General features: G+C 35.8%; 3 protein-coding genes across 3 annotated transcripts; 1 reads left to right on the top strand and 2 right to left on the bottom strand.

Annotated features, from left to right (window-relative positions):
• Positions 1 to 3,522: 3,522 nt before the first annotated feature.
• Positions 3,523 to 11,714, bottom strand: LOC121412484. Its single transcript, XM_041605296.1, has 3 exons — positions 11,448 to 11,714; positions 4,500 to 10,703; positions 3,523 to 3,755 (listed from the first exon to the last, which is right to left on the bottom strand). Exon 2 carries the CDS (start codon positions 10,407 to 10,409, stop codon positions 5,397 to 5,399), a length of 5,013 nt encoding a protein of 1,670 aa, XP_041461230.1. The 5' UTR covers positions 10,410 to 10,703; positions 11,448 to 11,714; the 3' UTR covers positions 3,523 to 3,755; positions 4,500 to 5,396.
• A 515-nt stretch (positions 11,715 to 12,229) lies between these two features.
• LOC121412554 (meiosis-specific protein MEI4-like) lies at positions 12,230 to 19,069 on the top strand. Its single transcript, XM_041605344.1, has 5 exons — positions 12,230 to 12,287; positions 15,510 to 15,827; positions 16,196 to 16,456; positions 17,344 to 17,519; positions 17,894 to 19,069. The coding sequence occupies exons 2-5, from the start codon at positions 15,515 to 15,517 to the stop codon at positions 18,455 to 18,457; spliced, it is 1,314 nt and encodes a 437-aa protein (XP_041461278.1). The 5' UTR covers positions 12,230 to 12,287; positions 15,510 to 15,514; the 3' UTR covers positions 18,458 to 19,069.
• Positions 19,070 to 21,848: 2,779 nt separating this feature from the next.
• Positions 21,849 to 31,878, bottom strand: LOC121413397 (single-minded homolog 1-like). The gene is made up of 8 exons (XM_041606201.1): positions 31,803 to 31,878; positions 30,863 to 30,952; positions 28,589 to 28,697; positions 27,802 to 27,887; positions 26,874 to 27,073; positions 26,121 to 26,227; positions 25,616 to 25,763; positions 21,849 to 24,917 (listed from the first exon to the last, which is right to left on the bottom strand). Exons 1-8 carry the CDS (start codon positions 31,833 to 31,835, stop codon positions 23,456 to 23,458), a joined length of 2,235 nt encoding a protein of 744 aa, XP_041462135.1. The 5' UTR covers positions 31,836 to 31,878; the 3' UTR covers positions 21,849 to 23,455.
• Positions 31,879 to 72,089: the final 40,211 nt, after the last annotated feature.

Consider the following 72,089-nt stretch of genomic DNA (forward strand, 5'->3'; position numbering starts at 1 on the left):
AATAAGAAAGTTATGACATTTCAAAGTTTCGCTTATAGTCATATGAACGAGCCAGTTACATCCAAATGAGAGAGTCGATGATGTCACTCACTCACTATTTCTTTTGTTTTTTATTGTTTGAATTATACAATATTTCAATTTTTACGAATTTGACGATTAGGACCTCCTTGCCTGAAGAACAAAATGTTAAAATAATGGAATTCCACGTGTTCAGGGAGGAATGAAACTTCATTTCACATGACAATGACGAGAAAATAAAAATATTTAATATTTCATGTAATAAAATACAAAAGAAATAGTGAGTGAGTGATGCCATCAGTTCCTCATTTGCATACCGAACGAGATGTGCATATAACTGTTTTGTGAAATGAAGCGAAACTTTAAAATGCCATAACTTTCTTATTTTACATCCGATTTTGATGAAATTTTCAGTGTTATGCTTGTTGAATTTTTCTCTTTTTATTCAAATCAAGTTTTTGTTGGGGTAGACTTGTCCTTTAATAATAAGTTAACCATGAATTTAATCGATCACGGTTTATTTCCAGTGACGTCACCAAAATGCAAGCTGACACGATCACAATGGTATATAATGCAGGAATTTATTGCAGTTATTAATACCTTTTGATAATGATGTTTTTGCATTTCACAGGCAGTCAAATTTACCTTCGTTCTGTCGCTTCATTTCCTATAATTATTTAAATATGATGATTAAAGCATTTCACCTCCCCGGTTATTTAGACCTACATAATAATGTCCTTCTTAAAATCTCATTTTGGTATGAAATTTTTGCTTTCATTATAGTTCTCCCCAATGGTCTTTCTATCTCCCCTCCCCCTGTCTCCCCTTTTCTCTTTGTAATATCTTCCAGATAATCGGCATTGCTTTCTTTCAACATACAATCTTAAAAAGGTTGGGCAAAAAAGACCCAATATTATTTTAACCATCACTGGGCAACATACTGTCCACACAACTATTGGTTTAATATTTGTCCAAATTGGGTAAAAAAACTAATAATTGTGTAATGAATTTGCTCAAATGGACAATGAATATATATACATGTACAAATATGTATATATTGCTCAACATTTAAGTCTGTAAGTCTGTTTGGTTTGGGTCTTTGGGATATTTCATTCTGCCTTTACTTAAAATGTACTCAATTTCGTTGCTGTTTTGAAGTTGAAGTCCCAGAAATGAGATATCCATTTACAAGGAAGCAAAGCATTTTGCTTAATGTAATAAGACTTTCCCATCCTGCTGCTAATTCTTCGCAAGTAAACCGACTTGACCAGGGGAGGATTTCATGGAACAAATAGCCAATGGCTTTTACCGACTTTTTGTGATAAGCTACTGAAATCCTTGCATCCAATTGGCTCAGAGAAAGTTTGTCAGTAAAATTACTCACAGTATGCTTCATGAAACAGACCCCACATTTTGCTTATATCATTCTTTGACATTCCAGTTTAGAGTTCCCATATTTTTCGTTTTAACTAATGCCGTATTGATTATTACAATTCCATTCCACAAATAAAATCCCTATAGTAAATGCAGGGGTGTATAAAATTAGCACCTTAATGATCAACAACACCCATTTATTATTATTATTTTGATTTTTATATGCTGGATAAATATGAAGAGCTCATTGCAAAAGGGGTTATATCCAATTTTTATCCAATTTGTTTTTTTTTATCAATGTCTAGACGTTTAGTAGCTCTATTAGATGATATCAAAGAAAGATTGAATTTCCCCGCATTAAAAAGTGAGAAAAAAAATGACAAAGAAAAACTACCTTTTTTTAAAGGGGGTTAGATCCACAAAGGATTTTTTGGAATAGAATATTAAAAAGGATATGAAGACAGGACACTGTAAAAACTGTGGTGTTAAAACTGACACCAATTGGTGTTAATAGAGGACCACACCCTGAGGTGTTAAAATAACACCCTAGAGATTACACCAAAGAGTGTAAATGTAACAACCATAGGTGTTGTAATAACACCTATAGGTGTAAAACTAACACCACCAATTTAACACCGGTGTAAAGTAACTGGTGTGGTCCTCTATGTACACCGGTTAACACCACAGTTTTTGCTGTGTAGATTTCTTTATACCCAATTCTATGTTCACGAACAGTAGGGTATCATGAAAATTTAGTTTCGCAATGTGGGATAATGAAAAACATTAGTTTCTTGGAGTGGATCTGAAGAGCTCATTTGTCAAAAGGAGTTACATCTTATTTTTCATAAATTTTTATAGTGCAATCCCCATTAATTTGATCGGTATACTGCTGTATAAAAGACTGCTTTAATGTTGATTTATTTGACTAGACAGCTTTATCAAGTATATTTTCATGAAAATTAATCTCCCTTCATTACTGTCTGACTTATAGTTCGTATGAACTTTAAAAATCTCGAAGTGGTGAAAGACGAAGGGAAATTAATGGTGGCATTTTAAGGAATGTATTTTGTTAGTGCAAGGCCATTCCTATTCACAGAAACAAGAACAAACGAATTGAAATTGACTATTTATGAACTTAAATGATTGAATTTGTTTGGATGTTTTAAGATTGATAATATTAATGAATTCCACCTGAGTAATGTATTTCATTCAGGTCATGTGCCATGACATGGCAAATACGTGTTTCAAATTTAGTTTTATACAAACTAAAAACAACTAAACTTTTGAACGACGTAATTTTTTTTAGAGGAGTGTTTTTAAATTAATTGGATAACTTTACAAATCCAACTTAGCATGAATTTGAATAAAATAAATTATTTTCTCCTTCTGATTTGTGCTTTCTCAACAATGTCGTGGTTACAACATCTCATGCTCTTTCAATAAGATTTATGTTGCTGAGAAGTTTCCCCAAACATGCCCAATGAACATAATGAACTTTTACAATTTCAGTATTGCGAAAAAATAATATAATTCAGCCGACCGAGTATTCAATAAAAATAATTCTTAGTGTCAAGCTATGTTTTAGGGGATCGGGGATGGATGAAATAATATCAATAATCTGCTTTATGTTTATCATAGAATAAACTGTCGAATCATTTTGATAAAACCAATGACACTGTCCCATTACCCCCTTCTGATATCCCTCTCGTTTTGGATATCTTGAGAAATTGGGCAGTAGCTCCTGATTTTGAGTGACCGGAGATTGAACACTTGGACCATGATATCCTTGCATTGCATGTTATTCAAATCTACTACTTCTTCCGATCAAACGATGACACACAAAAGCCTTCAAATTTCCTCCTCTCCTAATTTCTTGTTTTAGATTATTTTGACTAGTCTAGACTACTACTTCGAAGAGAGAGATCGAGAGAGTGAATGAAAGTTGCAAACGTCTACTTGAAAAAGAGTTTTTAAAGGGATTCACTTAATCATGTTAATTGTGTCAAATTTGGCTCTCCGACGTCCCGTCGGAAAAATCAGCGTCAAACACAGTGTGATATATTAACGTGGAGAGAAAACTATGTGAATTTGACTCGTTTTCACAGCCTGGTCAACTGTGTTGAGTGTTGTGGCTGCCTTCGTAAATCTTTATACGAAGGAGTTTCGTTCGCATCTATTTCCAACTGTTGTTATTCGCAAGGCTTCTCAACGAAATACACGCTGGACACAATTTGCTAGAATTCCACAAACGTATGTTTTATTCCGCAACTCAATAGCGTTAACCTTAACACTATCTCTGTAACCTTGACATCCAATGTAATTCAAACTTGAGATTGAACCTTGAGTTACCTTGAGATAACAATCTGTAACAAAATGAATAAACAAACAATAATAAACAAATGTTTCATCTTGAAAACTTGTCAATAACTAAATCTAACTTAGTGTATATAAACTATTATTATATGTGATTAAATAAGAATCAACCTTGTGTTAATATAAATGATCAACATACACATGTACTATTATATCTTATAACATTAACCTATATAAATCAATAGAGTATAAAAATATACAAGGAATAAAGTTAAGCTGGTGATTAAATCCCCATATGAACACAGCTGCACTCACTCTGTGCAGTGCACTACTAAGTATTCCACCAATAGACAGATTAGCCATGTGAACATAACTACATTCCAACCCAGTCACTCATTCAAGGTTTCTCCCTAAATCACTCACAAAGGAAAGTTCTTTCTCTCCGATGGAAGTTTTGGATTTGGTCTAATACTCTAAATTAATCATGAACTACATGTACGAACAGTAATCTACATTATCACATATCAAACATTTGATTAGAACTGAATAATAAATGCACAATTATACCTTCTATCAACATAAAGGAATGAAATCTACTCCACTCTGCTATATGCTTGCACACTGTAAAAATGACTCATTTCTTTGTCTACTATCAACAGGTAGGTTATATGCTGGTCGCATCTCAGTAAAAATATATCTCTACCAAAACTTAATCTATTCATATAAAATGACAATTATTAACGTTAAATAATATGATTAAGAACAAAATTAATATAATCAAATTGTATTCTTACCGAATTGGGCCTTTGTAGATGTTCCACAACTAACTTTTAAAGATTTCTGCTGCAGTGTTATATAACGTGAACCTTACTGCATCACTTCGACAATGAGAATGACCAATACTCTTCTCAAAATGAAAGTAGATGAGATGAACAAAGAAATTCTAACTTTGTGACTCATTAGTGAAGTCCAAGAGGAACTTTCTAGAACCATACTTGTAGTCTTGTCTTAAGACCTTTTATAATCAAAATATTACATTTTCATCACTACATCCTGATGTAGTCACATGGCTCCTTTAAATGTTCACAACATTTACCCAAACAACTGTAATTCAACCTATGATAATAACGATAAACTGATTTTCTATAGCGCATAATTTCTTAACCTAAACACAAGTGATAACAGTAAACCATTATACGTACCTACGATACTTTAAGAAAACAACAATCTTACGTACTGCTATATAAGTATACACCCTAGTACTTTACAACATAAGACACTGACCAAGAACCCGAACGCTTGTTCCACTAACCACGTAATCACAAATGTACATGAAAATTACAAATTAACAGTAGCATATTTCTGACATCAGAAAATATACGACATCAAGGATCAAGGCTCCTTGAGGGGGAATCCCCTTTGTTTTCTGCGTGACAACTACAGAAATTAACTCCAAATACGCATACCAAACAAGGGAATATGTACGAACATATTGAAGAGGATAAAGAGGAGGAATGCATGTGAAAGAAAGAAAAAAGGATACAGAGAAAAATAAATTACGAAAAAGAAGTGTAGCTAGATTAATGAGCACTGAACAAGGAAGGAAAGAGAGAGAACACGAGAGAAGGAAAGAAATATGAGACTACTGACAACACTATTCGTGCACTGATATAATTCAATGTACAATTCAATTATTCCTTCTTGGGCAATAGAAGGACGAGCTTGTGAACTGGCCTATCAAGGTAACATGGCTTTTTCAAACGTTTACCATTACTGTCCAGAGCTCCATCGGCCATGAGGAGCTTTACCTTTCTAACACGTCCATCTTCACTAGGAATAACTTGTTCCACCCTTCCTAGAGGCCATCGAAGTCGAGCGTCTTCGTTTTCCTTTACAATTACCACGTCACCGATTGCAAGGTCCTGATGAGATTTCGTCCACTTCTGACGAGGCTGCAGCTGCTGGAGATACTCTCGACGCCAGCGCAACCAGAATTCGTTGGCGAGGTACTGAACCCTTCTCCACCACTTCCTGGAGTACTTGTCTGCTCCCTGGAACTTCCCTGGGGGCGGTAGTATGACCTTCGGCTTCATCGTCAGAAGATGGAGAGGACACAATGGCTCAGGCGCTTCTGAGTCACTTAGATCGTTGATGGTGAGCGGTCGAGAATTGACGATGCACTCTGTCTCAGTCATGAAAGTGCGAAAGGCTTCATCGTCAAGCTGGCTGCCGGCCTTAGCAAGTACAGTGTCCAAGGCTCTTCTCACCGTGTGTATCTGTCTTTCCCAGACGCCTCCCATGTGTGAAGAATGTGGAACATTCAACTTGAATGGTATCCACTCTACCCCGTTTTCTAGCAGATACTCCTGCACCTGCTGCTGGTCCATCTCCTGAAGAGCTAGCTTCAACTCACTCCTGGCACCTATGAAGGTTGTCCCTTGATCTGATCTTAGCTGTCGAATGGTTCCTCGGCGGTTCATGAATCTCCTAAAAGCATTGATGAAAGAGGAGCTGGAAAGGTTGTTTGCAGTCTCGAGATGTATGCTCCTCGAAGACATACATGTGAAAAGGACACCATACCTCTTCACCTCACTTCTCCTTTCCTTCAATAGAAACGGTCCAAAGTAATCGACTGCACAGTATGTGAAAGGGGCGGATGGTTCAACTCTCTCCTTAGGTAACTCTGACATCTTCTGCTGCACAAGAGAACCTCGAAGCTTCCTGCAGGTGACGCACTGGGAGATGAACTGAGAAACTGCAGAAGATCCTCCTATCAACCAGTAACCTCTTTGGCGAAGCTCGTTGTGTGTTAGACCACGTCCCATATGATTGACCTTGCTGTGGCAATCGTTGATCAGCAACCATGCGATGTGACTCTTTCGGGGAAGGATGATTGGATGCCTGATATCTCTACTGACATCTGCTCTGTCTATACGTCCACCAACTCTGATGATTCCTTCTTCGTCGAGAAAAGGATCGAGCCTATAAAGACAGCTCGTTTTCTTGAGCTCAGCATTCCTGACACGAGTTTCTTGTCTGTCTGTGAGCTCTCCTGTAGTTTTCAGCTTCTGTAAACTCTGCAACTCCTCCAAGAAATGCTCTGCTTGGACGCTCCGAAGGATCAAACGTTCAGCACGTTGCAGTTCATCTACAGTCACCGGCTCTTTCAGGGATTGCTTTCCTGCATCTGGGGATGAGCTCGACACCTTTACTTCTCTACTCTGCAGCTTCCTTCTGAGCTGCATACACCTAGCTACTGCTTTCTTTGCTCTGTGCCAGTTCGAAAAGCTGCTCAGTCGACTAGGTTCAAAGTGACCTTTTGCATCACTGGCTCCTGTCTTCAGGATAGTTACACGTTTCAGTTCTGGATCGCTCTCTTCAAGCTGGACTTGTGGCTGCACATGATCAAGCTTGAACTTGCCTTCTGTCCACAGGAATTCAGGTCCCCTCAACCAACGACAGTCTTCTGTTAGCTGAGTGGCGGATAGTCCTCTCGAAGCATCGTCTGCTGGATTCTGGGCTGTGTCTACATAGCACCACTCATCAGGGTCCGTCAGGTCTCGGATTAGTTGAATCCTGTTCGCTACATAGACATGGAATCTCCTGGCCTCGTTCTGCACGTAACCCAGTACGACCTTGCTGTCGGTCCAGAAGAACTCCTTGATGTTGTCATATTTTAACTCCTGTTTCAGAAATGAACTGATCTTTGCTGAGACTGTAGCTGCCGTCAACTCCAATCTGGGAATGCTGACTTGCTTCAATGGAGTCACTCGAGACTTCCCGATGACAAAGCAACAGTGGGCCTTATCCTCTGTGTTCACAAAGCGGACATAGGAACACTGTCCATATCCATTCTGACTTGCATCAGAGAAATGGTGAATCTCTGTCGCCTTGACCTGTCCAAAGTTGTGAGGCTTGTAGCATCTGGCTATTTGGAGCTTCTCCAAATGAAACACCTCCTGCAGCCATCTTTCCCAGGATGGGCGAAGATTGCCTGGCATTGGGCTGTCCCAGTCAAGCTTGCTCCGACAAAGCTCCTGGAGTATCTGCTTTCCTCTGAGCATGACAGGGCTGAGGAAACCACATGGATCATAGAATGAGCTGACTGTTGACAGCACTCCGCGTCTGGTGTACGGTCTTTCCTTGAGTTCAATCTTGAACTTGAAGATGTCATTCTTGATACACCACACAACTCCGAGCACTCTTTCAACTGTCGATCCACCTTGCATCCCTAGATCCTTCTCCTCAGTTGGATCCTCCTTCTTGTTGAAGCTTTCTTGGACCGCCCTCGCGTTGGATGCAATCTTATGCAGTGTCAGTCCGGCCTTAGCACAGATTGCCTGACTGTTCTTCAGAAGCTTAATTGCTGATGCTACATCTGGTTCTGACCGTAACCCATCATCGACGTAAAAGTCTCTTCGGATGTAGTTAGCTGCTGGTGTACCGTATTCATTTTCTCCGTCATCTGCAGCTCTTCTCAGCCCGAAGGTAGCTACTCCTGGAGAGCTGGCTGCACCGAACAAGTGCACCTTCATGCGATTCTCCACGACAGCATTCTCAGGATCACCATTTTCCCACCAGAGAAACCTCAGGAGGTCTCTATCCTCTGTGGCGACGTAAAACTGGTGGAACATGCTCTTTATGTCCGCTGCTACGGCTACTACTTCCTTTCGGAAACGACAGAGCACTCCCAGGAGGCTGTTCATCGTGTTGGGTCCTTGCAGGAGAACATCGTTGAGGGATACTCCTTGATAAGGTGCAGAGCAGTCAAAGACCACTCTGATCTTATCAGGCTTTCTAGGATGATACACCCCAGTATGAGGGATATAGTTAACCCGGTCTTGTAGGCTTAGACGGTCTGGACCTTTGGGAATCTGGGACCTTTGAGCTGGAACAGACTCTCTGGAGAAGCTTGGTGGAAGATCAATCTCATTCTCCTTCTTGAAGTCTAGCACCTGTAGTCCACATACCTTCCTGCTCTGGATGCTCGTTGTGGTGTGCATCGTTGTGAGTTTGAGCGTGGTTTCAGCTCCTTGGACTCCTAACTGCTCACACAGTCCATCCGACACAAAGCCTACATTGCTTTGATCATCTAGGATTGCGTAGTGCAAGAACTCTCTAGACGGCTCATCCTTGTGTCTCACCCACACTGGAACGATCATACAATGCTCTTGGCCATCTTGGTCCGGAAGGGAGCAGACGTTGGTGCAATTGGATGAAGCTCCCTCGCCCTGGATCTTAGACTTTTCAAATCGATGAAGGCTTGCAAGATGATTCCCATGGCACACCTTACACTTCCTTCGGTGTTGGCAATCTTTCACCTGATGGCTGTCTGTTATTCCACACCCCATGCACAGATTCTTCTGAAAGAAGAATCCTTTCCTTGCATGAAGTGACCGTTTCTTGAAGTCTTTGCAGTCATCTATGTGATGATCTTCTTCACAGAAAGGACGGGAGCTGTAATTTCCCTTGCTGATCTTGGACTCGACCTTGGTTGACAGGACCTTTCCCTTTTGAGTGTACCTGGGGCATTCCTCTTGGTACTGCCGTGGTCTAGATTCGCCGCTCCGCAGTCCCTCCAGCTCAGGAATGTTGGCCTTGTTAGCCGCTCTGCTAACGAAGTCGGTGAAGACCTTGAATGGAGGATAACTTCCGTAGCCATGCGTCTGCCATCTATCCACCTCATCTCGCCAAGATCTTTCGAGGTAAAGGGGTAGCTTGTTGACTAGCTTGATGTTTTCCTGAGGATAGTCCAATATCCCCAAAGAAGACTCAGTCGACTTCGCTGCAGCTACCTGTTCGAGGAAATCTGCGAACTTCCGCAATCCTGCAGGGTCCTTGTCGAAGATCCTTGGCCATGAGGTCAGCTTGTTCGAGAAGGCAGCACTGATGACGCTGCCACTCCCATATCTCTTTTGAAGTAGCTCCATCGCTTGTAAGTAAGCTTCTTCTGTCCCCAACAAGATAAAGTGCTCAACTATCTTCTTTGGCTCTCCCGTAACATAGCTATTTAGGTAGTTGAGTTTAGTTGCTCCATCCAGGGGTTTTGAGTCCACCAAGTTGGTGAAGCCGTTTTTCCAAAGGGCGTAACGCAAGGGATCACCGCTAAACATTGGTATCTCAAGCTTTGGAAGTTGGCTTGAGATGGCGAGACCATGTGTTGTTGCATTCTGCTGCATCATTGCTTTCGCCATCTCAGTCATGGACTCCGCCATCTTTTCAAATCCCGTCTGATGTACGTCGTGAGGAGGAGATGCTGCACTTGCTTCCACATCCGGATGAGAATCAAAATACCTTCGCACAGAATCACCAGGTATTTCCTTTGGTACCTGGATGTCATCTCTGTCACCTTCTGAAGCATCATCCTCATCTTCAAGTGCTGACATTTTTGCTGCCAACTCATTTTTCAGCTTCAGTTCTTTCAGCTTACGCTGCTCCTCCCGCAATTTCATTAATTGCTCATACTTCAGAGCTTCGAGTCTGTCCTCTTGGTCCATTACTGCCAGTTCAGCTTGGAATGCTTCAGCAAGTCTGGCACTTCTGCGGGACATCCGCGAACTTGCTACACTTTCGGCCTTCATGACTGGCTCACACTGTCTTTCCACACCATCCTTGATGCACTCATCATCTGCCAGACTCCTGGCCTTTGATGTGGAGATCCTCTTTGATGTCGATTGACGTCTTGATGCTGGTTCAGAAGACATGACATCACACCCTCTATAATCACTCTGCTGCAAAACTTTAATGCTCTTCGATTGTTATTGTGGCTGCCTTCGTAAATCTTTATACGAAGGAGTTTCGTTCGCATCTATTTCCAACTGTTGTTATTCGCAAGGCTTCTCAACGAAATACACGCTGGACACAATTTGCTAGAATTCCACAAACGTATGTTTTATTCCGCAACTCAATAGCGTTAACCTTAACACTATCTCTGTAACCTTGACATCCAATGTAATTCAAACTTGAGATTGAACCTTGAGTTACCTTGAGATAACAATCTGTAACAAAATGAATAAACAAACAATAATAAACAAATGTTTCATCTTGAAAACTTGTCAATAACTAAATCTAACTTAGTGTATATAAACTATTATTATATGTGATTAAATAAGAATCAACCTTGTGTTAATATAAATGATCAACATACACATGTACTATTATATCTTATAACATTAACCTATATAAATCAATAGAGTATAAAAATATACAAGGAATAAAGTTAAGCTGGTGATTAAATCCCCATATGAACACAGCTGCACTCACTCTGTGCAGTGCACTACTAAGTATTCCACCAATAGACAGATTAGCCATGTGAACATAACTACATTCCAACCCAGTCACTCATTCAAGGTTTCTCCCTAAATCACTCACAAAGGAAAGTTCTTTCTCTCCGATGGAAGTTTTGGATTTGGTCTAATACTCTAAATTAATCATGAACTACATGTACGAACAGTAATCTACATTATCACATATCAAACATTTGATTAGAACTGAATAATAAATGCACAATTATACCTTCTATCAACATAAAGGAATGAAATCTACTCCACTCTGCTATATGCTTGCACACTGTAAAAATGACTCATTTCTTTGTCTACTATCAACAGGTAGGTTATATGCTGGTCGCATCTCAGTAAAAATATATCTCTACCAAAACTTAATCTATTCATATAAAATGACAATTATTAACGTTAAATAATATGATTAAGAACAAAATTAATATAATCAAATTGTATTCTTACCGAATTGGGCCTTTGTAGATGTTCCACAACTAACTTTTAAAGATTTCTGCTGCAGTGTTATATAACGTGAACCTTACTGCATCACTTCGACAATGAGAATGACCAATACTCTTCTCAAAATGAAAGTAGATGAGATGAACAAAGAAATTCTAACTTTGTGACTCATTAGTGAAGTCCAAGAGGAACTTTCTAGAACCATACTTGTAGTCTTGTCTTAAGACCTTTTATAATCAAAATATTACATTTTCATCACTACATCCTGATGTAGTCACATTTGGTATTTAACAGGTTTGATAACTCAGAACCTCAGAAGCATTAATTTCACACTTGCACAGTGTGAAAACAATGTGAACACAATGCAACATCGTGTTCACATTGTTTGATACTGAGGGGTTTTTCCGTCAGAGGGTGACATAACAGCGGCAGCCAACCAAACTTGGCCACGTCGCTTGGGCTAGGCCGTTGACAGAAACCGTTTGACCAGCAGCCTCAACATTTTCCTTCCAGAAATTTTGAGCCTCCCCCCCCAAAAAAAAAAAAATGTTATTAATCCGTAAACATGCACAATTAAACAAGTTTATATGTTTACTTATTTTACTTATTTCTTTAAGGAGGGGGATTATTTCCTGATTCATGTTAGCGCCCTATCATAAGCCCACGAGCAGCCCCAAACACCTATATCGTTTATAACGCCTAAACCATTTCTGATTCATGTTTGCTTTTTTGAGGACCCCACCCAAAGGACGTGCGCTCAAATTGAACTGCTAGATTTTCTCCGAAAACTTTGGGCCAATGGCAACAGGAGGTGATGAAATTTCTGACAAGGTTGCTATAATTTAGGTAAGACACTCAGTTTCTCAAGATTATCAAGAACTATTTTGCATTGCTGCTGTTAAAATCTCATTTTTGATTGAAAAGGTGATATTCTTTGGTCAGTTATGTGTTTTTCTACCGACTTCTCGCAGAGGACGATTTTCACGCGCCCCACCTATTGACATCTGTGTTTGTATGGATGAACTCAAATGTCCGCGTGCGTAATTTAGATTCTAATCAGTTGGAATTTTAGATCAAACATGAATGTCTATATGAATTTCTCTTTATATTGTTCCTTGTATGAACAAGAGTAAGTTTTTGAAATTTCAAAATAATTTTTTTGACATTTTTTATTTATTTTGGCCTTTGCATCTCAATCTCAGAGTCATATCATCAACAGATCAAGACACTCATTCAATGAACAAGAATGTTCTCTGTTACATCTCCATGTCTGGCAAAATAAGGTTGGCAATGTTTGGCTTATTTTCTCTTCTTTGGGACAAATGCTATTTTTTTTTACAGAATTAGACTGTCAGTTTCTATTTATTTACAGCTTATTCATCATAATAACTTGACTTACGTAAGTAAATTTGATTCGTTAATTTATTTTTTTAATCAAAGGTAGAGATTGAAAATTATAATTTGCTTGCCATAGTGCTTTCCTACAATGGAGGGCGAACACAAAAAAGCAGACTAAAGACTTCCAGGACTCGTATTTCGTAATACATGGTGGTGGTTTCACGCGAAGCTTAACAACTAACGTTATGCCTAGATCTACGGCCACTCACTATATCTACCTCACCCTCTTCTATTTTTCACTTTAAGGGGGAAACAAAGCACCAGAAAGGAAATTAACTTTTTATGAATACAGTCAGCTTACCAGTTTCTTGAAATATATGTGATGTAAAATAAAAAAATTTGATTCCAAACAGACAGGGTTAGGTTTGCTGTTACCGATCACGTTTGTGTTACCAGGATGCCTACCACTACCACTGGTGCGTGTATGGGAGCTTGTGTGAAAACAGTAAAATCAAAGAAACAGATCGAAAAAAGTTTGGGCAGAATCTGATAAATTATGAGAAAGTTATGAGCATTTGAATATTGCGATCACTAATGCTATGGAGATCCTCATATTGGCAATGCGACAAAGATGTGTGATGTCACTTATGAACAACTCTCCCCATTACTTTAGTATATATTTCACTTAAAGGGGAAGTTCACCCTGACAAAAAGTTTATTGTAAAAATAGCAGAAAAAATAATAAAAAATATTGCCGAAGGTTTGAGAAAAATTCATCAAATAATTAAAAAGTTATTAGAACTTCAATTATTTGATTTGTGACGTCATATGCGAGCAGCATTCCTACATAGCGAATGGTAAAAAATCAATGAAATGTCATTTTCTCAGAAAATTGAAAATGGTTTTTACTGTAACTTTTGTATATCAATAGACAAATCATTTCACATCCGATCATGAAAAGAAAACAAAATTAAGTCATCAGGAACCATACAAAATTTGAAATTCATACATTTTATATTACATAACACATGGGGCAGCTGCTCGTTTATGACGTCACAAATCCAAAATGTTGAACTCTAATAACTTTCTTACTCTTTAGCAGATTTTCCTCAAACCTTCACCAATATATTTGACTATTTTTTCTGCTATTTTTACAACAAAGTTTTCTTCAGGGTGAACTTCCCCTTTAAACTGTCTCTTATCACATCTATCAGTAGATCATGTTTTCTTTCTATAGGAGGGCATTTAATACAGATTTTTAAAGAATAGGCCTACATCATAGATAAAGAGTTTGTATCACCATGAGAAAGAGAAAAAAAAAACATTTGGGGGTATTTTTTAGTCCATCAAAGGGAAGGTTGTTCACATGTGATATCACACTTCCTTGTCGCATTGCCAAAGGGAGGATCTCCAGAGCATTAGTGATTGCAATATTCAAATGCTCATAACTTTCTCATCATTTGTCCATTTTTTTCACAAACTTTCTTTGTTCTTATTCTTTGATTTTTCTGTTTCAAAACAAGCATACTTGTTCCAAGGATTTCATTCCCTTTTAAATTTGTGGTTGTTGTGTGCATTCTTTCGAGTTTGATTAGAATTGCACACGTCATCTATATAGATTAACATTGGGGGTCTATTTAATGAAGTTATTTTTTATTTTTATTTTTTGTTCAGTTATAAAAAATAGGCCTCATCATCTGTGCACCTAAAATTTGAAGTGAATCAATCATGTTGTTGTTGTTGTTTTAGCTTATATGCATGTGTCATTCAGTAGTGAATATTTGCGCCATCAAAAATTTCTTCCAGTAGTCTTGGACAATGTTAAAAAAAAACTTGTTTTATCATCCTTGGGCTAAATTGCATATTGATCAAATGCTGTCCCAGTCTTGTTGACTTGTCTAACATTATGCAGTCAATTATTGTTTCATCTTTCAATGTTTTCTCCATTACCAAATGACCTAATTACCCTTTTGTCTATTGGCAATTTCATCCAAACAATTACATAGTCTAAAATCATTTAATATCAAAACTATTTTGTCCAATGATGATGTCCATGAAGATTCATGTTCTAGATCTATTTCCATTTTGTCAAAATATCACTTGGTCTTTTATCCACATTGTTACTGTTTCTGTTTCTGTTAAATGGTAACTCCCATTGGAACTCCGCAGGACAGCTTTTTGCTGGTAAACGCCAAGCTGGTATAACCAATTACATAGAAAACTGTTTAGATCTATTTTAATCAGTCATAGTGGCTGACCTTATAGATGACAGATATCACTCTCGGCCTTTTTATCAAAGTGGAGACAATGGCAGAGCAGGGATTTGAACTCACAACCTTGCGATTATGAGTCCAAAGCTCTAACCCCTTGACCACACAGCCAATGACTATTGTCCATTGTCATTTGTCCAATAACAAATGTGGCTTTAAATACCAGTTCGATCAATGCTGTCCATAACCAGTGATGTTTATACCCATTGGATCATATTCTCAAATAAAGTTTCACTTGTAAACCATCATCCTTCATTCAAGCATTAATTTAGCATCCTTTGCCATTTTTGCATTCGTAATTGAACTTTTCTTAGTGTACATAATGAAATAAGCGTAATTATGTGCAAGAAATCTGCCTAGTTATGTAACAAGGTACTACTGAAACTGCATGTATGAATTCAGGCAATGAGGTCCAATGAACCTCAAATTATTATTATTTCAAATTAATTTGAAAATACAGAAATCATGATGGAGGCCACACATTCACACCCTTCTGAAAGTGAACAAGAATCCCTTGTGACCAAAGAACCAGACCATGGCATTCAGCTAGATCCAGCCTTCATTGACAGGCTGAAAGTAGCTGCTGCTACTGCAATAGTCAAGCAGAAACCACCCTCCATGTCTGGCAAGGATTATGCAAAACAGCTGGCTGAGAGACTAAGAAGGAAAGAAGATTCATGGAAAACAAAGACTAAGAATCTGGAGATGGAATTACTGAAGACTCAGCAGGAACTCTTGTTGGCTAAAACTAAAGCTTCTTATCCCAGCGACATGAATGGTAAGCTTTTATGTAATGTTATTGATTGCTTTAACAGTGTTCATATTTTAATTATCAACATTTTCTTTTACGTGCCCGTGACTCGTATTAGCATACCTAGTGCATTATCAGTAAGAATCAGAAAATTGCCTAGATAGTGTTAATGAAGCAGAAATTATATATTGAACAAGGATCCAATCATTAATACACTTAATTTAGAGGATATTATTAATCATTTCCATGCAGTGCATTTCCTCTGTGTAGTTAAGAAAAATCAAGTGTGATTATTTTTTATTTCTGTGGGTCATTATTTGTTAGTATTTGCAAACTTGTCAAATAATAAAAAAGAATGAATTCTATTTCTCTTTTATTTTCCAATAACGCTTTAGAAAGAGAGGTGATAAGTGCTTCACACAGTGAGCCAACCCCTGATGAGCCTGCATTCCTGACACCTCCTTCATCATCAGAAGAATGTCATCATGTTGATCACCAGATGGCGCTCTCTAGAAATACAAAATTTCTTCATAGTCTCTCAACCCTTTCTGCTGTAAGCAGGACAGAAGGCCACATCAAGGTGATTGAAAGGTCATCAGAGGTCATAGTCGACAGTGTGAAAACTACAGTAGAATATATCATGGGGAAATCAAAAGGTAATATAGCTTTCACTTGCTAACTGATGAGAATAAAAAAAAGAGAGAGTCAAAAGGGGCCTAAGCTTAAAAATAAAAAAAAAATAGAATTGACTTTTAAGTAAGATTTTAATTTTCATTGGTAAACACATCTCTTTTTTATATGTGAAAAGGTCTGAAAGATGAAGGTCTCCCACATTTCAAAATGTACTATGTTGATATATGTTTATATATGATTTTTTCTGCTATTTTTTGTAACAATTAAAATAAAACAAATTATCAGGTATAAATATAATTTAATTAGATTATTAGATTGTATATATGTATATGTTATTAATTATATCATTTACTTATGTTATGCTTAAAAAAATGATATCACTTGTATATGATTTTATTGGAATGTGGAAATAAATAAATCAAATCAAATCAAAATGATCTCCATCTGGTAAAAATGAAATATATTCCAGGCTAACATTTGATGAAAAAATGTCAAATATTCACATCTTGTGAAATTATACCTCTGTATCCCACTTTCTACAATTTATTTTTTTAATCATCCATTAAATTACCAATAAGTAATATTGAATTCAATATTAATGTCTTCTTCTGTGTTATTCTGAAAATATATATCTTGTCAGGTAAGTTTTTATTGTCATTGAACTTTTTGAATGTTATGATTTTACTCATTGACTGGTAAATTGACTATGAGAGGGTTGTTTTATTTTAAAGTTACGTATGTAATACTCACGTTTGTATCTGATGTGTATTTTGTACTTTCAAAAGCAGATAATTACTTTCATTCTTTTTTTATTTCTCTCCTTATATAATTCTTCATTTTGTTTTTTTCTGTTTGTCTCCTTACTTTCTTCCTATCTGTTTATTTAAAAAAAAATAATCTACTCTCAAAGACAAAGCCCCAAGTCACTGCCTATCATCCCGGATGCTCCAGAAGGATGCTGATGCTATGGTGAAGACCTTGGATTCCAGGTTACCCCCAGGATGCAGGGATGATGTTATCTCTTTGATAGGCAAGATGGTTGAGAGTATTCTAGATGATGTGATGGAGAACTCCAAGATATGCAATGTGAGTAGTTTCAATAAGAAATATGCATTCATTTCAAACACACTAACTGAAAGTCCATGATAACTGGATGATCTATTCTCTCCTAGCCTTACAATATGAAGAATTGATTTAAAAAAAAACATGAACGCAATGGTAGGTCTCGATACAGACCAAAAACAAAAGTATGAACAAGGAGGAAGAATGCAAAGAGAAATTGGCAGTTGTCATTCTTTACATGACCTTGAATATTAATATTTATTTGCTGTCTTTTTCTATTACATTTCTTAGACATTTTTCTTCTTTTTTAAAATCTTTCACAGTTAATTAGTCTCATCATAATGTTGAGGTGTGCAAACAATTCTATTTTGTTTTGTTCTATTTTTGTTTTGTTTTAGACATACTCTCAGAGAGAATCCTGTTGCACCCTCATCCGTCTCTCAAAATCATCGCATCTACTTCCGACCATCCTCACCTCCATCCTGGAGAAAATTGAAAAGGTATCCATCTCCCTCCGCAACATCCGTCTCCATGGCAACTGCATGGATGTGCAGCTCCTTGAGAACTCATTCTTCCTCTTCTCAACAATGGAAGATATTCTTGTTTCTATACAGGCATCATCATCGCTATCCTCGTCAGATACAATGTCATCAAAAGGAAACACTCTGTTTAGCACAAAGGAAACACATTCCCAGACCAGGACTAGCTTCAATCATCATTCAACACAGAATCCATCTTCAGTTTGTGATGAGGATGATAACACTAGTGATAAGGACATTAGAGTGAAATCTTTGAGAGGTAAGACCGGTCACCAAACACAAAAACTAAGCTTGGATCAGGGTTTCCGGATGAATATACAACAGAGATTGGAGGACAGTCTTCTTCATATCTCCAATGACTTTCCTCTCTATGCTCAGTATGTATGGAGGTTGACTGGAATCTTGGAATTAATGAATGTCTAGAGAATGTGTTTTTTATGCTCATGTTATATCTGGTATGACATACTGTTTCATCTGTCCTTGCAATCTTGAAATAATGTTTGACCGTATCTTGCCCATTTGTCATTTGTTCTACCACTATAATGCACTTAGGATATTCATTTATCATCTTTGCTTGTAAAAACTCACAGAGAGCTCTATTATTTAAAAGCCATGGATTGCATTCAATAATGAAAAGTGAAAATTCTCACATATACATTAAGTTCACATTTCTCAAAAGTGGTCTTTTCAGGACTACAAGTAAGGTTGCTCAATCAATAAATGCAATCGATGGAAGCTATTTAAACAGCGCCACCATGTGGTGAAATTGTTAAAACTTGTGATATACCACATCGCCCTATTGTTTTAATTGAGTTTCTGATGATTTTGTATTTAGAAAAGTCTATTTACTGCAATACTATCATGGATATACATGTAGTTTCAATAATATTATTATTACACCTTTAAACATTACGATCATCATTATCATCATCAGAATCCTTTTCATCACAAAATTTGTGTCAGAATCATCAACATCATAATCACGACCATCTCAATCTTCATCATCATCTTCATTGACCACCATCTCGTCATCACCACCATCATCATCATCACCACCATCATCATCATCATCACCACCACCATCATCATAATGATCATCACCACCATCATCATCACCACCACCACTATCATCATCATTATCATCACCATCATCATCACCACCACCATCATCATCAACACCACCACCACTACCATCATCATCATCACCGCCATCATCACCACCACCATCATCATCAACACCACCACCACTACCATCATCACCACCACCATCATCATCACCACCACCATCATCATCACCACCATCATCTTCATCATCACCACCACCATCGTCATCATCATCACCACCACCATCATCATCATCATTAGCAACCATGATTGTGTTTATTTACTGATCAGAGTAACTTAAATTCAATCAATCCCAATAAATACCTTTGGAGTTCACTAAATTAATTTCAAACATGTTATATTCCTTTGAATAACTTTTAGCATAATCAATAAGTCTATTTACTGCAATACTATCATGGATATACATGTAGTTTCAATAATATTATTATTACACCTTTAAACATTACGATCATCATTATGATCATGAAGATTTGTTTGATATTTGAGAGCAAGTGAGTCATGGAACTAATGATCGGTTAAATTTGTATTTGTTTTGTTTTTCCTTTCATGATTAACTACTTGCATTTATGCTCTTAAAAGTGATCATGCTCAGACCGTTTTCCAAAATGTCATCTTTTTATTACAATGCTGCTATTTGATTAAACTGTAAAATAAGTAACGAAAAACATGGAACGTTTTGTTATTATCTATTCATATTCAAAACCAGAGGTCGCATCAGGATTGGTTGATAGGGGATGGCAACAACCTCAAGATCACAAAATCTTGTCTCAGTTGATTAAAAGAGTATATATATATATAAGATTACTTTACCCAGGTCCCTCTTTTAAAAATTATTCTCTCTTTCCTTTTCTTTCTGTTTTCTCTAATTTTTCTCATTATTTGGAAACAAAATATAAGGAGCCATCAACTCTATCCCCTCCTCAGAATTTAATAAAGTCTACCATGAAATAAATAGACAAAGTAGAAAAATCCAATGTCTGGTGATTAAATCTTTAATAACCAATGTCTGAACAACAATACAATTCCATTTGTCACAAACTGGCGTGAAATATTTCCAGAGTCTGTCGAAAGAAGAAAATAGTGATACATTCCTATTCACAAACAATCATCACACCCGCTTTACTTCTATCATATTAATGGGATGGCAAGTCCGGTCAAAATTATTGTAAGAAATAAATCGCACTGAAATACAGTGCTTTTCGTCACAGTCATTCCTTTTTTATTTAATCGATTTTAAGAAACAAAATTATGGCACATTAGTATGTTCCAATGGTTCGATTTTTTCACCATCAAAGTTAATATCACTGAGGTATTCTAATAATAAATCTTAGAACGTCATGTTAAACCTTTGAACATACTAGTCAATTGGATTTATGTCAAGAAAAAAATATGATTAGCAAAATTGAATACCTTAACTTGACACGAGTTCGGATGATAAGAGAGAGGGGGGGGGGGAGACATGGGCAGGGGTGAAGAAAAGGGGTTGAGAGAATAAGTGAAGAGTAATTACGGAGATGGAGAGATTGGAAATGGAACAATGTGGTGGGATGAGGGGAATGGGTGAATGGTACAGGGAACTTTAGATGGAAGGAGACACAGTTATTAATTAGAAGGGTGGCAGAGGGTATATAATAATATTTAATCTGATAAAATTTCAACTTTACCATATAATTAATAGTATTTTGATTATAAAAACACTCAACGTGCAATATCGCAGCGCGTTCAAATGTTTATAACGGGATACACCTACCATTCCCAAATTTGCCCAACATGTATATTGTATATTGAGAGGCCAACCAAATTATATTAACGTTTATTTCGAATGGATTATCATCGTTTTTTTTCTTAGTCGTATTCGGTGTGATTGTTCGGAGTCAAAATATCGGATGATTTATATATGTGTGTGTGTTTATACATGTGAATATATATATATAAATATATATATATATATATATATATATATATATATATATATATATATATTATTGTTGCCCAGTCTTTACTATTATAAATAAATGTTTAAATCCAAGTATTTCGTATTTATCATGAAGTTAATTGTTATAATGGTATTGTGATATCGACTATAATACGACTGATAGTTAAAATTGATTAATACTTATTAATGATTTAGCCAGAATCAAAGTACCGTCTAACACGCCAAAGCATTAGAATTAACTTCTTGTCTTGTTACAACAGAAAATGGGAGAGGGGGGGGGGGGAATGATCACTTATTCTACAATTAACATAAATGTTTGGTACTGTCACAGATGTTGACAGAACATTAACAAAAGATTGACCACAAGCATAAAGTATTTCGGATTTGTAAAATGAATAAGTTACCTTTACATTGTCCGTGTAAAAAAAGCACCGATGTCGCTCGATTCCATCCATGAATTACAAAATTTAATGTATTTTATGCTACATTTTGAATACATAATTATGAATTCCATGCAATAATTAATTTAAATATTAAACAAGTAATTTCACAAAATATACTTGCTTTTTTTCTAACATACATCTACAAGTTTAAAACTGTACATACGATTGCAACTGTTTTCCGCCTAAAAATATTAACATTAAAAAAGAGAGCTATGAACAAATTGACTGATAAGTGAAAATTCGCAAAACAGTCTTACAAAACACAAATACAATTATTTCAGTTTGGATATGAATGTTTTCTCATTTTTTTCTTTTTATTTAATTTATACGATAATTTTGTCTTTATTAATGAATTAATCTTACAATTACTTTTTATTTCAAATCTACAGTCTGCCAGTTTACTCTTTGTATTCATTGTCCATCATTAGAAAGTTGTAACATCAATCATAAGTTTATATAAACCTCGTCAAGATAAATAGGGGCTCATTATTTTTTAATAGGAATTATGTTTAACCAAAATTGTACCACCCAACGACATTTTACTGCTCAATACCAAAGGAAATGTAACAAATTGATTCTCAAACAATTTTAACATAATTTTCACAATTACATTATTATGTCACAGAAATGTCAGTAATCCTCATATAGACGTTTCTTTTCAAATTGATTTCCATATAACATGAATAGATAATATCCATGGCGAAACAGAGAACATCAAATTACAATGTTTTTTTAAGCTTGATATTTGAAAATGAAATGATGAGGGGTGTAGTCGAGGCTGGTACTACCGAGTGACGAGGCTACTGAAGAAAAACTTTGCCCATAGACTTTGTACATGTGACTCGACCCTAGACCAAGGCCGGCAAAATGTGATTTCGATCATGGCCGTAGGCAGATTTTGTTTGCTGCGAGGGGCAGGACACATTAACTTTTTCCAAAAAAACCCTCAAAAATGAGGGAGGGAAGCGACCGAGCTTGTTGTTGGGGCGTTTTTTGCATTTTGTAAAGCGAAATGAAGGATTTCGTTCATCCTTTTGTAAATTTTGTGAAAATCCCCTGCTGCTTACTGCCTTGATCTTGATGCTGGCATTGACTTCATCCCTTGAAATTATCTAAAGCTTATTCTATAGAGTTTCATCAATAAAACGGGCTGTGACCGGTATGCAGTCGATCCGGAGGTAGTATGACTGTGTCATTAACCTGGTACGATTAACCGTTAGATGTGTTTTTAACGAGTTATCACCAAGTGGTATTTTGCTTTCCGATCGTAAACATTATCGTCATTACGATAAATTATTTGTTTCATAAAAAGAAATAACATTTGTTCAAATCTTTGCCCCATTCTTCAAATGCTAACCTGAAAATATTAATTATGTTTTCTGTCTTGCACTATCACATTTAAACATTAAATGTTGATGATTTTGAGCAAGGGTGACGATGCGGAGGGGGGGGGGGTAGGGGCGACTGCCATCTTAAGATTATCAAGTAGGAAAGCACAAAAAGGAGGACAAGAGAAAATGTTGAGAAAGGGTTAAAAACATGATAAAGAAGAATATCTTAGAAGAGAGGTCTGGGCCGTGTATCTCTTTTAAGATGAATTATTCAATTGAAAAAAGAATGGTACCATCATCTTCATGTCGTTTTGCCTCCCGGCGCTACCCCCTGACAATGTGAGAGGTCTATTTGACCAATTTGATTAAGTGGGGGCTTTTATTACATTATTAACGTGATAAATTGCAGTTTGCAATATTGACTAAACCTTTAAAAAAATGGCAATACAGATACATCTAAAAAGCCAATCACACCTCATTTATTGAGTTTACACTTAACAAGAGTAAGAACATATAAATCATATTGAATGCCCAATAGTTAGGATTAATGTTTATCTTTTATCAGAGTTCAGGAGTTTTCATTCTCTCAGTAGGCATATGCATTGTGGAGATCCTTTAGATGAGCGCCATTTGCATACCATCCTAAACCTGTTCTATCACACATCGTGGTGGAGTTATGAAAGTAAGGGTATTCTTTGGGATCACGACACTGGTCCGCTATTGCCGCCTCCGACGTCCCATAAGCGGCGTAAGCCGACGTCCGCGCCAGAGCCGTGTTCCCTGAATAGCACATCGACGAGTCCTTATTGGCTGAATAATAGTCAGTGAGACGGGAGGTACCATTTATGGACGGGGGTGAAGTGTGTCCATTACGGAGGGATGATGTCCTACGACTTGGACTGGTACTTCTTGCGCTATCGTAGGTAGATGTGTGACGGTTGAGGTCTGACGTGCGCGTTGAATACGAAATATCATGAAGGTCTCTTGAATCGCGATTATCGGTTGCACCAGAAGAATTCTTTCTTACCGATGAGTTCTCTGAAGAACTTCTTCTTGTTTCTGATTGGCCCATATGATGGGTGTTTGTTACGTCATTTTGAGATGTATTTACACCATTCAATCTGCTGTTGTTCAGTTTATGACGTTCTTCCTTGACAAGTCTTTCTGTTGCGTGTACCAGACTCTCAAACTTCCTGCTGCCATTGCTGACTGTATCACTTTCCCTTCTTTGTCGCGATTTGTCATGACTATATGCCCTCGGAGAAACGGTCGTAACGCCTGAAGGGCTACCCGTTTGCGCTGGTGACGTTACTGTGTGAGATTGTTCGGTGGAAACGCCATTATTCGGTGACGTCATTGTGGTGCAGGATTGAGAAAGTGTTTCTAAATGTCGAACATCGCTGGTATCATTGCAACATGTGGACGTACTTGGAGCACTTCTCAGGTTATCCGTCACTGAATAAGAATGCGAACTCTTGCGCGTATCAGCGTAAGACGATGCGTCTGTCCCGTAGCCATGCGCGGCGGTCCATGTGAAATAACTTCTCGCTGCGTCTGTCGATCCGTAATACCGGTCATCCCCATAATGTCCGCGGTATGACGAGAATCTATCGTTCACGCAATGCGCGTATGCCTCGGCGGTCGGGTACGCGAACGAATTTCCGTACGCACCGTAAGTTCCATCAGCGTACATGTTATGTTGGTAGCCTGCGGCATAAGTTGCCGAATACATGGCATTGTATCTATCCAATCCTTCCTGGTAGGCTGCTGTCAACTGCGGCGTAGGTACAGGAACCTCACAAGCCGTTGCATATTGACCATAAGTCCTTGCCTGAGTGTATTCACTTGCAGCAGCTGCTGCTGACATAGCATCTTGATAGAGCAAGGTCTGTGTAGGAGGTTGCACTTGATATGGTTGGTATTTAGATGATTTGCTTTTCTTTTTGCTTTTACTTGGTCTCGTCTTTTCCTCGACAGTGGAGAAACTCGACTCCGTTTTGGCTTGGAGTTGATCAAACTGAAGAATAAGCTCCTTTTCTTCCATTTTACTGAAATAAAAAAGAAAATACAGAGGAATGGAAATTAATTTCTCATCCTTGAACATATTTCTATGGATTTATGCGAACACCAAAATGTTAGGGCTTATCTGAGTCTGAGAGTACTTTAAAGCGAGCAAATACGAGCAGGGTGACGAAACTTTCATTTCGCAAATTTTGCATCCAGTTTGGGAAGTATCGTTAATTTTGTTTCTAGGTTAGAAATTCAGTATGTCCTTTTCGCAAGGTGCGGAAAAATCAATGGATTTAGCCTTTCCCAAATATTGAAGAGCGAATATAGGATTTTTTGCCGGAGATTTTGCTCTATTGCTAACATCTGCGTCCTTTGGAAAACATTTTTTGCCTATGACAATGCTTTAAAACTTGCCAACAGTCGATCGGTTGAGAATATAGGGCAATGGCATAGCGTTGTCTTAGAATAGTTTATTATCTACTTAGTATTGAAGGAAATCTGAGCTTTTTTCAAGTCCATATTAAAGACAACTTTCTTCATGTTTTGTTTCTCTCGTAAATCTGCCTCTATTTTCAAGAACTTCGTCAAATAACTTACAGTAAAAGCAACATTTTGCTCTTGTAAGGCATCGGCTTTGATTGCAGTAATTGGGAGTTTAACTTCAGAGAAAAGAATGTGAACGAGTGAATAAAATCAAGCAAATACAAATAAAATCATCGATAATTCATGATCTCACCTTAGTACAGTGTTAACACTGACGATACAGTGTGGTCTAGATGATCGGCTATTGTGGACAATAGTAGCAGCACTCTGCATCCAAACCCATCCTCCTTGCTTGGATAGAAATCGGTAGTACCGGGTTGTGGCTTGACCTTTTAATAACACTGGCAAAATAAAATCATGAATTAAATCAAACAATGTTTATGATATATCTATCCATTCTTCCTTCGTAATTGGATAATTTTGTGAAAAGCATGATTGTTCGATCGACACTGAGGTAACTCTTGTGTTGAGAATTATTTTTAGTCATCAAGGGGTTGTCTATCATGCGGGATCAAAATGAACTTTTAATAGTTTCAGAAGCCTTCTTAATTAAAACTTTTCGATTAATCATTTAAAGGCCTATATTTTATTAATTTTTTTAAATGACGATTCGATTCTTGCGTGATTTAGCCATGGTTTCTGATGTCAATGTTTCCATCAAATTGTATGTAAAGTAGACCCTAATCAATGTGACTTACATGTATGATGTGCGTATCGTATATGCATGATATCCATGGGATGTACAAAGTGATAGAGCGTCTTCTCGATCAAGTCCTGTGGTTCATACCCAGTCAGAACTGCCACTCTGAAAGACAGTAAAAAGAAGATTATATCAAGGAACAGTTCCCAGGGATGATGGATTGTCAATGACAATTGAAGGGAAAAGTGAAAAGAGTAATATGCGTTGAGATGGCAGTATGTATTTCAACAAGTATATATAATTTACTGCATTTCATAAATTTCCGTGTTACATATAGGATTGAAAGTGGAATGTCCGTATGCAAAAGGTATACAATGTATTTGTATTTCCCATATATTGTTGAACAAATACATTAGTATATGCTATACATCAATATACTCGTCATGCTTGTTAAACAATGTATGAGGTAGAAAAGACAGTATTGATAATAAAACTAAAACTTCATATTTTCAATCTTCAGTTCCAGATTAACTGGATCAGGAACAAACAGGCACAGTGATTTAGCTGTAACTGCCTCATAATTTATGATTTTAAGAATAACGTACAGTATATACTCAACGAAAATTGAATTATCCCGTAATGCATTTCTTTTTTTTTCAAATGTTATCTATTCTCTATTACATTTTTATATCAACAAAATAGTTTATAGAGTTTAAAAGAGTTCTCTCAGCAGCTGAACAATTGTCGAGCACTTATCGATCAGTATTTATGAAAAAAAAAAATATTATTTATTGATATGTTGCCTACTTACTTGCCATCGAGGAAGATTAGTTTCATATCAAGACTGGCCCTAAACATGAACATGTTATTATATAGTTTAACCTCGGTGAGTGAGCTAGGAGGTAACGAGTGACCGATAGCCACCAAACCAACATTCTGATAACATCCGTCGTAGGGGGCGATGTCCATGGTGTATTGTTTGATCTTCAAGTAACCATGGCAATGGATCACCTGATGGAAAAATATTGAGAAAAAAGAAGTTTTGAAAAGAAATAGTGATAAAACAAAATGCAAATGTTTGTTGAACAAAAATGCTGAATTTTCAGGAACTATAAAAAGGAAGGAAAACAATCAAGCATTATATGGATCAATGCTTCACTACTTTAAAAATTGGATTACCAAATACGTCCTAAAACATGATTGTATGAGGAAGGGAAATGTGAATGAATAATTAATACATCAAATTAACTCTTATAGCTTTTTTTGGCTTCAAATATCAGGCCTGACACTGTTCGATAAGTGTTAGTCTTCCATTCCGCAGGCATGGTTGGAGTCTAAAGAAAAGAGAAAGTCTTAACACTTCTCGCTTCTCCTGTTGTACTTTTCAAACATCTGATTTGTCTCTGCAATACTTGTCTCCCTCTCACCCACCCTTTTGTCCCCCTTCCTACCATTAGTTACCCTGTCCTAATTGTCGCCATTTTGTATATCAACCACACGTCATATATTATCAAATCTTGTATCGTTCCACCAAACCTCTTTAGTACAATTACATCGTCATCACATAGACGCGCGTGTTAATTACAACTCGCATGCTTCAAAGGGGGAAGTTCAGCTAATCACAGTTTTGTGATAGGTTACCATTAATGCTATCAATCGTTTTCAAATGCACGTGGATGGCTACTTCCAATCCACCAATATGCTACGATTATATATATCCATGCCAGCCAATATCCTACCTTGTAACCGCCCGAAGTTAATCCAGCATTCCGCTTGGCCAGCACGCACTTCATTCTCAAGAAAAACTGACGTTCCAGTTCATAATCTGGAAAAAAAAATGAAATTGGGAGAGAAAAGAATGGACTAAATGCATTCAGTTTCTTTTGACCGGCCCTTTTTGTTATCAAACTTGGATGGGAAATTACATATTAATGACGAATCGGTTCCATCGCGTGAATATTTTGAAACTGATATGAAATATTTTGTGCCTTTTTTGGCCTTTTTGTGGGGGACCCATCCCTTATTAAAAAAATACTCGTTCGCCAAAGTAGTACTTATTGGAAGTAGATGCAGAATATTGTAATGAGCCTATTTTTTTTACACTACATCTATCATTATTTTGATTGCTATACACTGTAAGTTACACTCACATTGTTGAATTTAAAGATATCTATAACTACTTTATTGATAACGAATATTGTTATCTGGTCTCAACGTTAAAATAAATTCTTAAATCATGGACTGTATTCTTAAATGAATGCGTGGTACACAATGATTACAATTATCATAAAGCGTTTTATTATATTAATAATATCATAATAATTGGGAAAAAATGGATCACAAATTATTATCGAATCGGAAAAACATGAGTTAATTCATTTTTCTTTATTAATATCATAGGATCAGTATTTTCAGTTTATTAATTATTCAAAATTCTCAAAATTTCCTTATCAGATTGTTTATTTGCCCATAAATATATTATATTGAGATTGATTTCTAATTTCAGTGTATATGTAATATGTTTACCTGTAAGAAGATGTGTATGGTATGGTTGGTGAGCAGTGAGTAAAGCAGTCATCTCGTCATGATCAGCAGGATGAATATATTCATAAATACTATTACCCGTTAACTCAACCTAGATGATACAATATAAGAAAATATACACCGCAATTATGTCATTACATGCATTTCCATTATTTTATTTATACGAGTTGGATGGACTTATCTATAACTACCATTTTCCACTGGCTCCAACTTAAACATAGAATATAATAAAATAAACCACTTGAATATATGTCATTATTTTCATTAATGTTTTTGTACTGAAAATAGTTATCAACTCTTATATAAATTTTTTTTCTCATTCTAGTCATTATTTGTCTCTGTCTTTCTGATGACTCAAGTACCCACCTCTCCGTCAACTCATTTCAAAGAATTCTATCAACAAAGCAAAAGTATATTTGCGGTAATGAAACATCAAAAGTATACCACAACAAATACCAGAAAACAAACTTCTCTTGCCCTTGCCACGTAAAAGGTGCCTTTTTAGAATCTAGATCATGCAGCGTAGGACTATAAAGAACGGCTGGATGCAACTGTTTCATGTTTGCGAAACTCTTAGCGGAAGAAAAAAAAGTTCAAGACCAAGGGTTCAAAAGCTCAAAAGTGCAACGTCAAATTTACCAAGAGGAGATTCATTTTATACACAGTCTGATTGTACTTTTGGTGAACTTTGACTTTGCCAGCCATTGTTACCCTTGACAGAGGGGGCCCGGGTGAATGGAAAATGATGGAGAGAGGGTTTTGGTTGGCCCCGTTAGATGCCTTGGAGCGGAATGCGGATTGGGGAACAATAGAGGGACAATGGAGAGCAATCCATTACCATGTAACTTGTTGGATGTCTGACGTCCGATTGATGCTAGTTACGACATGGGAGAAGAGGAGGATGGGATGGGGTGGTAGGGTGGGAAGCGGGAGTGATGGTGGTGGTGGTATAGGTGGTGGAGGTGGTGGAGTTGATGGTGGTAGAGCGGGGGAGCGGTGTCGATTTAGCTTACTGAAACATGAATAGTGTTATCCAAAAGCGAGGGAATTATGTACAAACACACACACACATACAAAGTACGAGATAAAGAAGAGATGTGAATAAAGTGATTTTTTAAGGATACAAGCAACGATCATAAAATCTGAACTGATATTGATTCAGAGGTTGGAACGTGTGAAAGAAATTTTTATATGAATTTTGAAGCAGAAAATGAAGACAAGAAAGGAAGAAAGATATAGAATGAACGAGAAGAGAAAAGGAAGGGAGGGAGGGAGACGGATGTGCAAGAAAGGCAGGGTGGGATGGGGAGGGGAGAGGGGTAAACACGGTAAAGAGAGCAATAGCAAAGGTGGACGATGTCTTTGTCACGATTGTACTTTTTTCGACTCAATTCTTCGCTCAGGGCGTCATGAGATTTGGAAGAGGGTACTATGACAAAAACTCTAAAGTTGGTACGTAGTTGCACTGTTTTTGATACGTCTTTTCTCCCCTCTCGATATTGCACTTTTTGGGGGAATATACCGGTTGAAGAATAAAGTACATCTGACCCAGGCACTGCTACGTCAAGATACTTTGCTTCCAAAATGGAGTAGCGACTGAGATGAAGAAGGAACATTTCTTTATGTACATGGAGTATCAATTTCAAACGGTCGTGGTCTTAGCACTTTTGTCTGCTTTCGGGTCATGGTAGAGACAAAAGTGCCAAAAAAGAAATACAAATGTCAAAGTGGGGTTGAAATTAGAGGGACAGAAAATGAAACTTGTCCAAGTTGATCTGCATTAACCAATTTGGGGTATATGTAGAGACTCATCGTGAGTAGTTGCTTTAACAAAATGAGATTTAGATCGGTGGTGTAATGAGCAAAAGGTTTTGAGGTTCAAATTCTTTTATAAAAAATCGAAAGCATGTAAACATTTTTCTCTATAATGATTTTTTTAAACACATTTTTTGCATAGTGATAAAACAATGATTCACCTATATTTCTTGTTTTCTTCTTTCCTTTTTTCCATTTTTTTTTCTTGGTCTTGAAACTTTATTTCTTTAATGTTTTCGGGGCGTCAAGTGTCCCAAAGCCCCACCTCCATCTATACGACATCAGTTAGATTAATACATTTCTTGTCGTTCAAATCCAAGTCGTTTAAATCATTTTTCAAAGATTCATGATAATGTTAATGTTATTATTATATTAGAATCTTTTGTGCCATTTTAAGGGAGCATTTCGTTAGACGGAAAGAAATGCCAAAGATGAGCTTACCTGCGATAAACCAAGATGGACCGAAGCAGTCTCTGAGATGTAGATGATCTTCCCATCGGGTGCTACTACGAAAATAAATCCATCAAGGGTCTGGGGGAAGACAATAGATGTTCAACTTGAGACTGAATGATCACCACAGCATCATTTCTGAAATATATATGTTTCCTTCAAATGCAATAGGTTTCCAATGAAAAATTGCTAGATTTGTTAATCACCCAACCCAGGTTATCGGTTCTTACAGAACACCGTTACACTTGGTAATTCCGAAGGTTCGTAATTCTGAAACACGTAAATTGCCTATACCTCATGTTCGTTGATCCGAAAAAAGGGTTCGTTAATCCGAACGTTTGTGGCGTTATTCCGAAGGTTCGAAAATCCGAAAACGAAAGAAGGATCGATGTTCCGAAGGTTCGTTTATCCGAAAACGAAGTGAGATTCGTAATTCCGAAGGTTCGATAATCCGAAAACGAAACAAGGTTCGATGTTTCGAAGGTTCGTTAGCCCGAAAACGAAATGAGGTTCGTTAATCATTTCGTTTTCGGACTAACGAACCTTCGGAATATCCGAAGCTTCGGAATTACGAATGTATGCGACAGAACACGATACAGGCTGATATCAAGAGACATTCAGCACCTGTGGTTTCATCATTCAGAACATTTTGTATATCTGTAATTAACATGATTAACGGCCAACAAAATAATGATTGGAAATGCACTACTTTTCCCAAGACATTTGTATGCGTTGTAGACACTAATGATAATGAACTCTATAATCACAAATGTTTTTACTTTTCTAACGTTTACCTATATTTTATTTCACCCTGGAAATTGAGCAGTCCTTCGGCTAACCTATTTTGCTTGTATACTGAGCGAGCTCTATACAAATTAGAAGACAATTTATAGATAATGTAATGTTTTGGTGTAAATCCTGATAAACATACCTGCAAAAGATGTGCTCCTAATTCCTTAGTCATGGCATCAAGAGTGGAGATATTCCGACTACCCCAGGAATCACCAAGACCTAAATGAACCAACGAAACAAAATAATGAAATGTTAGGTATATAGCCCATATCTCAAATAAAGACATTCGAGATCACAGGATATAAATAGATATATGTCATTTTGTTTACGTATACATTGACGAAATAAGTTCCGTAGCACTGACATTTGCGATCAATTTCAATTTGCAAACAATTTGATTGGTTAATAGAGTTAGATATGTTAAACGAAGTAAGCATAAAATAGCTGTTTTTATCATTTTTTTTTCTTATTTTATGATTAATTGCCATGCTTTTTGTTATAGAACACGAGACTCGTTGAATAAAATAACTTGCACTAAACGATTTTCTTCAACAACCACTCTTTTCTATTAGAATAAAAGGGAAAGTGGAATAAAAGAAACAAAGAAATTATCATATTTTGGAGAAAAAGAAAAGCATGTCTATAAGGCAACAGTAGTCAAAACTGACTAGTTTGCCTATTCAAAATAACAACAACAACAAGAGTCATATTTATACATCGGCTGACTACTCGTGTAAACGTCATGGATGCCTCTGTCAGTGAAAATGATTAGTGTCAAGTATGGAGTATAAGTAAATATACAGTTATAGAAAAAGATGAACATATTTTTGATGCATCCTCTTCAAATTCAGTCAGTGAAAATCATTTAAAGATTCAGTATGGCACCAATGAACACCGAATATTCGAAGACGTGAACGGGTGATCCATCGACGTCACGAGGATATTACAGCTGCTATTTCTCGACGACACACTTTTCATACCAAGAGTGTGAAAGGTTCCAGAGTGAAAGAAATATATCTGCCTAATACCCCTTCCCATAGACCATTTGTTTGATATTGTAGAAAAATCACAAGAAATCACAATATAGCAATCTGAGTGACGTAACAACAGAAAAAAAATGTTACGCTCGAAGATGATGACGAAACAATGTGTGCGCGACATGGAAACCATGAAGTAACTATGATAAAATCAAAGGAGAAATATATCATCACCCTTTTTATTGTTATACAAAAAAATGAAGGAAATGACATGTTACTTCCACCAATCATGCCAATGGTATCAAGAGGCAGTGACGTGAACGGTTACACATTTGGGGTAAGTCAAGTAAAGTTATTTAATATTCATCACGTGTTTTGAGATCGAAAATGAGCGAAACTTCAAACGAATAGCAAATTAGCCTCCCCTGGCATGCATGCAAAGCTAGAACGTTGTATTTTATTATATATATAGGCATAATGTAGACACCATTCGATGAAAGCTAAGTTTGATTGACAATAGAATGATTTTAATTACCCTATAACGCACAAGACCTGATGCAATATATATATATTATTAGAAATATATCGTTATTCTTATCTATATGTAATTTTCTTTTTTCTATTAAGCGACCGAAATATGCTGTCACTGGCAGTACTTGACAGTAACGATAAAAACAAGTTACGTGATTCTCTTATATGATTATTATATCTATTTATTCTTTCTATCTGTAGTTTGCACAGGCTATCATTGTTATTGTCCATACTGTATATGATTTACTTATTTGCGATCAATTCCACCAATATTATTCAATCAAATACAGAACCTATCTTCTAATATAAAACTGTATCCCAATTGGGATATGGGACTAATAAAAACCTTATTTTGGTAAACTTCAGAATTTGAGAAATTATAATTTTGGGGTGACGATATTGGATAGCCTACCCTCTTTTTGTAAAAAAAAACCAGGAATAAATCAAATAAGGTTGATCAATCCTGAAATTAATTTTTGGTTTTGATTCATTTGTTCTCAGGCACACTCAAAGTTTACGCACAAATCGCGAAATATGGTAGTTTGAAAGAAAGAAAAGATGGACGTTAATATCGTATGATAGCGAAGATATTATATTTTATCCTCAGAAACCCATATAATGCAAAGACATCTTGGCAGAAGTGAGAATCAGTGAATGGAATCGATCCGATCATTGCTAAAAACGTTCCTCCCTAAACCCCCTTGGGTATCGGAAGTTAAACAAGCTTGCGAAGGAAAACGTTTACTCAGATTTGTCATTCATAAAGTCGGCTTTTTAAAATATATTGCTGCGATCGTATTACATTTCATCAGGCTCTCACAGCAAGACGACGTTAATGAAATCTTATCGAGATACACTCTCCCAGATATTACCCTTTCTGGTTCAAAATCGGGGCTATGTCCTAGAAATTAAAAAAATGGAAAAGAAGAAGAGAAGGCGAAAAAGGAGAGAATTGACAGGAACGTCTTTATTTGTTATTCATTTAGTCCATACTCTAATCAATGACAGTTTGTCAGATAGATTCAGCGCAAATGCATATCATGGTTTTGGACGAATGTAGGATAGGAGAAAGCTATACCCATATCGTCCTTTGTATTCTAATAAGCATGATAAGTGGGACAATGATTGGTATTCCTGACTCCAAGTTTACCCGCGCCGCGTGCGCCTTCTTCGAATGTCTATTGATTTCGCTCGGGAATGGAGAGGGGGGAAACTGACAGGGGAAATGTACGTCAAGGCTCCCAGTGCCTTCGACAAACTGAGTCGGAGAAAAGAGTTGTAAACTATTCATTTCTGTGCAAATTTTATCGGTTGCCATGATATTCCAAGGGGCGCTTGTGGAGGAGGAAAGAAGGGGGCACGTTGACCAAACACTGGCCAGTCTCGCTTCGTATAGGATACGAAATAAAAATTCTCGACCGAGAAACGACAAGGAGGGTACATGATATAGGCCTACATACGTCAAATGTACATAATAACCAAGATACCGCCAATCTTAGTTCACTCATTTCATTTTTAAGTAGCCAATCTTCAAGATATACTGTTCACTGGAGCTCATCTGATTTCTTATAAACACCATTCTGACCAAAAGAAAACCCTTGTAAGTCCAAGCCTTAATGTTGGGAATGTCTTTTTTTTAACATTGTTTGAAGAAAAATCTGCCACTGCAATAAACCAACCCTGCATATTTTACCTTTATGTAGTTTAATTTAGGAGTATTTTGGAGCAAAGTTCGAGATTTTGAAAGAGAGGGATCGATAGACAGGCAGTAGAAAAAGGGAGGGTGAAACAGAAAGGAGTGTTGGACCGTTTTTTGTGTGTTTCGTTTGCAAGTCAATATTAGCTCAGGACCAAAAAGCTTTAGTCTGTCTCAATGTCATAACGCCTTGGAAATACTCGCAAACACACCCTCATTCAAGCCTTCATAAAATGGGGCATTATGTTATTGAGTCGATGGTGGCGTGGACCAAGTTATGAGAAGAAGATGAAGAAGAATAAAAGCTAATATACCAAGCTCCTTGGTGTATTATTCAGTCCTCGATTCGACCCAATGTTGATATTTCTTGGATGACTCTCCTTAGTTTGCACTAGGATTCATTTAAAACCACTACCTTCAATCCTCCTCTTTTTTTTCTTGGTCAGGAAAATTGGATCATAGCTTATTAAACGGAATGAGTGGATATGGGCGATTGTAAACTGAATCTGAGCTGCATTGACTACTGTGTAAACTTAAACAAACGGTATGTTTGGCTGAAATGAGAAAGAGATCTTTAGAAATAAATTGAGCGACAAATGCGTGTGCATAAGAAGACGAAAAACCCATAAGCCCAAACGTGGGGTTAGATTAGTTCATAAAGTATGGCACGGCATAGAGAAGGTATATTAACTTATGAAAAATTATGGGTCACTTTGTGATAATGCCGTTTAATCAAAACGATTTCTAAGGATATTAGTATTCTGGGAACAATGTAAATTCTGACCACGCTGAATTTTCAATAAAATTGCTATGAAAATAGTCTTATTATACCTTTTTCGAAACTTACGTCTAGCGAATACTATTCCTACATGTCTGTTATTATACATATAGTTCATATCTTGATCCTTTCCTTTGTTTTTGAAATACCCTTTTACCCGACGGCAATACACCCTGAGCTGCAAGATACTACATTCGAAGAAAAATGTTTCCGTAATATTTCTGGGCCCCATTTCAAAATGACTTGTTATAGCAACAAACAGACAATTTGTATTACAAGTTTACCATCAGCCAATTATATTGGATGATTTCAGTAGTTTTAAATTGTTATTATGAATTTGATATTATAAAAAGTTAAGGAGTTAAGGAGGATCATGTGAAGATAACGAATAATAAATTGAAATTCTACTTATAATTCAACCAGGTCAACAAATTATCTATAAACAGCGTTGTTACTATCAGCACCATGATGTCTACATTAAACTTTTAATCATTTATTGTTTTAAACAACGTGTTGTTACATGTATCTTTATTGTAATATTGCACTATTGAAAAATATTGTTTTGGGGTTCTGTGAAAATGGAATTGCAGAGCGAATCTGAAAACGCGTTGAGCGCCACCATTTGTTCAAACTCAAGTAATGTTCATGATGCGAAGGATGTCAAGTTGTGAGGAAAATAATTCGGCATTCCTTGACATTGTCCCAAGTGTTGTAAAATAAATCAAAGGGACGAATTCTTAAGACCTATCAGTTTCCAAAATACCAAACGGTACTTGTTATACCTACAGATCTTATTCATCACGAAATTTCAATCTCGTAAATGGTTCAGTTAATCGTTCAATCAACCTTTACTGTAAGTCTATCACGTCTATGGCAAAGTTAGAGAAAATGAATTACGACAGTTCAACCTTAAGTTATTATATAATCTCTTACCAGTAAGAAGTAACCTGTTTAAATGGAACTTTGCAACAGACGATTTGTGTCCAACATGCAAGTTTTAAGATGACATCATACATGCTTTTATTGACTGTGAACTAAACAAATCCTTTTTTAAATATATCAAAATTATTTTGCGAGAAGTTCACAATGTAAAAGTGGAAGTAAACATTAAAAAACTTGCTTAAAGTTGAAAGTGATATAGTAAAACAAATCTCTTTGTAACTATTGCATTTTGGTCAACATATAAAGTTATTTTGGATAGGAACAAATCAGGAACTGACAAAAAGAAGTTTTGTTTTGAAACATGTATTTATAAAAGAAATTTAAAAAACGGATAGAAATGTACAACATTGCTAGTAAAAAGACCAAAGAAAAAGATGATTTGCCCTAGGGCTTGCTACGATTCGTGTAAGAACAATCTATGTAACTTAAATATGATTTTGTAATTACTGTAATAATACTTATATGTTTCATGATTTATGATTAATATTATTGTGTAACCTTTGATTTGAATGTGATATACTGTGTAACCCCTGATTTGGATGTGAATAAATCCTCTAATAGAGCCAAAAAAGAGAAAAATATCTATGGCAAACCAAATCCAAGGAGAGGAAATCAATATTGTTTATATTAAACGTATATCTTCGTGTTACACTATACCACACACAATGATCAATATCTATTTCTCTGTCGTTAACCAGTCTTATGTTACATAAATAATTGTGTCAGGAATTTTTAAAATTATTGCTTTCAGATTTATGAAAAATATTGTGTTTTTTGTGATTAATAAAGAGAAATAAATGCTATTTCAGCTGCGATTTCATTAATCAATTTGACTAATTTCGAAGGAGGTTGATCACGTTTTTCTTTGTACAAGCGCGGTATACTGTAATATGATTTTATTCATTGCTGACTCGACATAACTACAATTGTTTTTTTTATGGTTTATATAAATCATTCGTGTATTTAATTATCTCATTGCTGACTCGACATAATTACAATTGTTTTGTGTTACGCTTTATATAAATTATTCGTGTTTCTATTTAAGATATTAAAATAAATTCAAGTCAACTATCCGTTCTGTTCTGTGGAATATAAAATCCATTAAAAAAATAAGAACATTGAAATATGCTTTACAGAACACAAGCTGCCAATGAAGAAAAACTATTTTAATTGATTTTATTCCATAAATTATTAATAATAACAACAATATTGATCATCTACCGCTTTTATCATCAGATGATAACTTAACCTATAAATCTCATGATTTCTAGAATAGATTCCTCCCATAAACATGATGAAACGCGGTGAAAATTTAAGAGAAAGAAAAAGGAGGGAAATCCGGTTATTCGGCTTGAATAGTACTTTGCTCTCGGGATAGCCTATTCGCCTGGCATACTTTAAAGAATAGGTTATTTCTGGCACTTCTTTCGCTCATCAAAAGAACGACGTGACAGACACGAAATTTTCGAGACGCAATTTCACATTTTCTAGCAGTGCAAGCAGAATGCTCTTGAAATACTTGTCATGGAGGTTGTTTTTATCTTCTTAGTGAACAGGAAAAATAGAAGTGGAAGAAGACGAAGCTTGAGTCAAAAGTGGGTTTCGCGCTATTTGCCCGGCCAAGTTCGGATTTCTTTTTCGAGTACGTGTGAGGATGCTCTGTCCTTTTCATGGTTTAAATAGCAATTCTCTTATCTTCATCCTCATCCTTGTATTTCCATCATCCAACCCTACCTCCCCATCTACCCCACCCCCATCTGTCATTCTAAATCCATCTCTTCGTGTCTTCAACACCTATTTATATTTTTGATTAGTCGGCTACATTATTTTATTCTTTCATGTGTAAGATAATGGCAAAGTTTAAGTCTGAGCAGTATTAACATTTCGGTGTGTTACTAAGAACATAATGGTTTGTCTCCACTTGAGTATGCTGGCTACAGTCATGACAGTATTAGGGCTGCTGTCGCCCCATCCCCACCGGAAAAAAATAGTTTAGACATATTATTTTTCCATCATCATGATTTTAATTTGATCATAATTATTAAATACCTTAAGTGCGAAAAGGGTTGATTATTCATGATAACTGGATAATGAATGAATTTGCATTTCTTACAGGAGCTTGCATAGGCCCTATGTATGCTATGGTGAAGAATATAATGACGGAGTGACATTAACAGGAAAACACTACAATAGATTTAGAAAATGACGAAAGTCAGAAACATTTATTTTCAAGAACAAGAAAATAATAAAGTATAATGAGCAAAATAAATGAAAAGAACAAGTTGATGAAAGAATAGAGAAGAAAAAGAAAAGAAAGGGGAAAATTAATTATGAGGATAAGAAGGGTGAAAAGAAGATGTAAAAAAAAGAACACAAAAAATCAGTAGAATAATGACAAAGAGGGAAAAATAGCTGGGAGATGTGAATAGGAATAAGACGATAAAAATGAAGACGAGATCATTGATAAAGTAGGATGATGATGAAAAAAAAAGAGGGAAAAAATGTGAAAAAGAACACAAAACATCAGTAGAATAATGACAAAGAGGGGAACATGATGGGAGATCTGAATATTATATAAGACGATAAAAGTGAAGAAGAGATCATTGATAAAGTAGGGTGTTGGTTGGAAAAAATAAAGAGAAGAGATGGATAAATAGCAGGCGTGTAGGAGAAGACATAAAGGGAGAAATGGGTAAAGAGAGGGGGGCCGGGGGATGGGGTAGTAATCACATGAAAAAAAAAACTCGAGATAGTAAAACAGAGAAAACAATCCCTGTAAAAAAAGAGAGAAAAGGAGAGGGAATAAAGAAAGAAAATGAGTTGCAGACACGGGTTCAGAAGCCAAAGAGAGATGGAAGGGCGGGAATCCCAAAGGAGATGTTTTCATACCGGTGGGGTCTCGAGAAAAATGTTGAGTGTGTGTCTACTTCAGGTGAGTTAACACGGGAATGGGACGGGCATCTTGAGTTATACCGTGTTCTCTCCGCACATACAGGTGTCGGGCTCGATGTTCCCCGCGTCGTCCCCGCCGACAATCGCCCTGTAAACAGCGTCGAAGAAGGCGGGCAATCAGTGCGCCTTCAGAGCGTGTAGAGTGCGATGTGCGAAAAGGTTCGAGAGCCGTGAAGAGTGTCTTCAGCATGTTCAGCGCAAAGTGATTGTGAAATTTCGAGAAGAGGAATAAAAAATATTGTATATACGAGGAGGAAAGAGCGGAGATGAAAACTGGGAGGAATTCCAAACGATTAGAGACCGTTTAAATAACTGATTTTATGCAGTACAGGCAGAATGGTAGAAATTTGGCACACTTGAGTTGGAAATTCAAGCTTGCTCTTGTAAACATTTAGTGATGTACTTTAAGTTGGTCTCAAGAAAAAAAAATCTGATGTTAGAAAAAAAATGAAAGCAAATGGTAAAAAGAGAGGGGTTGGGAAGGGTTGATGAACTTTCTACTTTTTCTTCTGTCTATCTATACGCAGTATATCATTCATATCGGAGAACTCTTTGTGAGAATAGCTTTGCATTTGATCAGTAATTATGTTTCCATCAAGCTGATTTCGTCCTTTTTGTTCCTTCTCTTTTTTCTTTCCTGTATATATACGCATATATAAATAAGTCGACAATATTATTTTTTCTTTTTTTTCATTTCCAAGGGGGATCCACACTTTACAAGCTTTGCTTTTAGTGGACCCCCTCATTTACATTTTATGCTCAATTTTATACGATTCACGATTTTACATTTTTTTTACGAAGAAAGAATGTTCATCTGTAAAATTGTATCTGATTTATATTACTTTGTATTATGTTTTGAATGGAAATGTAATAAAGAATTGAATTGAATTGAGAAGTAAGCCTATTAGTCAGCATTGGATAATAATAATACAATATATTATGTCCGACCAACAAAAATGGTCAAAAACAACCCTTTTTCTTTCTTTCTTTTTTTTGGGGGGGTATCTATCAGAATTTTGGTTGATATCATCATCCTATATATGTCTTACAAAGAGGGATCTTAAAAGGGAAACTTGAAGAATTCAATAATAACCTAAATATCGATCATTTGTTGCGTTAATAATCCTTCCCTTTATGATTTGCTTGCTTGCTGATATAGGAAAATTATATAAAACGGTTTCTTGGAAACGTGATCCAAAATTATTACAATGTTGTCACCACCCCCATTCACTCCCCCACCCCCCCCCCTCCTCTTTCCAAAATGGTACACGCTTGTAAAGAAAGCCTTCAGACGACCAATCTGGTAAAAATGCTGAAAATGAAATTGCAAAGTCATACATGTATGATAGCAGGAAGCATATATTTGAACACCTTTCTCGTTTGGCCGCTAGCCTTTTCGCTGGTCGTCCCTAAACAAACCACCCTGACCCTCCCACGTAATGTTTGGATCGTAATCGTAGCCCAAGGCTTTCACAAAATAATACCATCCTATATAACGCCTCGGGCAGCGGAAGAGACATGGTCCATACAAACCGACTAAGAATATTAAAGGAGATTAATAGAAATATAATTTATGGTGGACATGAATTTATTTTCAATTTTAATATAACTCATTATGATCACCATCTGATATTGTTTTCCTTAAAAAAAGAAGTTCCACTGAGCACTTCATTGACTATGGCATGGTTTTTCCTCATAAATCATGACTATGGTCATTTTGTATTCCAATTAAAACAAACGTGAATGTGCAGAGAAGTTGTAACACCAACACAGAATGATGCAAAATTAGTGTGGAAGACAGCAACCTTCGCAAGAGAGAGATAATGCTGACTGAAATAAAGGATGACGATAATGATATTGATTATAATAAATATGTAACAACTAAAACAGGATCATTCTGAAATTTACATGAATCATTTTAATTTCGATTACGCTATAAACTATACCGAGAAAGCAATACAACTTGAAATTAAAAAAATACAACATGATCGAATAATCAATTTTAGAAAAATATCTATGGTATCAATGGACAAATTCCTGAATCACTTCATATATTATTCCTGCATAAACAGAGGCAGAAATAATAAAATTATTTTTCATACAACTTTTTTGACAATTACTTGTGGGCATTTTGGCAGCGTGAAACCACATATAGCTGTCAGAAAGCGTTTGATTAAAATTACAAATGGCATGTAAATGACCACAGTAAATATGAAAGATGACATAGCAAACGTCAAAATGACAAGGTAACGTAAGAAACGAAAATATTTCTTGGAATGTTGAGAGAAAAACTAAGATTTCAAGACGATTTCATACCCAGATTGGAAAGTTCCCAACAGGTATTCAGCGGTGTGTTTTGGTTGCTAACCAATACATTCCACATGATTATACACCGGTATTTATCCAAACAAAACTAATGCAAATTGCCCCTAACTAAAGTATTGCCAAGCTGATATAACAAATAATTCTTTAATATCAAAATTAAAAGGAATATATTATAGAATCATAAAATATTATTTGCAAAATATAGATAAAACATGAATTGTTTGTAAACGAAGACTATACAAAAAAAGGAAATGAAACTTGGAAATATCATGAAATTTGGAAACATTATCGTAAATTGGTGCTCTGTATAAATGGTAAAGCAAGGTAAAGAAATAGTAAACCTGATTATGAAATTAAAAATTATATTCACGAAAATATTCTTATTGTTATGGGAATACTTCACGGAAAATATCAAATTCTCTCCAAATTTGTTTGTTTCTTTCATTTTTGCTGACGTGAATTAAATGAACTGTTCTACAATCGCCTATTATTTTTCTGAATTAAGACTTGACATAAAAACAAGTACCTGGTTGATTTATGTCACCGAAACATGAAAATGTGACGAATATAATCCCAATATAATTAACAAACCCAAATCGAATTTTGAGGTGGCTGCGTATAAGTAAGACCCCTAAGGTCGTAAGGCATAATATTTCAGAAATATAAGTAACAAAATTTGTAAAATGTCATTACGGTCGAAATCCCGCTTCTTATAACCGCGATTTAACTTTTCCCTCACATTGTTGTTGGCCATGTAAAGAAGCATTTCTTGCTTGATATATTGGGCTAATACTCTACACCAGCACCCGAGCAAGAATGAACAGGGTTCATGGAAAAAAGAGCGGGGAATTATCTGGGCTTAGCTCCCCATATTCTATTTCAAAATAAAACGTGCGAATGAATTTATTGTTACGATTATTCACCCACACGGCGGCCAGTCCGCGCACAATCAGAGGGAGAATTACTCATGACTTTACCCGGTACATCAACCCGCGTAATATCATGTTTGAATGTAATTCTTTTTTTTCTGTGTGTGTGGATGTGTTTTATAATATTTTTTCCTTCATCTCTCGAGGCGATGTGATTTGTAACATTGCTTTCACCTGAGTTTTACGGGTGACCAGCGGGCTGGGAAAAGACGGTAACTTGCGAGGTGCAAGTATAATTTCCGGGAATATGATAGGAGCAATGTTCATGTTGCTAGATAATTATAGCGTAAAGTTGACAATGCCCCCCCCCACACACACATTTCGCACCAGTTTTCACTTTTTTTTTGGGGGGGGGATGGTACCACATTTTTATGTTATCAAAGATCCTTATTATTTCATGACATTCTTTTAAACAGCAACGCCGAATGGTATACTCCAATACAGGAGTATAAATGATATTCATTTTTTAATAAGTGATTTTCCATCTCCTTTCGTTATTTACTTTTTTGTATTTACTGCATGATAAATTTTCATAGATGTTTATTTCCCCCAAAAGGCTTTGCGGGTTTTGACCATTCACAGGCATGGGGCATAACCCATTTTTTTAAAGGTGCGACAAGCGATTGTAGCCATGATGCTCGAAAAGAAAATACACAAATTTAAAGCAATGAAAATTATCTGAAAATTCTGTTATTTTGCCAATTATTTTGTTCAATCAACGAAATATTGGAATCCATCGTAATCGGCATTTTACATTCATTTTACATAGTGCTTACAGGTCTAATTGTCACGATTATTGAGGTTTAGATGGAAATACCCTCTTGTAGGTCATTAGATTTGTAGGTTTAAATGCTCAAGACAAATTAATGGGCTATTTCATAAAAACTACTGTATTTAATTTCTATTTTACGCAGTCATTGATTCATATTGTAAGATAAAACTACACAGGCTATAAAAAATATTTTGTTTTGTCCACGTGATTTAAAAGAAAGTCTCAAAAATAGAATCAAGTTCAATAATTTTCGTATTTCTGATATATAATTTTTCAAGAAATACTTTTAAGAGTGATTCATAGCATTATCTTTAATGCCCTGTTCATTCTTATCATGTTTTATCATTCTTTGGGGAAAGAGGTGCATGTTATCTTCAGGCAATATTTCTGTCACGGTCAATACAATTCCTTTCCCTTAAAAAGAAGAGCACTTTGAAGGAAGGAAATAGCATTAAAATGAATTAGTCTAAAAGCAACGAGGCAGGAACGATATATTCTATTATAGATGAAGTATAAGAAATCGCTCTCAGCCGCAATGAGTCTTTATATTACATGCATTATTAAATGAGCGTGACTTTTGGTTGTTTTTGGCCGCCAAAGAAAAGCGTATGGGAAAGATGAACCACTGCTCAATACATGCGTAGTACGGAACAAAAGGATATGATATATGAAGGGAAGAAACTATTACCGCCAGTAATGTCATTATCTACTTCAAGGCTCAGCTAAAATTTTCAACTAAATTACAAGAATCCGAAGAAAGAAGGCCCGTATTTTTTTATAATGATCTTTTCAAAGTATACGAAAATAGGTGACGTATAAAGCGGTCATTTTCTTTTGTTATAACTATTCAGGTATATATAGCGGCATGTAATAAAAGAATTGAATTTTAAGGTCATGTACAACTAACAACGATCAAATAATTTCCTTGTGTAATTCTAGGCTAAATTGCTACGGGCCATATTTTAAATTTTCAAAACATACACTGCTTTTTGTTTGTTTGTTTGTTTGTTTATCGAAAATAATGGGAGGGGGATAACAGAATAATAGTGCATGTTATATGTACAGAACAATGTTATCCATTCTGTAACAGTGCTTAAGGCGCTGTTGAAAATATTTGATCTGTTTTTAAATGGATCATTTACATTCCATCTTTACAAAAAACATATTAATATTTAAAATAAGCACTTAAAAACAGATAATACAAGGAGAAAAGTAAAGAATGGTAACAACAATAAGTTGAATGATGCTGAAAAGCTAAGATTGTGGGATCTAGACCATTTTCATTTACTGGGTAATCGTATTTGTTTGTTTGTGTATTGCTTGATTTTAAGCGGTAAATAAAATCTCAAAATTTCAAAATATTACCGCTCTCACTGCTTCTTTTGCAAATATAGGATAATAATAATGTATGCAGAAAGCACGCACCTCGATAGAGAGAGGTATAAGCATGCAGTAACGTTCAAAGGCTGATTCCCGGATAAATAAACCCATTTTAAATATTTTGTCATAAGATTTCTTTGCTTGTCAGTAATACAAGCCTGAACTAAGTTCAAAATACATTATCATGTAGACTATAGTGTTGTTAATATGATGGTAGCTCCAAATGTACTATCTATACTATAAAACAACTAAACCAGTGAAATTCAATATCATCACAACGGAATGGCAATGCTTTTAACAAAGCTGACTGGGGGTAAGAGTATATTTTTTTATATCTGAATAATTGATCAACCATAAGTGGAAGTATGAATGTAATACTTCAATCCTTCTCTTCTACCAATTCATTAACTTTTTTTCATCAAAGAAAAGGTATTGGCGTTACCATGACAACGGCAGGGAGAGTAGTCTTGTGTCATGAATATTTCAAACGTTTAGTCATAAGATTATGCGAGTCAGCCATTAGTCAAGAATACGTCAAAAACGGTCGCAGTATAAGGTCAATGTGATTGAGGGAAACTTGACCAGTCAATTATCGTTAGTTTATTGGAGTTTTAAAAATGAAATAAAGTAATAAATGCCAGATTGTAGGAGACTAAAGAGCAATATCAACGAATTAAGAGTATAATATAACAGAAAAGATGGCAGCAAAATTTAACAAGTATAAAGTAATAATTCATCACAGTATCTGTACTGTCTCCTAAAGGATAATCGAATCAATATCACAAAGAAAAAGGAAGGGAGACAATGAATATTTTAACGTCGGTCGTAAATCATTGGTAATCTTGATATTAAGTAAGTTTGACGAAAAATAATACAGTACCACTAAGTTCGATTTTCTTGCACACTATCATATTGTGTTAGGATGGTATTGCACATCTCAGGATAGAAATTAAAATAATTACATTTATGAACGATGAACCAAAAGAAATGTAATATTCGTATGAACAAGAGCGACATGCCAACTTTCAGATATCACAACAAATTTACAAGATACATGTGAATATAGAAGACAATTTTCTTATCCTGTTACTAAAAGAAATACCTTTGGGGTGTCCTATGTGATTAATGCTTCAAATTGTGAACCTTGAATAAAATAACGAAACTAAAGTGGTAAATTCTTATGTACAGCAAGGTATAACGCATGTCTGTATGCAGCGAGGAGTGCGATGAGGGCGATGGCCCCAGAAATTTGAAAACTCACATTTTTTACTGAAAATTTTCAGAAAATCTCTCAAACATGCCAAAGGTGTGCATGAAATCTTTTGAAATCCTTCAATTCCACTATAAACAATGTGAACTCGTCCCCATAACTAGCTCATTCACTTCGATTTCGAGATTCTGCGACATTTTAATGCTTCTTAGCCCTCCCCCCACCCCATGAAAGAAAACTTCGTTAAAAAGAATTAGATCAGGCTAGGCGTACTTTATCAAGGCCAGACATAGCCCAGGTCTTGGAGTGACCATGTCACTTGACCACGGGCTACTTCACCTTAGAATGTACTCTACCAACATTCCACAACACCAGGACCCTACTTGACAATGGTCAACACAAAGTCTCTCTTCAAGGAAACAACAAAATAATAGCTATTCAAAGTCAAGGTTCAAACTTGACCAAAAGCTGGTGAAAGTCAATTATTGATGATTTTTGGACAACAGTTTATTATAAAAATTACTGTATAGGGAAAGGGAGAATTGAACTACATTCAAGTCCCTAATAATAACCTCCTCGATCGAAAAAAAACCTTCACCTAGCCTGCACTACATTAGATTAGTTCGAACCTCATTTTGAACCTTGAAAAAGGTATATCGATATTATTATGCTGGAAACTGGAGGTAAAAAGCACAAATAAGTCCATTCATCAATACTCTCTCGGAATGACATCAGATCTTTTCATGTCACGGTATTCGGAGTAATGCACCGCTTCCATTGATGACACAGGTTTATGACCTTGTCCTTTGCATGTTTTGAAATATATATTTTTCTTATTATAGCTATTCAAGTTCAGCTTTTATTTTCACTACAGCTAGATAAATAAAAACTATGGATACATATTAACAGAATAATCGGAAATTAGCATACATTTTTTTTACATCAACGTCTGTATGACATAATGGATAAAAGGGTATTTTTCACTGATATTGGAAAACAGAAATCAGCAGGAAAGTAGAGTTTGCAGTTACGTATATTCTTCAAGAATGAAAATAAAACCAATAAAATTGCACCTCGTCTAAATATGAATAACAATGGGTGCTTTCAAGTCCGTGTTGGCCTCGGTGTTGGTGTTAGTGTTGAAATTTGGATTGCTTTCCCTGGCTCTAAAACTTATTTCAGAGCTTGCACAACTGATCCAGTTCACATTATTAACACCTCAACAACTAGTGACTTACTTTTCAGGAGCATCTTCATTTTATGTTTGGTGTTATAATCGTGTAAAAATTACCTAACACCAACACCAAAAGGTCAACACCGTACTTGACATCACCCAATGAATGAATGAATATCGTCAATGATGACTCATTTGAAAGTGGAAAATGAAGAGGGTGGATTTTAGCAAAGCCCCTGATCAAAGCATGAATTATCTATTTTGTATTGTTATTTTTTTCTTCCTAATAACACATTTTGAAGTATACTTTTAAAATTGAGGTAGTGCCTGGTGATAAGACAACTGATGGTTTTGATTTGACCAGTGAAATGACCAATGTCCTTTCGCTCGGTCATTTGATAATGACGTCCCGTCGAGTGTCTGGTCAAGAATTGACCGTCCTAAGATAATACAACCAACATGTTTGCTTGGTCGGTGCATCTGGGACTAGCATGGTTGCTGATGGTCAGAAAATGATGCGAGATTGATTGGGAACGATGTGTCCTTAGAAAGTGAACCAATTAACAAAGAGCTAGTTTCGTGCGTTTTTCTTGACATATATTTTTTATGTCAATGATTTCTTTTTCAGTCGGTCACTACACAAAGATATCTATGAAATACATTTATATATCATTCCATCGTAATTGTATCTTTTTACATGAAAGTATAAATTGTGCATCATTCAGAACTCTATTTCGATTGTTGTAATAATGATATCTCAGGACATTACTTGTTACGGGACATTTTCAATCATTAATCTTGCTCCAATTCAAAGATATGTTCATTGTGTCTGACGATTTAACAGAGTTGAAGAATTATGAAACATAGCTTTTAAATAAAAAGTATGAATCACCTTTCCGAAATATTAGGCCAATTTTCTCCTGTGGAGAATATTGCAATTGTGACCTTGTCCATAGACGAATGGTCATTGTCAGTTCCTCCTTATAATTGTTCTTATATTTTATTGTCTGCCCTTGAGTAGAAAAACATAACGCCATGACTTTATGAAATATCACGACGTATGTTCCAAAGGGGCTCTCTACAAGTTAAGATACCTCTATACCCTTCTGACCTCCTAGACAAATTTTCTGGAAAAGGAGATTGCCGCCTTATACATATGTTGCAAGTTCTGGGGGAAGAAAATAATAGACTGAAAGAAAATTGAAGAAAGGCCTAATTGAAAACAATATGTTTATTACGTAACCATTTTTATTGTCTTGCAACTCCCACCCCATATTAACTATCATGGCGCCGCCCTTAAAAGAGTAAATCTTTTTTTAAATCAATTTATACTAAAACCTTTTCACCTCTAAGATGAAAATGCGATTTTTAAGTTGTGGAGGTCCTACGAAAAATATTTTCATTTGAATAAATGAAAGATAAATCTTTGCAAAAGTATGTTTTTTAAGAATAACATAATTCATCTAAAAAAAACACATTTTCATCTGCTCTTGTAAGAGCTGTCACATAATACTTTGGAAGCAAACGCAATGTAGCAAATGTCAGTAAACAATTTGACTATAACGACTGCAGGTACATCCCTCCTTGTAATAACAATGATGGTTGATAATGTCTATGGTGTCGTTGAAATGTATCGCATCCTCTCAGGGAAATTTAGTGTTCCCCTTCATCTAAATAAACACACCAATTGAGCTCAATGCTGTTTCACATATATCAATTAACGGGAAGGTTGTTGAAAATGATCTGAAGGGGGTATATCTGTCCAGGCTATACTCTAAAGTGGGCTTGATGGATGGATAATGTTAAGATTGTGCACGTGTAGTGGTGTTAGAAAACCATGGAAAACCTCCTCATTCGTGTCAAAATATTTGTAAATTAATGAGAGCATGAGGGGAGTGCTCTGAAATAACCCGTGGCATTTTTACCCCTCGGATTTTCTATTTCTATTCCTATTTTTACGTCAGACCAGTGCCCGCTTCTACATACACTTAGCACAGGAATAATAAACAGATCGAGCGTCGCTTCCACGCCTGCAGTTACCCGAAAGCGATGATGGTGTGTATGTTGTGCGTGAGATCTCGAGATCGGGCATCGCTTTTTTTCTCCACCACTCAAAGTATATGGGGGTTGCAAATGACAAGTGTGCTATAGTAAATCAATTAGCGTATTTGCATCGCGTGCTGGGCATATACTTGTCATGTGATCGACTAATCGTATTCTCACCTATCTCGCTATTTTGGACACCTCTCCGACCTACAAGTGTCTTCAAGACAAATATTATTTCCACTCTACAATCTTTTTCAGAATACACACCTGTCTATTCAAGCACAAGAAGTTCATGATCATGGATTTGACATTGTATGAAAAGTACAGACATATTGACTCGAGTGTGGCATAAAACATGGTTATTCTGATTACACAGGCCTGTCAATGCGAAATTTCAAATTCTTGAAAATGGAAGATGTATGATCACTTCAGTTGCATTGACGACAACTTTCTGTTTCTGTTTCTAAAACTGCCAACGCGCCGTGATCGATTATCAATAAATAAGTGAGATTATAGCAGGCCATTTATTGTATGGTATTTCTTTCAAATACGGCCTACATTTATGCTATGAGGTCTATCTCTTAATATGGATCGTGTTAAACGAGTTAACACTTATTGAAGTAAAATTAATGTTCTCTCACACTCTTATTCCGTGGTCACAAGCTTAACCCCCCCCCCCACACACACACACACACGCACGCGCGCACACATTCATCTAAGCATCTAATTCTCTTCTCATTACCAGTGAGTCATTCGGTATGTAATTATAGTTCCCTCCACCATAAAATAAGTTGGACATTTCAAATGCAGAAAAGGTCAAGACATTTATTTATTGCACTTTTAATATAATATTGCACTTTAAACCCTATATATCACGTGTATGTTTATTTGGGGAAAACAACACCTTTATTGTGCAAATTTTATGAAAATGGGGATGTGAACATTTTCATAACATTGATCATGTTTTTTTTACATTTCATAATTTCACCCGTAAAAGAATGTTTTCTTTTTAACCAATACTGGGTAAAATTTTACTCAACCTTACATCGTCAGTAGATATGAAACAACTAAATTTACAAAATAAGTGAATATTTGCAAAAAAAAATATTTCAATTTAACTTAATAAGTTTCAGTTGACAGGTCATTATGTTTGAGGCTATTAATAATGATTAACATAAAATAATGACTGCACATTGTCATTTGGGCCATGCCCTGTGTAAGCATTAAGTGTTTTGCCTTTTAATGGTCAAAACCATAGTTTGTATATCCATTTGCCATGCAATATTTTATCTTCTTATAAGGTTGAATGAATCGGAAATTAAAATGATATCGAGATTGGAAAATTCTTATACGGTTGAATTCTTATATCATTATTAAGTGTCATTGGCGCCATGATTTCCAGTATATAATTTATGGAAAACTTTTATTTCCCACTCCTCATTCATTCTACATTCATATTTCAAACGTTTGCTTCATTTTCTGCAAAACTTAACAGCATGATTATGAAAGAAGGAACTTTATTTGGATTATCTGGAAATAGATTTTATCTTTCATGTTCATTGTTTGTTTACTTTGTTTGATTTAAAGTGCGATAACAAATACAAATACAACACAAAGAATTATCAACATTGATCTGATTTACAGAATAAAACTGCAGAATACTGTCGAATTCCTTGTGATCTCCTGTTGGCGTTTTTAAAAGAAGATGATATGACAGAACTCATCCACTTTCTTGTCTATTGGTAAGCAAATACCGTGCTAATGGGCTGATTAAGTCACTTTTAATGCATCCTTTAACAGACTAAACGAAAACATTTGATCCTTAGATCGTTAATACTCAAGTATTTTGAAATGTTTAATTCCATTAAATCGCACATCGATGACGTATGATTAAATAACACAGGCGCCTCACAGATGCACCCCAGGATTTTTTTCGCGCCTTTTTCTTTTTCTCTCTAACTCAATCGCCTGTCGCGTCCAGGTTTGTTGTGTGTAATTTAAACGCATAGGCGGCAAGTAGTAAGGGCTTTGATGATAAGAAGGACAAATTAAGCAAGGAAGAAGGAAAGAAGCGAGGAAAGACAGAGGGAGAAAGAGAGAGAGAGGCGGGGAGAGAGTTTGGGTAGGTGAAAACAGAAGAAAATTCGAATGAGCGGAGAAAAAATCGAATACCATCAAACTGAAATGGAGCGAATAGCGGAAGATGTTTCGTCTTAAGCGCTGCTAAAACCCGCCTCAGTTTACTTCTATGACAAGGCATTAACTTCTCCTTAATGGCCGCCGTTTCCGGTAAGGTGAACGTCGTGGGGCACCCTGGCAGGGACTACCCCTATCATATTCCCTCTGTCTTATCGACGTACCCATCCCTCCAACCCCCCTCCTCTTCTTTCCCCGTCTCACTCCTTTAATCTATGAATCTTGTCTGTACCTTCTCTCTCACTTGAAGCTACAACTGAGAAAAGGGCATGTTATCGATCGAGTTTGTAAATTTGACTGTATAAGTCGGATAAATAAATCGTGGAGAGAGATAGAGGGAAGGGGAAGAGAAGAAAAGAGAGGGAGGGAAGGATGAGGAAAATAGTAAGTGTTTTACGAACGGGACCCTATCCCCTCTTTCTGGTAAGACGAGCTCGGGGAAGCTCGGGCGAGGCAATCGATCGATTCCCGCCTCAGACGGAGGCTACTTTAAAACCCAGCGGAAACTGCACATCTTTACAACGGTGTGTGTTTCCCCATAGCACACATGAAACACGGGCGACGGGACTTGGAGCTTTCTCTTTGCCCCCGCGGCAAATGACTGGGCGATTGTCAAGAAAGCAACCGCCGTGCTTCAGACTTTTTATACACCTACAAAAAAAACGACACCCCTCTAAAATAGCGCTTCAAAAATATGCATTTCAAATTTCACTCTTCCATCTCTCTGTGGAGGCAACCGACCTTTTGATTCTATCCGCGAGGTCAAGGAAACATGGGCCTCATCAGAATGCAATTATGCAAGACATTTATTTTAGCCCCCCCCCCCCCCATCTTGTGGGTCTATGTCTGATCGCGTGAGTGTCTGTTTACTAAGACTCTCATTTACCTTGTTTAAACAAGTCGACAGGCATGACAGGCATAATTTATACATAGGCCTATTCAATCTTCCCTCTATGTTTTTCACTACATCGTCATGATATTCAATTCAATTCAATTCTTTTATTTCATTTCCATTCAAAACATAATACAAAGTAATATAAAACAATACAAATCAAATACAATTTTACAGAAGGGCATTCTTACTTCGTAAAAAAAACCAACAGTATAATATAGAGCATAAATGGAAATGGAAATGAGGGGATCCACTAAAAAGCAAAGCTTGTAAAATATTGGATGCCCCTTGGATATTCTAGGAAGTATTTTCCAATATACTATAAACTTGACTGTAAACATTCCTCACTGAATTCGATCAAAATTAGTGCACATTTATATCGTTTGCTCAGAGTACAGGCAATCCTATGTAACATTTCGCTCACAGTCATAATGACGTCCAATATCTAGGATTCAAAATCAAACAATCCCTTCATTATAGTGCTTCTATCATGTATATCAAGATCATGAGGTAGGGAGGATAATTCTAATAGAACATAGTTCTTATTTCCTCTTTGACCTCAGAATTCATATTTCTTACGTCCTAAAATCTTTTCACTGTCATTTTCGACCTTCTCCTTCGAATGAAATCGACTCCATCCATTCATTTACTCCTAAAACAGATCTGAGAGGAACATTCCACTGAATGTGTTATTGATTAATTATTGTATCATTATGATATGATTCTATTAAAATTCTGTCATTTACTATTTTGAAAAAAAAAATCACAATGGACGTGCGAATCGTGATATTTTATTTTTGATGAGCACACAACTTATCGTGATCTTACACTGCAAATTTACACCGATTAAAATCAAATCCAGACAGTCTTCAGTTTGCAATGAATTTGTCCAGTGGAATTCTGGACTAAGTCTACAAAAAAGTTACAATTTCAAACATTATTGTCAAAGAATTGAGATTAATTTTTCTCTCATCTGTTCAGGTTTCAATCTAAATCCATATCCAAATGGTCACCGTTCACAGCTGATATTTATCTATTTTGAATCCATTTTATTCAGAATGTATATACACCTGTCCACTGTAATAATCTGATCGAGGATGATTTTAAGCAGTTGGCCCAAATAGAAGAAAACAAAAAACAATGAATTTGACCCTGCATCGATGTCTCAATTAATGGGTTCATGTATCTCTCTTTCTTTGAATATTCCCCCTTTTCCCTTTCAACCTCACCATCCATATACTCCCCTCCTCCCTCCTTCTTTCCTTCTCTTACTCCTCTCCCTCTCTGTCTTCCTCTCTGCCTCCCCTTTCTTTCCTTTTTTATTCTCTCTCTATCTATCTCTATTTTAAAATCATCTTTCCATCTTTTCCACAATCTATATCACTATCTTTTTATTAGATACCCCCTTTCCTTCGCTAATATTTTCATCTATCATAAATCTCTCTCTCGCTCTCTATAATAATTTCATCAATCAAAGTGATCAACAGATCTATCCGTCTCTACCCCCCCCCCCCCCCTCCCTTCTTTCTCTCTCCCTTAGTCCTTCACTCTATCTCTCACCAATTCACCATTATACATATCACAGCGCGTGGAAAACCCAAAATGGCCAAATCCCTAATGTGTATGTACATTCTAATATTTCATTTCGCAGAGTATACATCATTGATTTTAGTGTTTATCTGTAAAATGCAGCTCGCCCCTCGGTGTTCGGAGCAGCGAACTATGTAAACTCCTGTATATATCTCGAATGCATAATTATGTTGGACCGTTATGAAAAGCAGTAGGTAAGCACTAAGTGCAGCTGAGTATATCGTCTATTTCGGTCGTGATAAAATGAATTTTTGTTTTATACCATTACAATTATGATAAATTTAAAACCCAAGACAGCCTTCCCTCCTAGTCAGGTAGGGGTTTGTCTAGCAACTCTTTTGTCATAGAGAATATTCCACTTTCGTTTGAAAAAAAAATCATTTTGTTAGCCAGGATTTTGACATGCTCTTGTTTCCTTTGTAAAGATTGATGATAAGGATATTCGAGAATAAAAAAGACAATATTTTACAATAATCATTAAAAATCACCAAATTATATCATCGTCGACTTTCGGACGTTTATATGCAGCTATTCAGCTATATATGAAATTAACAAAAATAATAATTCATCTACATATATTCCAAAAGATTTGATATAAGATAAACATTGATTGAAATTGTTTATGACAAAAGTAGACCTGTAAGAGATTAGACCCCATTTGTCTCTCTGTAACCAGGTGAAGAGCTGCTCTATTCATTATAAATCCACTAAACTCCAGCATTATATACTAAATTCGTATCTCCTATGTTATACTCCAGTATATATACCATATTGATACCTCTCACTGTCATGACTATTCTACATCCATAATTATCTACCAATATATACTATACCTTCATATACCACTACTTGAAATATATATATTCATAATACCATAATAATATTTCATTCATATTATCTACCATTATACTACATTGATATCTACCGTTATAAAACAATCATACTCCATTCATATCTACCACTATATGTTACACTATAATGCATTTATATCTAATACTATATACATTATACTAAACTCCCCCTCCCCATTATACACTACATTAATAACTACTAGTATACTACATTGCACTACACCCATTTCTTCTATTATACACTACTTTCACACGAACCAGTATAATACTACATTCATAACATACCGTTATATAATACCATGATATCTACCACTTTATACTACATTCTATCTAAAATTCATATACTACCGTTACATACTAGCATGATATCTACCACAATACACTACAAGCATATCTGAAATTTATATACTACCGTTATATACTAGCATGATATACACTACTACTACATTCATATCTAAAATTTATATACTACCGTTATATACTACCATGATATCTACCACTATATAATCATTCATATCTAAAATTTATATACTGCCGTTATATACTAGCATGATATCTACCACTATATACTACATTCCTACCTAAGATTTATATACTACCGTTATATACTAGCATGATATCTACCACTATATACTACATTCATATCTAAAATGTATATACTACCGTTATATACTAGCATGATATCTACCACTATATACTACATTCATATCTAAAATTTATATACTACCGTTATATACTAGCATGATATCTACCACTATATACTACATTCATATCTAAAATGTATATACTACCGTTATATACTACCATGATATCTACTACTACTACTACTACTATATACTACATTCATATCTACCACTGACAGGCTAGGCCTACTATTCTCCGGCATGGATAGATCTCTCGACTCGAGCATTTTCCGTTTGATCTCAACCTGACTCTACAAGGATTCCACTTTACCTGAAGATTTCCGTTTCCAAGTTGGAGTGCTAACACAATACCAATCCCCTTTACCCCCTCACACCAATAGCTTCATTGCTGGACTCTCTTAATAGGGGGCCGTTCACACTGGTGGTTTTTAACCTCGTAATCTGACAATTATATCGTTTGGACATCCAACTTTTTCTAACTTCAAATTTGAAAAAAAAGTTGACTTCTTGCTCGTTGTTATTTACACAATACAATTGCATGAATGTGTGCATTGTTAGACTACGCAGGGATCGTTCACACAAACAACTATTATCTGATTACAAGTCACTAACCATTATTTCTATCACAAATACTATCTTGAATGAAAGGATATTGATACAGAGTTTTCATCTTTTTCCCTAACCGATATGCCTGTCGTAATTTTCTTTTTCATCGAATATATTACCTGTAAAACACGATTGCATGTCTGTCTATTTGAGATCAAACCGTACTTGCCTTCGCTCTTTATATGAACTAATACATTTCAAATATAACAAAATTGAATATCAGAAAGTAAGGAGTGTTTCGAAAAAGTCTGTTTTTAACTTAAATAGATATTGAAAATTACCCCATTAGATTTAACAGAAACAATGTCAAGTAAAAGTGGACGTCAGTGTATATAAAATACCCCTTTTTTATAAACACCCGTGTATGTGAACGTCACATTTGAAATTCCAGAGAATGTCCCAACATTGGTTACGAAAACGATTTGTTTTCAGACTCAATTAAAAATAAAAATCTCCTTTTTGACGGCGGGTGGGGTCGCCCCAATAATAATGAATCAACTTGAGACATTATTCATTAACATGATTAATGTGCTTATAATTCTTGGTGACATCATCCTGATTTCATCCTATAACCACCACGATGATAGCGTGCGGGGTTGTGTGGACATTAATTATGAAAGGAATAATCAATGAACAATCTATATACATTGATGGGACTGAGGGCAGGGATCTAATCAAAGGAAGTTTGGGTTGGATGCGTCACCACCAAAGCTAAGAAAATGACTCTTTTATTGTTTTCAAGGGGATATTTGGATTAAATTTAATCAAGATTCAGACAACATTGATATAAAAATACGTTTAATTGAAATCGAATTTTTCAATTCAAAGATTATAACGGTAGCAACAAGAAAATAAAATCACACAACAATTCACAAAATCGTGAACGCTCAACTTTATCATGTTTATGAATCCTACCAGTAAAAATTGCTTATCTGGACAACTGAAACATTTTTGATGTTCGATATGCGCGGTAGAATTAATGACTTAATATTGAAAGGGAATTATAATGCATGAAATAATAATATAAAACAATCAACTAGTTCCAAGTAACTTTTTATTCAAATTCTGATGTTTCTTGAGGTGCAGCTATAACTTATTAAACATTCATTCATTTTGTTTGGGTGCATTCAGAATTACTCCTATTTTGAAACTCGGAAACAAATCGCTATCAGTCTTTTTGTTCTCTCTAGAGCTAAAACAAGAAGAAAATTATTAACATGTCGACAGGTGAATACAGAAATCGCAGTTTGAATCTGACATCGCTATTTCAAAGTGATGGGCCAAAACAAAAAAGGGTCGGCTTCCGAGGACGTCGCATGAGATATTTCGGAATTACAGAAGCAATTTGGATGTCAGTTTGTAATGATTAAATGTCAAAAAGAAAGAAAGGAAGATGCCAAGAAGACGTCCTAATTATATCCCATAGTTGACAAGATAATGCAAGAACTTGGCCTGCTATAATCACCAGCAAACATGCACGTACAACGCAGCAGGCCCGCATATCATGGACGAGGACGAAAAAAAAATTGAAGTGAGTTCCCTTTTCTTTGCCCCATGACGGGTTCATTGCGTTGCCAATTTAACAGCGTATTGACATCTTCATCCTTTTTTAGTGATGGACTCACGATTTATTCGCATAATTATGTTTAACCAGGGGTAGGTTTGTAATCCTCTGAACACAGTTTCTATCCTCCTCTCATTCTACATTTCCTTCCTTTGGTCTTCTTCCCAATTTAGCACACCCCCCACCCTCCCTCGTTCTATTATCATCCCGAATTGCTCTATCACTCTATCCCGTCCTCCTATACATCCAGTGCCTTCCTTTCAAAACTCCCGTTTCTTTATATTCCCTCTCAGTCTATCTCTCACTTCCATTTTCTTTCTCCCCTCCCTCTTCCCCTCTCTCCAACTCTCAGCTAGTCTTTTAAACATAGTTTTCTTCTCTCTCCTTTCTGGAGCTACAACCCGTTTTTTTTCTATGTTCGTCCCCCTTTCCATCAATTCCCATTAGACCACATTAGGTGGTGGAAGCTGAGTTTTGAACGCCAGACGAACACACAAACCCTACCTACCCCCTAGCAGCCCGCCTGCCAGAGCATCCCGAGTTGTGTACCGAAGGGCGTAACGGGCGCCCAAGGGAACAATGAGATAGGAGGGGGTGATGGCATGGGGGCTTCCATTTTTATGAAAGTTTTGTACTCATTAGATCTAATGTTGCTGAAATCAAGATGTATTGCTAGAATTATAGATTTAATTTTGGCTATACTGCATGGTCTGTTTATTCATCGAGGAAATATTAGGTAGAAGCATGCTGTTTTATATAAGTATGTATTTATTTCTTTATTTCTTTCTTGATTTTTTTTAATTTCTTTCTTTATCTATTTATTTATTCATTTACTTATTCATTTATTTATTTATTTATTTATCTATATGTCTATATATTTATTATTATTTTTTATTTATTTATATATTCATTTATTTTCAGTTATTTATTCATCCACTTATGTTTGTGTGTGTTGGTGCGTGGGGGTATTCTTTTGGTTATATAATATTGCGTTAATCAGAGGCTTTGTAAAGTCATGAACACAGCTTCAAATTTTGCCTCAAGATAAACATGTTAAAACAGAATAAAGTATTATAGGAGCGAAATATGTCATGTTTAGCATATATATCGATTTGAAATGTATGTGTTGGTGCTGCTCGAATTTTGACCAACATAAATTACAGAAATCATGTTGTATATAAGGCTTGGCAGCATAGTGAAAACCGACTATGCTTCGTATGTTTTGTTTATCTGGTGTGTTTAATGAAGTTAAAAGTGCATAAGGAACCATATAATAATATCGTAGTTTGATTTTTTAAAAAAGGAGAAATTGTCTAAATACATGATTTTATATTTTTATAATTTATTCATTGTTGCTTTTAATTTCTATGATTTATGTTCACAGAATGATTATAAGTCCTAGTGGGGAAAAACGTAATAATTTTGTCCCAAAGCTGTTCGATTTTCAGGGGGAAGCCATCACTAGACTGCACCCCATTCCCCTCCCTTCTCCTCGCCCATCCCTGCCCGCCTGGGAGTACTTCATCAGGTTGTTCAAACATGGCAGAATTAAGTCATCTTTCGGGCGCACGAACCATATTAGATCCCCTACCAAACAAACTTTATGCATGTAGCAAAGAGGAAGCGACATCGAGATAGCAGGGAGAAAAAAAACAAGGAGAGAAAAGAAATAAGAGGGAGAGATAGAGGGAGTGAGAGATGAAAAGAGAGATAGAATCATTTCAAGATAGGATGGGCATATAGTGCTATGCCTGCTCGCTCATTCTCAATTATGACTCTCTACGGCATTCTTAAATTGGTTTAAAAGCAAAATTAATGTATTATTAGAGGAACGAGTCACTTTGCTTTACTCTGAAAATGGCGTGACAGATTGTGTAATAGCAAATGCCAAGCACCACTTTAGCTGTAGAATAAATGATTCGTTCTTCCTTCAAAATGATACTGTGTTATTAAACGTGAAAGTCATTTAGTTTACACCTACAACCATGACAACGAAAATCTGTGAACAATAAAGGCTCTTACAAACTACTTTATTTATCAAAAGTAAATTAACATTAATGTTTAAAAAACTAAAGTGTTGAATTGCATATATTTGTTTAAATTCATTATGATAAAAACCTCGATAACATTTGACGAAATCAACCAAAATGAAATTTTGCTTTTAGCTTTACAGAAATGAATGGAATGGTTACTTCGGTCACCACACGAATATCGATGTTTTTTGTTGTTGTTTTTTAACATCTTTTTGAATCCTCGTCACTTCGCTGTTTCATGTCTGCATGTGGAACGGTAGTTGCCTTTTTCTTCTACCGATCAGAAAATTGATAGAAATATCATTAGCATTAGGGAGTTCAAAGTCAACCCAAGCTCTCAAAATATTCACAGGCACCCAGTGCAGGTGTCTTAAAAGCCACCATTTTTCTTTTTTTTCGACAAGCAAGAAAATAGATCATCACTTCACAACCCCCCCCCCCCGACGCAAATGGGACACAAAAAAACTACAAATTACACGCTTATCTATAAAAATCACATTGTTACTGGTGGTACGTGGGCCACCGTGCCGCCTGAATTCGCCACTGCATGCTGTCATCATTGATATATTCTTGCGGATTGTAATACAGTTTGATGGAAATACATGGACAGAATTTCGTGGAATTGGTTTTTAATGTAATTATTGGCAGAATAGCGTATACTTTTTTCATCAACGTTTGGCATACTTGAAAAGTTGAAATACTGTATATTACAGTATTACTTCATTTCAAAATTTTGGCCTCTTTCCTATCCCATTATTGAGAAGAGAAAGAGAGATATGAATGAGAGGGGCGGGGAGTTGACAACTGTAGTGCAAAATTTCGGCGTTATTTATATTTTTGTCTCCTTTTTAGGGGGGGGGCTTCACTTTACAAGATGATAAAGTTTCGCAAGAATACGTGGCGCCCCTCCGCACAGCATTGCCCAAACATGACAATGCTGACTCCGCATACCCGAATTCATTGAATATTTAATGAATAAACTCCTCTCTCTGTATTATGACCTCACAATGATTACATTTATATCAAGAGCGAATTCTCCTCCGACTTCCGTCTAAAATATAAAGCTTGGTTCTTCTTTTCTCTCTGTCTGTTTGCTTCCATTCTCTACGCCTGGTCTACGGGCGACCTTCATGTTGATTTTACCACGCATTTTGACGTGCAAGACGGATGGTGTGTAAACGTTTCTACCCCATGTTACATTGTTGTTACAATGACCAAAGTCACTCGACTGCTTCTGTAACTCCTCTGCTCTTGAAAGGATTCTAATGTGGGTTTACATTTCGAGTCTGGCATTTAATATGAAGGTTCCAGGAAGGGCATGGTGTATAATCACAAATATAAATGCTTTAAAGAGAATCAACGCAGGCCTATTTTAAAGAGAATTGATATAAAAAGGTGTTAAAATTATTGATGAAGATCTATTGGTTATAAGCTATAGTTGTAATAACGTTCATTTTGAGCACAACTACTATAAAAATTGCACATTTTGATATAACATACCTCTCCCGTCCCAAATATTCTTTTGCATATTCTTGAACTACAATATACGATGACATATTTTTATTATTATAGGTGTATGTCCATGATGTTTTTATCCACCAACAATCATCTTAACTATTAACCTGAAATCAGAATTGTCATTACTTAGTGTCATGCCTTTTCGATTGATTGTTTTTGTTTTGTTACATGCATCTTTACTTTTATATCATTTATATTTATCTACTTATACTTTTATCATTATCTATAATATTCATTGTATCTTGGATAATAACTCGAGCAAACTCTTGGATACATCTAAGACAAGACATACAAGAAGCATATATCCGACTCTACTATTACAGAATAGTTTCCAAAGAAATTAAGTTACTGGGCGATAAATTTATGTCTCTGGGATATATCCTCGTTAGGCTGCGCCAAGAAGAGGAAATATTACTGGTCACGTGATTCGATGGTTTACCCCCAAAAAGACCCTTTGGTCACGCCCAAGCTTGTCTAACAAAAGTTAACAATAGATGACATGACTTTTATACAAACAAACATCAGTGACGCACCACATACAGAATAAATAACCCGATCCAGACTATGGTAATGAGAAAGAAATAAGCAAAAGGTCGATCTCCTTGATATAACTATTTTTTTTTTTTCGGTGAGACCCGTCGTCTATACCCCTTTCATGGAGTATAAAGTGCAAAGCTAGGTTGAAAGTGAAAAGCCGCGCGGACGTTAATCAGGTGATCGTGACTTTTCCCGCGCGATGGGTACACGATCATCGGAATTCAAATCAGCCATGGAAATATACATCATGGGGGTTTGGATCAAAACAGGTGCAGGTTTTATAGGGCCCCTATATCGAACTGCCACTACCCCGTGGGCCTAAAGAGTACGGGCTCGGAGGGGGGCACAGACCGGGAACCCTTCGGGGAACGTTTTGGTGTTGTCGCAGTAGTGTTTGAACACCAGGTTTATACCAGTCTCCCCGGAGATATTTTCAAACATTCGCAAGAAGGAAAACAAACACTATTCGTAACGTCATCTCGTTCTTTTACGGTAGTAAAGTTTAAAAATTCAGAATGATCTATAACAAAAAAACATGATTATCAAAATTCGTGTCGTCATTCCGTTCTTTTATATGAAAAATTATTTTTTCTCGTTGATTATACTATAATATATGTTTGTTTGTTTTTATCTTGGAGAGAAATAAAACCTTACTTAAAAAAAGTAATTCCGTTCTTTTACGGTACTAAGCTTTCAAATTTCAAAATGATCTACTAAAAGCATAACTAAATGATTACTTGTGTATTGGACGATTAGATATTACAGCTGATCAAAATATTCTTAGCGTTAAGCCCAGATACTTCATTTCATTTTCTGTCCTTTCCAAATATCGATTGTATATTCTGCAGCACAAGATAAGGTAATATATACTAGTCTACATTATACAAGATAAAGATATCATGCAAACACTAGAGTTATATCACCCTCAAGTTCGTAATACATATCCCTTTCCCAATCATTCTTAAACCTCCTAATCCACCATTTTGGCCAAGTATATCAAGTTATCTTTGATGTCATCACCTCCATCAGTTTTTAAGCTTTAGCAAGCTTCGATTTTCATCTGAATAAAGCCAAATTGTAAGTCAATTTGAAAGGCAATCTTTTTGGAATCATTACCTAAGATCACTCCCTCCGCGAATCTTTGAGGCGGAGGTTGTGATACTGTTGCCGACCGTACTAAAACACTGCTTCCAACAAAAATTTGTGGGGACAATTTCGTAACTTAAGGCCATTATTCTGTTGAAATTGTATCAGAGAGGACTTTAGGTGCAAATGAAATGGAGGATCGTATGTGGACAGAGGAGAAAACAAGTCTACTGCAGCACAGACAGAAGGAATTTGTTTCAAAATGGGTGAATTAGCGAACGAGCCTAATCGACCAAGTGTGAGATTCCAGCAACCTAATCCCCAGTTTAGTATTCATGAACACGGTTGGTTTATACCTTGGTGTATTGTTATGGTTGCTCTTTCTCTATTCCCCCATTTCGTATTTTCTGGAATACCATGTTTGATTTAAGAAAAAGGATTTCGTTTGAATTATACTACATTTACGTCAACAATTTGAAATATGCTCGCATGGAGGAACAAGTAGCAATTCCCTCTTTAATTGAGTGCGGCGATAGAAACATATTATTGCTTGTAATTTTGAGAAATCGTCACCCTCCTTTTTGGCCTTTATTTAGTAATTTTGGATTATTAGCAATTATTTCATTAGAAAATACCGAGTCATAATAAAGGACCCCCCCCCAAAAAAAAGTCCCTTTGTTCCCGTTTTTACGTACTATACGTATCGTTATTTTTGGGGGGAGGCAGCTATACAGTTTTATTGTAAATACAATTTCTGACATTCAACCCAGTAAATATGCAAGAAGTGCCATGAATTATATTTACAATAATTATAATGAACCTTACCCAGCAAGACTTTAACATTCCGGCTATACAGGATTACGCTCTAAAAACCAATCTACTAAAATTTGAAAATTAAACCCCGTTAGAGTAGTAATAATTAATAGAATTTCTGTGAAAGGATCGATAAATTTTCTCTTTCCAAAACAAAAATTATATTCGCTTTGAAAAGATCTAGTCATTTTATGAAAGAAGTTCCATTAACATGATTAAGTGCCCAAAGGACAAGATATCTTTCAAAATCAGAATAATATTGTTATAGGAAAGTGAATTTGTTCATTAAAATACTAGTTAAGATCTTAGGCGGCTGGCTTGTGACAAACTAATTAAATAATCTGAGAATAAAACATGTCACAAAGACAATAGGGGATTTTATCGATGTAAAATCAACTCGGCCATGCTAAAATCGCCCACCTCGGTATCCTTATAGAGTGTTACGGTGTAAGCCAATCGTGTTAAGTGATCTGTCTGTTATTTTTATGCTATTCTGGATGCCCACTAATCCACCAAATAAGATGTCCTTCAAGTCAACTTTACCATTCTCTACGAGTCCCACCTCCCTTTGTTTCCTAACCCTCCAAACTTCCAAAGGAGAGGGGAATAGTTATTATATACACCGGTCCTCTTCCACCAGGCGCTATAAGGGACGGTGCGGCTTGTTGGCAGAGCGTGACTAGAACATTAACTTTGCCCAAAAAACTTTGGGAACTTTTTTGAATCAGATCGAAGGGGGGCAGGAGGAGCACCCACAAAGATAAAGACACAAATGAACGGTGGTATGTCTCTCAAATCAGCGGACAAGGAAAGGCAATGGTTGTTCTTGTCTTTTGTCCGGTGCCGGGGATAGGTTTCGTCTTAAAATGTCGCCCCAAGAATAGGTTATTGTTTGAAGGCGTGAAAAACACTCGTGGTTAAGCTTATAGTCCAACGTGTCAATCAAAATTAACAGACGTATATTATTGGGACATAGAAGAGATGGAAGGGCGAGTCGTTTGTCTTTCATAAAAACATGGAAACGTTCAGATCAACATTAGGAAATAAGAACTCAAAGGTCCTTGTTTAACTCTTTAAGAATACGAGTTTTATGCATTACGTAATAAAGGTGGGTGTTCCAGAAATAATGTCTGCAATATTCATCTAATCATCTATCATACGCAAAATATCGTTTATGGTCATGAAATTTAAATAATGTGTTATTTATGTGTTATGGTCATGAAATTTAAATAATGTGTTATAATATAGTACTTAATTTTTTCAAGTTGTCTTTTCTTTATCAGACTAAAATTTGGTTTTATTTTAATTCATATATAGAGAATCATATGCGCTACTGGAAAACCCTCTATCATTACTGTTAATCCATACAAAATTTTAGGTAAGATATATTTGCATACCCCTTGAAACATTATCAATGTCCACATAGTACATTAACATAAAACCTATCTTGCATCGAAATTATCCCAAAGATATATTGGTATACATCATATAAAATTTTGCATATACATAATATAGATTAAAAATAAATATGTTATAAATTGAAATATAAAACCGAAAAATAGAATACAACTGAAAGTGGAAATATTACACTTTTTAAAACGGCATGTACATCCCTTGTCCTTTCCTGTCAATTTTCAATTGTTCATATTTCACCTGCTTTTACTTTACTATATTCTAAACCAACATTACGCTCCCCATCATTCTTCATAGTTCATGTCAATAAGAGAATTTAGACCCCTGTCAAAAAAAGTGTCAATCTTTTAGATCAGAGAATTGACTGCTCATCTGGCGGATATTTGGTTAGTATCCGTTACTTGAGCGACAAATAGCCAGAAAAAGCCAAAAAAATATTATGTCAGAGCATTACAAGCAATAATACGTGCGAATGCGATGTTTTACCTGATGTAAATGTTATTCTAGGAAAAATCGCATACACAGTACACATTGCTTCTTATAGGATGTGCAATGGCACAGGCATAGCAACAAAACCGACTCGAAACCGACAGGCGATATGTCATTGATAATAACGTATAGATTTTGTCGGTCTGGGGTCGGTTTGCCCGGTCCCGGTGTGACTGCAACATTTAATAGTGACACCGGTGAAACCGACTCGAGACCGACAAAATCTATAACTTACATTATAATTTATGACAGACCATCAGTCGGTTTGGAGTCGGATTTTGTGTGTGTGTGTGTGTGTGTGTGTGTGGCATTAGTAACATCAAACCTAACTTGGTGTATATAATCATCTTTAAAAGTACTTTCAACAGTGAACCCAAATATCACCTTCTTATTTCCATCTTTATTTACTTTTGTAACAAAGAAACATCTATCGACTTCTGTTTTCTATATCAAAATGTTATATTTTAATATTGTCATTATACAAAGATCATGAATGATACGACTATGATTTATATGCTATATTTATAGTTTATTTACTATTCTGTTTTGTGTGTTATTTAAGTTTTATAACAGAAAAATGAACTCTTGAACTTTTGAGAAAAAAATGATGTGTTTTCAAAGAAAGGCACAGATGATATGAAACAATTTCAATCTAACTTCATCAACACAGACGCCTAGTAAATATTAACATGTAACCATTATATTAATTGAAAAGTATAGAGGCAAACAAAGCTCATTCTTAATAAACATCACAAAGACCTTGACGTCCTGAAGAGTGAATTACATAAAATAATTGAAAGACAGGAGGCAAATTGATCTAAAGGTTAGAGATGTTGGTGATATTATGATGAGTAAATCATGACGGCTAAATTAAGCAAGAAATCTATATGATAAGCTTTGCCTTTGGATGCGAATGTTTTCCAATAATATTTGAGGTTAAAGGGTAAGTCTGTTTGGTTGTTTGCCTCTCATATCCAACCCGCCAATCCAAGGCTCAAAAACAAATATTTCCTCGCACTGAAAAGAAATTTTCTGACCGTGAGTAAATTCTAGAAAAATGGAGTAGAATAAGCGAGGAGAATGAGGAGAGGGACTCGAGGAGAAATTTTCTTGGAGACGGGGATGTAGAACTAACCCCCCCGCACTACCTCCCCTTATGGGTTTCTTTTCGGTTTTTCATGCTTGTTTAACGCTTATAATTTATTCCAATTCCTCGTTTTAATAGTAAAAGATTTATTTACATTTTCCTCTCTGTCTACTAAAATGTGTTTGTTTGATTTACCAATATATTAGCCAATATTGTGCACGAGTACTTTACTTTGCATTTTTTTGTTTTTATTCATTAGTCGATGATGGAAACACTGATATATGTAATCAAAACCACGTTTTCATATCAATAGTTTTTCTCAATTCCTTGAAAGATGTTACAATTCTATCACTTGCCCCCCCCCCGCCCCACTTTGAAAGACACACACACACAATTGCTCTGCTCTATCCTCGCTTCTTTCATCTCCATCACCCCTCCCCCCTCACATCGAGCTCCCCCCCCCCCCATGTCACATCACCCCCATCCATTAACTTTGACATACTGTCCGAATGTCCCACTCTTCCCACTACCCCCCCCTTTCGTCCAAAAGCGACACCTCTCTCCCTCCATAACTCCATCTCGCCTTTCTCCCCCTTGCGTGTGTTCATATTTAAGCAGATTTTTATCCCAATATTTGTCAAACTTATTCAAAGGTGTCTGACAAATAGAGGGTGGAGTGGTTCCGGTGTTTCGCCCCCACTCTTTGTCTCCTATCTGAACTCGGTATGTTTGTTGACAAGGCTACCGTAGTCCTACACATTTAATTATCTTCTCCTTCTTATTCTTTCTCTTCAATATCGTCCTTGGATTGTGGTATTATCATACAATATAGTGTGTGTTTTGAGGATGTGTTAACGTTAATAGCGCGCCATACGATCTTCATGAATTTGAATAATGCGAAATGTTAATTACACAATCATGATTTATGAATATTTGAATACATCGTTTGAAACGTATGGAAACAATACTTTTTTACAGAATCAATATGTTCGTCAGTTGTCCTAACTTTTGGAAAATTGATCGTATGATTTGAAAAATCGAAAAAGATTAGATCGCAGTATGTTAACTAGTTTCAACAAAGTATTGTTCAGTGAAATTATATTCCATGACCGGCCAATGGACATTTGAGCCTAATGGACTGTACCATTGTCAAATTTTCTTAATTTTTGTATTTATAGCTTTGGTGTTTATTTTTTACTTTGATAGAGCGGAAAGATTTTTTTTGACGAACAATTTGTTTCGTTGTTTTTTGTTGACAGGGCTACATGGAAGACGTTTAGTTTGAGATATGTGCTACCCTGTATAAATATCATAACGAAATGAATAAATTATTTCGTCTCATCAATTGGTACACAATGTAACTCGACAATACAGCATATTGTTTTGATAACAATAATTATATCAATAAGCCTATAGTGTCAATATAGCTCGTTTTCCAATGCAAATCATAACTTCAGGCATTTCAAATAGTCCCTCTAAATATGAATGATTTCAAAGTTAAAAACAAAAAATCTTAATTAGGACACTGATTCGGACTTCAAGGCACCTCCACAGCTTCAAATCCAGCCTTGAATGTTATCAATCCAATAGTAATGTATTTTCTTTCTAGTGGTCTTCATTTTATGTGACCTTGAATCGTGTTTCCAATCAGTGCTAAGCTCATCATCTCATCCCCAAATGAATTATTTAATGAGATATCATTTACCTAAAGTTTGATTTTCTCATCAAACTTGGGTTGGCCCATAGCAATTTGCTTTCATTACACTGTAAGAAAAATATTGGGTAACCAGCACGAGGGTAATAATGTGTCCAACCAACTTGGGGCAGTATTTTACCCGATTCGGGAAGCATAAGCAGCAATTACTTTACACAGCAAAAACAGTGGTGTTAACCGGTGCACATAGATGACCACACCAGTTATTTTACACCGGTGTTAAATTGGTGGTGTTATTACAACACCTAAGGTTGTTACATTTACACTCTTTGGTGTGATGTTCAATCTCTAGGGTGTTATTTTAACACCTCAGGGTGTGGTCCTCTATTAACACCAATTGGTGTCAGTTTTAACACCACAGTTTATACAGTGTAGAATGAGCAACATTCTTATCACACTAGATGAATAAAAATGCCCAGAAGAAATCGTCCCTGTTTTCACGAAGTGACGGATACGAGGAAAATTGCATTTTTTTCAATTTTGAGTTTTTTGCATTTTTGGACATCTATGACTTATATCTTGAACCTCAAAAAGTTTCAGATCACAAAAATGTCTAATTACGTTGCTATGACGACATGACATTCAAGAAATTACCGGGTAAAAGGATTTCTTGTTTTCACGAAGTGACGGATAAGCAGCCGTCAATACGTGAAAACAAACGAATACGCTTTGCACTCAGAAGTTTTTTCACGAAGTGACGGAAGGCAAATATTTACAGTTTGGAACAGCCGAAGACCATGAAATGGTGAGTTTTCTTGTAAATGTAGGAAATGAAATAAATGCAATGCAGCCTTTAAAGTAATTTCGAGTGATTTCAACCCTTTTTAAACGTCTCTGATAGAAAAAATCCTTAAAATAACATCCAATCTCTACATACGTTGCCCCACATATTTATTTTCGTGTCAGTAAAAATTGAACGGAGTATTGCATGTCCTTTTTTGTCACTCAATTGAACTTGAATGTAAGTTTAGTCAAGCCATAAGGGTTAGAATATTTTATGACATTAATCAAGACAAAATAGATTTAATGAAGGCCGAGGATTTGGTGGAATAATCATCTATAGGGGCATTAGTTTAGTCCTAGATCTAGACTAATTTACAAGAATTGCATTGTGATTGCGTTAACTCGTACTCGTTATGTTCTTGTCTTCCCAAGTGCCCACATGAATAGTATTTGCAACAAATTTCCTTTAAAAAAATCTCAAATGAATACATAGATTCTATTGTCTGCTTTACTTTAGTTAAGTCATCATCTAATTTCCTAGAAGTACTTTCAAACATATGTAATGGAAAGATAACCCCCTCCCGCAGGGGGGCCCGGGGCTCTCTATAAATAAATAACAGTGTGAATGCTGAGATCATGAATTAATTTGGTAAAGTTAGTGGCCAACCCATGTGGGAAAATAAGTTGAGTCCTTAGTTAAACCAAGGATTACTGGGGATTTATGTTTTAAATAAATCATCTTATTAAGTCCAAACTTAGTCTACATCTAATGTAGATAGAGCTTTATACTTTGTTGTTTGGTGGCCACTTCCTCGCCCTTGTCTCTATGACATTTTACAGAAAATGAAATAATCTACATTAATAACTGCACCTCAGATCTGATCATAATCATGATGATGAAGATATTTTCATTTTTTTTCAGATGCAGTATATACAATAAGCGATGTTTCAGAGAACAAACGAGAGAAGTCCTGGAACTGGTACACTTGCTATTTAACAATGCTGATGGTCAGATACAATTCCAGGTGAGAATTTTCATAGTGTTCCTCACATGACATCCTGTCAGTATAAGCAATCCATTGATTTTCACTCACTACCAAAATGAATTTCAATTGCAAATCTAGGAAACAATGAAGTTATAAAACTACGTTGACTCAGAGTTATAACCAGGAAATATCAATTTTGAAATATGTTATAATTTAGCAGATATACATGTATTTCTAAGCTGTAAAAGAGCATTATTCCCATTATGACAAATGCTTGGTGTACTGCCCTAGAGCATTGAAAATTTGTCATGTGATCATATTTTCAGCTGAAACTTTCTTATAAATTGGAAACATCTAATTGAAATACTTGCTGTAATTTTAGTACCATACTGACTAAGCAGGTTTTTGTTTGGTAATGGCAATTTAAAATATTGAGTCTGCTATCCTACAAACTTGATATTGGATTGACAAAAAAACTTTGAAAACAAACAGATGATTTGTATATTATTTCATTTCATATACATAGGTTGGATCCAGTGGCCGACTCGCTTGTCAGATGGGTCATTGATAATTCCCTGAACACCGCAGATGTGATCTGATTTGGTGACATGACAGTTGAATCTGTAGTGACTGGATTTTAATAGTGTGCCCTGGTTTTGAACTGTTCAAGTAACCAAACTAGAAACATCTTCTGAGAACTCCAGACTGCAATTCTGATGATGAAACTCTGTCTACACTTGTGAAAAATGTGAAGGAGTTGGCTCTGCCCCATGGCCTTTCCGGTATCAGGGCTCTCATATAACTTTTTCTTTATTTTCTAGCTGGGTAACTGATACCAATATTTATTTTCTTGTGATTTTGACTACAAAATGACCAGTCTGCCTTCCACAATGCTGTTCGTTCATTGGTTCTGTCTCGTATCGATTATTGCAATGGGCTCCTTTCTACAATAGTCACTTATCTGCTATACTGCTATACTTACATGTGTAAATTGCTTATACAAATCGTCCACATATGGATGCAAAAGAATTACCCTTTTTTCATTTGTTTGGCATGTTTTCATTTTTCTTGGTGCTATCTTAAACAGAAATACTGCATATTTCTACATTTAAAAAAAAAATGTTAGCTGTATTGTGCTGAAATGTATTGTGTTAATACTTCAAACTCTCTAATAATAACAATCATACAAATTAGACTGACATGTATTGTGAAACTTGATAGTTGCATGATATATTACTAGTAAGGATGTAAGGGTGAAAATCAGCTAGGTTTTTGTGAATTCATTTTCAAAAGCCAAATGTGTTAATACAGACACCCCACCCTTCCAAGAGGTAATGTTTTATCGGTTTATCAGGGATGTGAGAATTCTTACGCTGATTTTAGTTATTTTAAGCTTGATATCCCCCCTTTCTGTATAATAGTTTGAGAACTCATTCAATTTAATCCCCCAGCTCTCTACAAAATTGTCAGGTCTTTATTTGTCATCACTCACACACCTGGTTCATGCAGTTCTATAGTCGATATATCATCATTTTATTCCAGAATATCCAACTGTTAAATTTGTTATTGAATGTTATTCAAGAAAGAAATAATACATGATAAGTTTTAGCTTGAGGTTAAAGATACACTACAGCACATGTTTTTCTGTCTATTTGTAGTAAGAATTTTACTCTTTTTTTACCCACTAGTTCAAAGACGTTATTTGCTAAAATTATGAAGTCAATTTTTGTAAAGTTTTCAGATTTGGAAGGAACTAATGTGTATTTTGATATATCTCTCTGTTTTGGACTCTGACAATTTGCAATTAAAAAAAACAAGTGTTTAATTTGAAAATGAATTGATGAGTGTATTTAGCCAATAACTTGAGAATGATGGAAAAAATACAAATCTACTTAGTCATTCGTATTTTTTTATCATTGCATTTTATTGCTTTTGTCGCTGTCGTTTGTGATTTTGATTATAAATTTGTTAA

This window comes from Lytechinus variegatus, chromosome 4 (assembly GCF_018143015.1).
Source record: "Lytechinus variegatus isolate NC3 chromosome 4, Lvar_3.0, whole genome shotgun sequence".
NCBI lineage: Eukaryota > Metazoa > Echinodermata > Echinoidea > Temnopleuroida > Toxopneustidae > Lytechinus > Lytechinus variegatus.

Excerpts from the sequence above, each read along its gene's own strand:
- LOC121413397 (XM_041606201.1), bottom strand. The coding sequence starts at position 31,835 with ATGACTAAGGAATTAGGAGCACATCTTTTGCAG. Across the intron at positions 26,228-26,873 it reads CTAATCTTCCTCGATGGCAA|AGTGGCAGTTCTGACTGGGT; the intron begins GTAAGTAGGCAA and ends ACTGTCTTTCAG. Across the intron at positions 24,918-25,615 it reads AGTGTTAACACTGTACTAAG|TAAAATGGAAGAAAAGGAGC; the intron begins GTGAGATCATGA and ends TTTTTATTTCAG.
- LOC121412484 (XM_041605296.1), bottom strand. The coding sequence starts at position 10,409 with ATGTCTTCTGAACCAGCATCAAGACGTCAATCGACATCAAAGAGGATC.
- LOC121412554 (XM_041605344.1), top strand. The coding sequence starts at position 15,515 with ATGATGGAGGCCACACATTCACACCCTTCTGAAAGTGAACAAGAATCC. Across the intron at positions 16,457-17,343 it reads TATCATGGGGAAATCAAAAG|ACAAAGCCCCAAGTCACTGC; the intron begins GTAATATAGCTT and ends CTACTCTCAAAG. Across the intron at positions 17,520-17,893 it reads AGAACTCCAAGATATGCAAT|ACATACTCTCAGAGAGAATC; the intron begins GTGAGTAGTTTC and ends GTTTTGTTTTAG.